The sequence below is a fragment of the Setaria italica genome, chromosome V (genome assembly GCF_000263155.2).
Source record: "Setaria italica strain Yugu1 chromosome V, Setaria_italica_v2.0, whole genome shotgun sequence".
NCBI classification, from domain to species: Eukaryota; Viridiplantae; Streptophyta; class Magnoliopsida; order Poales; family Poaceae; genus Setaria; species Setaria italica.
The window spans coordinates 3,791,439-3,852,386 of NC_028454.1; the positions used below are offsets into that span (position 1 = coordinate 3,791,439).

Below are 60,948 nucleotides of genomic sequence, written 5' to 3' on the forward strand. Positions count from 1 at the left end.
TGTTCTTAATCAGTCTATGTTCAATTAACTAATCATTTTCCACCTATAGATGAAAGTTTTTGAACAGGGAGTTAGCCCTCTTCGTGACTTTCTTTCAGGCCTTTTCAATATTTAATATATTCAATAAGTTAAGTGTTTTATTTGGAGTTGATAGGCTATGCTTCTCACTGTTCTAATTTGGAAGTAGTTTGAAAGAACTGAATGATTCTGCAAAGCATTGGTACAGATGCGAATTCTCCTTTAGGTTTATTTCATATTAGCATTGTAAATACATAGGCGCAGATGAGGGTAAGCATCTTAAACATTTGTCCCTATCATTTTTTTTAAAATTATCATTAGTGCAAATTTGTTTTTCTTAGGCCATCCAACATGATATACTGGAAGAAAAACATTTTACACCCTTGTCAATTCCAGTTACTTTTGTCACCTGAAAATTTTGCTAAACACAGTATTTTTGCTCTATCGTTTTTGCTTTTGGTTGGTGTTTTCTTCTTTGGTGTCAAGCACTTCAGCTACTTTAAGCTTAGGTAAGTCAATTGGTGGGAATTTGAAGACCATTTTTCAATTAGAAACCAGACACTATCTCTGACAAGGTAACATTGCAAAACTGAATGCATGCCAGATCTTGTAAACTAGGTCCATCTTTTGCCAAGTTCAGTTTGTCCCCGACTCCAAACCTCATCGTTTTGGATTACGCTACAAAATTGAAGGACAACAGCAATCACAATGGCTTGAGCCATGGTCTTGATTAACATTCTTCAGCTACCCACATTTGACAATATTTCTCTTTTCATCCATGGCCTGTACATATCCTCTATATAAGCAAAGGTTTCTCTTATAGATGTGCCAATACGCACCGGTAATCCCAGTTATGCGAACATGGCAGACAGCCTTTTTTTTTTATATCCATGATTTGGTACGGCATATCCTCATTCAGTTGTAAAATATTTCGCAAATGTTTCTTGCCATAGCTGCTGTTAGTGCATCATTTTGCTTGCTGTACTGCATCATTTGGTCAAGTAGTTGAATTGTGTCTGGATGGCATATATGCGTGAGGCATTTCTGTATCATTTGATATGCAGAATACTGTAGATGATAAGGAATTGTTGTTCTAGTGTGGTGATATTGCCATATTGGTATATTGCTGATTATGATTCTAGACCAGCATCTTGCTTGATGTATTATTGCTAAGGGGGCTGTCTTTGATGTATTTTCACAAAGGTGTTTGTATAATGTTTGCGGGATAGTATCTTGCTAGTTGTTATGCTTCTGTCGGCCATCTGACCCTCACATTTCTCTCGTGTCCTGAGCTTGAAGTAGTCTACTGTACTACAGTCACTGGATTTTGTATGTTGGAGGGATTTTCATGACTGTTACTGTTAGCGATTTAGTTGAAGCTGCTGGATAATGGAACTATTTGTATATCAGTATTGAATAAAATACTTCTCCGTAGGATCATCGATAGATCACTCAACTCTCCTTACATATCTTTCTGATTCAGACCAAAACCGAAACAATCAGGCCGAGCTGTCTGAATAGAGGCAGTGAGTGTAGATCCAGTAGTATGTGTTTGGGTCACCACGCGCCTAGACCTAGTTTCCAACACCCCATTCAGAGACATCTTTGGCTTGTCCCCACCGGTTTGTTCCCTTGGTAACTAGGTTGGCGCAAGTTTGTGACAGAGCAAGACGTGTTCCCTTCTTCAAGTTTTCAAATCAGAACCGTGGCGTAACAAGCTTTCTACGTGAGAGTTTCGTAATCGTTCGCCTGTTATCTCCTACCTCAACTCAGTTCAATTTTGATATTTGCATCGTAGTCTACGATCTTTGATTTAGAGCAACCACTCAGTTATTTTTGTTTAAAGAAAAGGGTGAGGTTCGGCAATGGGAGCATGCGAGACACGTCAAACGCAGAGACGTAAATACGCTTTTGCAGTCAACTCTTTTGCTGCTTTTTATTTTATTATTTTTTTAAGTTTTCTTTCATTGTTTCTGTGGGACCATGTTATTCTCTTTTTATAGATTTTGTTAGATCAAAACTTGATGCTTAAAAAGATACCCCTGCACTCTTAAATGTACGATTTGCTTGAAAGATAATTCTCTGCTGATGGCTCCATTAGATTCTGAACGAAGTTTACGCAGTCGCTGTATTGGGTTGGGACATCAGAGTTTCTCTGAACATTTGAACGGCAAGCAGCTCTTTTGTGTTCCTGGGCAATGGCAAGCAGCAGGGCAATTAGCAGAGCTGTAGAACAACACCATAGGCGATGCCATCAAGCTCAGGCATAGCATGGTATTCTAGCTGAAAGTTCTCTGCTCTGCGTTTTTAGTTTTGATCTCAGTGCTCGTCGTAATATAAAGTCTGCAGGAAGCATATAGTCGATGAGGTCTGCAACATTTCTTGGTACTAGAATAACCAACACAGTAGCAGGAGGTGGCGGCCTCGCATTTGCAGACTGCAGGGTGGCTTGGTAATCCCGGAGTGCAGAAAAGTGGAAACCTTTTGTTTCTTCACCAAACAGAAAAGCTCAGCTGCATGTCTGCTTCAACCTACTTTGCAGTTAAAATTCTTGTTTGGAGTACATTCACAGGCAGGTTGCATGCCTGGCTCTTCATCTTGTCCAGGTGCCAGGAGGGACAAAAGCAAAAGCCAGACGGTCACGGTCAGGTCACAGACATAAGGCTCAAATTCCAAATCTGGGTCACAAATGGTCCACCATCTCAAACTTTGTCTTCCTCTTTTCTTTGGGCCTTTGCCGTCCATCTACTTCACGTAGCAATTTCTCTGGCTTGTACTAGCAAACCAACAAGCATACAACGCCATGCTCAGCAACGCTACACAAACGACTCCACTTGGTCAGGCTCGAATCCAATCCCGCCAAAAGCTCCAGAATTTTCAGTCAGCCGGTGGGATTCTCCAGCACAACATACACGAGCCAACAGCACGCAAGATCCCGACAACATTTTAACTCCTACCTCCTGGCCGACCTAAACCCACCCCTGTTAAACAAATCACGATGCATAATAAAAACCACCAAGCAAGGTCTGGAATGGGCACGGCATTCCAGGAAGCCTAATGCTAGTAGGTTAATGGTCAAAACTGTCAGTTCCGATGCGCCTCCAGGCTCCAGTTCAAAACCTCAAAATGCACAATTGGAATCAACACTATGCTATGCTACATTGTTTCAAGTGATGTTACATACAGAAGCGATTAGCGCCTTTCTTCATCTACTTATGTTCTTCCAATCGGTACATGGAACTGCTCCTAAGCTTTTCTTCTATTCGACATTTCAACAGTACAAAACCTAAAACTACATGCAACCTCCATCCTTATGAACAACATAAATTTGCCCCTTAAATACAAAAAATATGAACATCAAGACAAATCATGACCGGCAATTAATGCTACACACGATTCTATACTCTTCCAATGGGAGAAAAAGGCGGGTCAAGCACAACAGATGGAGGTGCCTTTCGTCTCCGGCTCTTCTTCTGTTGCTTCTTCTCTTCTGCGGTGACTGCCTCAATTAGGTGCCTCACATCCTCCTCAAGGAGCAGCTTGAGTGAGTTGGAATAAAGCTTGTGCTTCCCCTTCTCAATACTGATGGCGATCGAAGCTTCAGAACAGTGCAACAGAGAAATGCAAACCGAGAATGCCTGTAATGCTGATAGACGCGCATGGAAATCCACCAAAAACTGTCCTTTCCCATTCGCCTTCATGGAAAGGGCAGGGAGCTCTTCTTTGCTACCCTGTTTCAATAATGGATGCACATCACAACTGTTCTTGTTTGGAGTAAGATCAATAAATTGATGGTCTAGTGTGCGTACACTTGCCAGCAAAACTCAGGGCCCAACACCAAGCTTGTGTGCTTAGTAAGGTTGCAAAGGCTTAAAATATTGACTTTCTAGGCGGTTAGCCAATAAGTACGCTTCAAAGTTATGCCTAAGCTGGTCGTATAATTTACACGTGATTTTATAGCTAGAGAGAATGGCTGCAGAAACCCAGTGTGTAATTGTCCTGGGCCAGCAAGTTGCTTCTAGAAGACATTTAGATCATTTTTGGATTCTCATTTGGGACACCCCAGTATCCTCAGAACACTCTTAACATAGGTACAAAAAGAAAAGCACATCAAGGTTGGGATTGTGTAGTGTACCTCAACGAAGAGCTCCATAGGATGTTTCGCATTTGTGGTTATAGATTCAGCCCAGTTATCATCATATGCATTGCCAAGAACATCAATGGGGCAAGCCATGTCCCATCCACCACAGTCACAGCCTCCACCATACCTCCATCTATCCAGCAAGGGAGATGGGCTGGCTCCTGATTCACTTGGTAAACCATGCAGTCCAGTAGGTGTAACCACTTTGACAGAACAAGGAGATGAACCATTCTTCATATCCTTGGACTTATCCTTACTAAATGGAACCTCTATTACAGTTGCTGCAATCTCCAAATGAGGATAAAGATCTTCTTCAGACCATGGGCAGGATGTTGATACATCCGAGTTATTTCTTCCAATCTTGTGCTGGTCCATCAGATTAATCATCTGTGGAGATTCACCAGACATCGATTTATCAATGGCACTGCATAGTGGCTGTTGAGGGGCCTCTGTACATTGAGTCTTCTCAACAATTCGCCTTGCATGAGCAATATCGTACGAAACAAACTCGGTAATGACAGAATTATTCACCATACCATCTTTTCCAACTTCAGAGCATAAATAAGATGAAACCTGCAGCTGCCCTACAATTGGGGGTAAATTCCAGCCTCCATCTTTGGAGATCCTTCCAGCAGCGCTGGATCGTTTTCCACCACTATGTAAGGTGTAAATAGAGTTCAACTCATCACCAGTTTTCCAATTCCGGGCGGAAATGGATTCTTCCAGGCCCTCAACACAAAATTCAGAAACCTGTACACCATTCTTGGAATCCAATCTAAGAACCGCTTGAAGATGAGCAGGTGACAGAGCAGATGTGATACGCTGTGTTTCTCCAATCGGCTGGCAACTAGATGCTTGTTCAGTTCTTGAAAAATCACCCAACAATGATTTGCGGGACATTGAATTTTTCCTGCTACCAGGCCCGGTTATAGAGTTGGGGTCTCCCTTTTCAGCAAGAGATGGGCTCCTACGAGATTTGGACTTCATGATTGGGTCCAACATCTTCTTGAAGGGGCTTGATCGAGCTTTAGTGTTGTTCTCTATGATATGATGCTGAACACTGCCAGATCGGCAAGTATCATCAGAAGAGCTTATTTTCTCCGACATTGATTTGGAACTGCTTGCTGAATCTCTCCCCCTCTCACCATGGTTATTCTCACTGGGACATCCACTGGTCTTGAGTTGGTAATCTGTTTCGGTACATTTACCTGACTCAACATCTAGCAAGTAAGGAGCTGCACCTCTGCAGGGGCCACCGTCTGTGATCTCTTTCTCAAAAGAAATCTCCAAGAAGCCATCGCCTCCATCATTTTTCAACATGGTACTGTCCAAGCGTGGTCGATCTAGCTTAAAATTATCGTCAGGAAGCTCACGGAATGAAAGGTCCAGAAAGTCCTTCGATGCCCGATTAATCCTATGAGTAGTTTCCACAGAAGACTTAGCCCCTGACCTCTGATTTCGGTGGGAGTGAAGATAAGCTCCACTTGTGCTAGGCCGAGAGGATGCATCGACAATATCAAACAACAGAAACGCATCCCCACCAAATGCAGAGTCTATTTTCCTCCTGCCCTCCTGGATTTTTCTGATTCTGCTAATTTCACTAGAGCTCTGGTACATAGAACCACGCTTCCCCACAATGCTTTGTTCTGTGCTTGTCTTGCGGCTTCTTGTTGGCAAGCTCCTGCAGTGGAAATTTGGGACGTAGTCCAGACTTAACTCCCCTGAGTTGCTATCTGAGCATTTCAACTGATGGTATCTTCTGTTTCGACTCTCATTTTCTTCATTAACACAGCAAGAGGTCTGCGAAATTCCGGGACCTGTTCCCAATCTAGAATGATCCTCACGTTTCAAGCCAGCATCTTGCCCCATAGATGAAACCTACAATGTCAGCACATGGTGTCAAATTTGGTTCCACGAAATGTGATGTAGAGCATTGCCAAAATAGGGGTTGTAATAGTATAGTGTGCCACCTCTTTCTTTTACTAGCAAGCTACAAGATAGCAATTTAGATAGCGCATTCCCATGAAACATACACAAACTTTTTAGAGGAAACATGCACATTGTTAAACACCCCACGGCACCAAAAAAAAAAAACTAGAATTGAAGACATCAGAACAGCGTTTTCCATTATAAACCAGAGGTTAAGCATGATGGATAAGCCCCACATTGAGCACATTATTATATATAAAAGGACAGAAATAAAAGGGGAAAGTGATGAGCAGCATTCACATCAGATCTCTTGCTCTGTTTGACGGCAAAGGCGTACCAAATAGAACCAAATGAAAGGATAGAGCAAAAGGATGCTCTCCAAATTCAAAATGCTCGCCGTAAAAAAAGTTCCAAATACTCTCCAAAACTGAGCCCGGAGAGACAAGTTTTCTCCCATTGGAAGGAACAAATCAGGCTGTCTAGATCACCAGATCTCACCGAAAAGACTAAAATCACCAAATAAAAGCTTCAAAAAAGGGCAGACGGCAACAAACTCAAAAACATTTTTTTCTGCCGCTCAAATACTCTCAACGCTGTAGGGAGACAGTAGTAAACATCTTCTTCCATTAAACCCTGTCCATTTTTCAGGTGGAGACGAACCCAAAAGAAATCACATCTTTTTCCACGCAACGCAAGGGGAGGGAGGCTCAGATTCCCGCACCCAAATCATATTACCGCGCAAACTAAATCTCGTGCCTGTGAAAAAACCCCAGAGCAACCACAACGTTGCCGCAGGAGGGGACAGCCCCATAACCCCCCTAATCCTCCAAATCCCCAACTCAACGCTCGAGACATTGCAAAGAACAGGAAGCATCCCTGCGCAATCTAGCAGCTAGCACCACCACTGCGGAAGAAGCGCGCGCGCATTACCTCTGGGGAGGAAGAGGGCTGACGCCGGAGACCAGATCACGACGCCGAGGGAAACGGGGAGGGATTCCGATCCCCCGTCTTGTCTTGCTCACCTCGCCCTCATGGAGTAGACGGGAGAGTGGGAGTGTGGAGATGCTCGTGCTCCTGCTCTTTGCGGCTGCAGAGACGGACGGACGGAGAGGAGAAAAGAAATTGGAGGGACAGTTTGGGAAGAGCGAGGTCGTCACTCTCTCACCGGGTCTCCAGGGATCTTCTCCCACCGGCACCCGTTCATTAGATTAGAAGATTAGATTAGAGCACCTAATAATGATTAATTAGTGCCTGTCTTTAACCCGGAGGGAGGGAGGCGCATGGAGACGTAGCCAGTAGCCAAGCGCCCAAGCCAATTTTGCAGTTGCCCCCCTGGTCAATGATTCGTCCATCCCTAGCCCCGGTTGCTAATTAGGTGGGCCCCACTGACAGGAGCTTTTTGCCGCTCTCCGCGGCTCGCCAGCACGGCAGCAATCGGGTTAAAGATTAGGACCAGAGATTTAGCGTAAACGATGGCGGTAAAGACACGGCAGCAATAGCAGCAGGAGGAACGAGGACTCATTGGCATCACGCCGGGAGCACGAGATGACGGCTGACCGAGGGAATGCAATTGGTAAGGAAGGTTATCGTTGTTTATTTTGTTAGAAAACAATATGTTTCCACGTCACGCAAGGGAAAATTGAAGAAGAACCTCGTGCTAGCTTAGTTCTTGTGTCGAAAGAAAGAGAGAAAGAAAGAAAGAAGAAAGAGCAGGCGCAGCGGATCATATATAGTTGACTCCGGATTCCTCTTTCCCAGTGATCCATTGGGCTAGGAAAAAATAACAGTGATCCATTGGGCTAGGAAAAAAAAATAACAGTGATCAATGTATACCCAGCAAAATCAAGCAAATTAAGCATTTATTTCCTCGTATGCACACACACACAGTACGTGGGATCGATGCAACTGCCGACCGACGGGCGTGATCGCGGGTACCGCACGTATGGCGTACCTGATCACCTATATACGTATCTCAGCCGACGGATCGTCAGATCACATCGATCGTAAATGCAACCGCGTGACTTTGATGGAGCATGCTATATTTTACAATATTTATTTGCAGTAGTACTATACATGCTGGCCGGTTGCTTCTTGCTCGACTAGCACGGCAGCTCGCGTTGTTGCATTCATAGGGGGGTACGTGGCAAGGCCGCGATTTTGGGAAAGATACTATGTATGGAGAGAAACAAACAATGTTACTCCTACTCTTCGTGATCACTCCGGCCGTTCCTGTCTACACGTACATACGGAAGTGTACGTACCCGGTAGATTTGGATGAATCGATCAATTAATTATTACGCAAACAAATTCATTCGAGATCACCGAGCCATTGTACACACTCGCGTTTTGTTTGTACTACTACACTACTGCTGGCACTGTACGCTGGCCCACACTCCGCGCAAGCGACTGCAAGAGAAGCTGAGAAGGGAAGAGGTGCATGCCGCAGCACGTGGTCCGGGTCCATGCCATCCGAATATCCGATCCCACAGCATGCAGCTCGATGACGGTCGATGCATGGGCAGGCCGGGTGCCGGCTCTTATATTCTTTCGTTTCACACTGCATCTATTAATTTTTTTTATTCTTGCATCTGCTGGTTTGCATTGCATGCATCGAAGTGGAGTGACCGAGTGAGGCAGTCCTAGACAGGAAGAGGGCACGGCAGCTTTCCATCCTTTGACGTGTCGCCTTCCTGCCTGCCCTGCCGCTATTCTTTACGATGCTGCTCCCAAGTCCCCCCAACCCCAGCTTTTGTTCGCCTGCTTTGCTTTCTCTTTCGTTTTTGGCGCGCGTCACGCCGGGCGCGCCCACATCATCATGCGACCACACCTGCCTTTTTGTTTGGTGCTCGGATCACTGTGGTTACTTTGCTTTGCTCTGCTTGGTCACTCACCATCCATCAGCAGTGCAGTGCAAACAGATCGCCAACAGATAATCTGACTATCTGAGCCATGCTTTGTCCTTGCTGACCCTCCACGCAAGACGGCACGACGCTGCCTAATGATGGTGGCTCCGGCAAGGCCAGGGCAGGCAATTACGTAGGGCTCAATCAAGCTGCCGGCCTGCCTCCCTCGCGCCTTGTCCCCCTCCGGCTGCCGCCATGTATCTCTCCTCTCTTCTCTTCTCTTCTCTTCTCTCCTCCTTTTTCCCCTGCACTGGCGCTAGCACTGCATGTGTCATCCACTGATCCACAATCATTAGGTCTGCCGCTCCATGCAGCTGAAATCCCTGAAGGCCTGAATGGATGCATACACCATGCATACATTCTCTCTGCTCCTACCTAGCTAGCTACCACTGCATGTCTATGCACACAACCTTTTCGCCAATAATTTGAGCCATCGATCGGCGCTTAGCTTCCTCGCTCGCACTCCATTGGATTTGCAAGGGAGGTACGAGAGCTCCAGTGCGATTCATCACAAAATAATGCTGGTGGTGGGGTTCCTTTAATTTGCTGCCCCCTGTCCTTCCAGAAGCTATGATTATTAGCAGGTAGATGGCAAGGCAGCCAATAATCTTAGAGGCGAGAGAGATGATGCACGTTGCATGTATTGGCCGGCAAGATCGATGAGAGAGGATGCCAGGCACTGTGCAGTGCCCCCACCGCCCTCGGAGAGGAAGGGGGGGCCTGCGGCGAGGCGCGACGAGCGGGAGACGCCGAGCTCTCCCCGGCTGATCCATCTCTCCAGCTACCCCGCGGGTCCAGTCCGGAATGGGAGATATATTATTTTGTCCCCACACCAACTCCTAGCTTTTCCATACAGTATACACTAGGGATCGATCGGTCGGAGGTCACAAATTCGTGGCCCCAATGCAATCAGCAGGCTGCTGGCCTTCGTCGATCCTGACAACAAGACTACCGGTAGCACACAAGAGATTTCATTCGATTCACAGTTCCAGTTGCAACGCTGTTCTAGCCATTACACAGTTCCACAACACATGCTGCCCTCCGTTTTGCTGCCAAACTTCTTGGCTGAGAAAACCCAAAGCCACTTTTGGGCCAAACCACATCCTCCACTTTTGGGCCTGTGACCAATTGGTCAGCAGGCCTTGTAGCACCGGGGCCTCCAGCGGGGGAGAGGTCAGGGTTCGATCCCCAGTGGGTTTTCCAAGGATTTATTCCTGGATTTGTGGTGGGATGAATCTGCTGCTGACGATGACCGCGGCTCGAGCAGGTGATGACGACGCTCTACAGGCGCTCTCTGTTGGGATGGGACGCGCACGGCTGATTGCATCCTAAACTCCTCTCGTGCTGTATAATCCCGTCTATTTTCTATTTTTTTGTTCTAACAATATAAGGGTGCCGACTGGTTGTAACAAATAGAGCGGCGAGCCGTGACGCACTGACGCTTCAAATTACTCTGCAGTGACCTCATCACTGTGCATGCTCCATCAAAGGCATTGCACACTGACACGCACGTGAAACGAAACCTCCTATGCTACCCTGGAAACAGGATAATTTGAAAAATGCAAGGCTCTGGTTAGTTCAAATCTAAGCACCAGTACCAAAACAAAAGGTCAAATTCTTAAGTTATGCATCAGTAAGCAATTAAGCTTGATTGGGCCAAAAATCATATGTTCTTGATAACAGGATAAGAATAGTTGCTACTTACTACCTTTTATGAATGTTCAACAAGCTATGAACTGCAATGAGCAATCCCCATGCAAATTGACATTCAGAGCAATCCCCATCATCTGCAGCCATACCATCTTGCTATTTCTAAATTTTTCATTGGACAGCCATCCCTATCATCTCGTCGCTAGCGAGTCTCTCCACTTTTTCCTCTCCACGTAAGACACGAGCTGAGTCAGGTTGGCGACGTCGCTGGCTATTTGAGAAGGCCTAACAATTCTCGAGCTATGCTAATATGTGCAATGTGTGTAATTAGCAAACCAGGTAACAAAGTTCACGCGAATGATTAGATTACTAAGAAATTTTATTACTAGAGTTGCATGTGCAGATGCAGCAAAATCCCTTGTGTTGCCAAATATAAGCAAAATTCTAGCCAATCATTATTTGCTTAAGATAAGCATAAGGTGCAAAAAGGATACATAATAATACACAAGCCTCCATGTCACTAGCTATGTACCAAAGGACTATCTCTGAGAGTTATACACTTTTAAAGACCAATATTGCAGCCAATTAAACGTGCAAAAATATCATCACCTAAATAACACATGCAAACCTCAAATCACATTATTTTAAAGTACACGTTTTCTTAGCGTACAACTTGTACCATACCGCAAATGAGACCAGGGTATACATGTAATTGACTGTGCCTACCTTTCACATTTTAGACAAGTACCTAGAAAAAAAAAGCCCAAGATATTATCCTGCTGCCAACAGAGGAACTTAATAGATGTTAGATGTACATGAAAATGTCTATTATGAAACCTATTATTTAGTTGAGTTTGAAATCTTAAAGAGTATGAATATATGGCTTCCTAGTCATATGTGTTGTAAGAGAAACTACACATGAGTGGCACTTTACTTTTACCGACTATTTATGCTTATGTGAAGCAATTCTATGTATAGAACAAAATAAACAACCTACAAAGTAAACCGATTGAGATTGTATCATCCATTGTGTACCAAAATAGTCCACGGGCTCCAGCATGGTTTAACATACCTAGCACCCCTTGATGCAAGGTACTGAGTATGGTCCATACAGTGACAAAGAGCACACACCCAGATATGCTATATACATGCATCCGGTAAAAACTTTTAAAATGGCAGTCGACATACGTTTCTTCAATAATAACTCAATAATAAAGTGCCCCAAAAACTAGCAAACAACCTGCAAAAGCAGAGATCCAATATGCAAGAACAACTACAATTTACATCCAGTCGAACTGGCAGAGCAGACGTGCATGCAGTAGCGCACCTTTTACTTTCAGCGAAACAAAGTAAATGAGTTCCTAGTGAACAAACGAATGCAGCAGAGTAAGGTCAAACCAACTAGGGAGGTGCGGCAGTCTCCGAGGTCGGAGTAGTTTTAACCCACCGGCTTAGACACAAGTGTGGCCAGGAACTGGCGCTCTGCTGATTCCTGAATTGTGCTTATCACACACGTTCTTGAGCTTTCCCCGATCTCGTCGAGTTGCTCGCATCTTATAGCTTTACGTTGTCCATCGCACGTCCAGCTTCATCAATCACCGTACTCCATATGCATCGGCCTCCTGCATAATTTTAGTGTTCCTTTAACTTGGGAGGAATAACTAAGGGTGCTTAACAAGTAACAAGAAGAGATGTAGGATTACCTTTCCTCCAGATGATCCTACGCCTACTCCTGCGTGGCCCTGGGGCGGCACGTGCACGTAGTACAACTCAAGCATGTCCTTAATGGTTGGGTTTTGAAGCTGTCCAAATAAAGAAGAGAATTGAACCAGTTTAAACTTTGAGCACAAAGTGATGCATGAATACTTTACAATTGGAGCCCGCGTAGTCGTGCAGTATACTTACGTTTGTCCTTTTCAGTTCTGCGATGCCCTTCAGGAGTGTCTCCCATATCCACCGCACTGAAAGAACATATGCCATATCTTGAACTCCGGCTATGCTCATGCCTACCAACCGGCCATCTACTCCAAAAACCGGTGAACCGGACGCGTCCGGACCGGTGCCAAAGTCACCACTAAACATTTGGACAATACTGCCCAAACCAGTGGCAGTAAGACCAACCTCCTTGCTGCAAGTATACATTTATGTAGTGCATGTTAGCTACTATCAATATGCATGCACTGTACACCAATTAACAGTAGTTGTTTTAGTTTATGATGGAAGCAACTTACGTGACCCAGCCGAAATTGTTCCATACATCATGATAGCCTCGCATCCCATGAGGATGCCCAAGCATGACGAGAAAATCTCCAACTCTAATGTCCTCATACGAGAAAGTGACAACAGGATAGGCACACAGCTCAGGATTGGAAGAGGTATCTATCATAAGCAATGCAACCTCCTCCTCTTTATTAATCAACACCGCTTCGGCGCTAGCATCTCTCCTGTCGTGGAATGTGATGCCTACCTCTGTACCTCTAACCCATTCATGGAACGAGTGGCCACAGGTCATGACCACAAGCTTGTTCGCGGTGTTGGCCACGATAAAACCGGTGCCACGTCCTTTCTTGTTCTGAGTTCTTGTAACTCGCAGTCTAACCACGGACGTGGCCTGTTCTGCTTCTATCCTCCTTGCGTCAATGCTTTCTGGTGGCATCAGGTCGCTATTCCTGCAGGTACGAGTATATATACTAGTATCAGGCGCGCCTAAATTAGCAATGCCCAGGACATTCAACAGAAGAGGGCCTCCAGGACGTGCAGCTTGTTCAGGAACCCCGTAAGCACGTGCACCCTGAATGAACCCAACCCATGGAGGTCAGCAAGCAGCTATTCAGCTAATAGCTAGAGTGGTAATCAACTCAACTCCAGTAGCAGATCGATGTCACAAAATTGTGGTGGGATGAATCTGCTGCTGACGATGACCGTGGCTCGAGCAGGTGATGACGACGCTACAGGCGCTCTCTGTTGGGATGGGAAGCGCACGGCTGATTGCATCCTAAACTCTCTCGCGCTGTGTAATCCCGCCTATTTTCTATTTTTGTTCTAACAATATAAGGGTGCCGACTGGTTGTAACAAATAGAGCGGCGAGCAGTGATGCACTGACGCTTCAAATTACTCTGCAGTGACCTCATCACTGTGCATGCTCCATCAAAGGCATTGCACACTAACACGCACGTGAAACGAAACCTCCTATGCTACCGTCGAAACAGGATAATTTGAAAAATGCAAGGCTCTGGTTAGTTCAAATCTAAGCACCAGTACCAAAACAAAAGGTCAAATTCTTAAGTTATGCATCAGTAAGCAATTAAGCTTGATTGGGCCAAAAATCATATGTTCTTGATAACAGGATAAGAATAGTTGCTACTTACTACCTTTTATGAATGTTCAACAAGCTATGAACTGCAATGAGCAATCCCCATGCAAATTGACATTCAGAGCAATCCCCATCATCTGCAGCCATACCATCTTGCTATTTCTAAATTTTTCATTGGACAGCCATCCCCATCATCTCGTCGCTAGCGAGTCTCTCCACTTTTTCCCCTCCACGTAAGACACGAGCTGAGTCAGGTTGGCGACGTCGCCGGCTATTTGAGAAGGCCTAACAATTCTCGAGCTATGCTAATATGTGCAATGTGTGTAATTAGCAAACCAGGTAACAAAGTTCACGCGAATGATTAGATTACTAAGAAATTTTATTACTAGAGTTGCATGTGCAGATGCAACAAAATCCCTTGTGTTGCCAAATATAAGCAAAATTCTAGCCAATCATTATTTGCTTAAGATAAGCATAAGGTGCAAAAAGGATACATAATAATACACAAGCCTCCATGTCACTAGCTATGTACCAAAGGACTATCTCTGAGAGTTATACACTTTTAAAGACCAATATTGCAGCCAATTAAACGTGCAAAAATATCATCACCTAAATAACACATGCAAACCTCAAATCACATTATTTTAAAGTACACGTTTTCTTAGCGTACAACTTGTACCATACCGCAAATGAGACCAGGGTATACATGTAATTGACTGTGCCTACCTTTCACATTTTAGACAAGTACCTAGAAAAAAAAAGCCCAAGATATTATCCTGCTGCCAACAGAGGAACTTAATAGATGTTAGATGTACATGAAAATGTCTATTATGAAACCTATTATTTAGTTGAGTTTGAAATCTTAAAGAGTATGAATATATGGCTTCCTAGTCATATGTGTTGTAAGAGAAACTACACATGAGTGGCACTTTACTTTTACCGACTATTTATGCTTATGTGCAAGCAATTCTATGTATAGAACAAAATAAACAAGCTACAAAGTAAACCGATTGAGATTGTATCATCCATTGTGTACCAAAATAGTCCACGGGCTCCAGCATGGTTTAACATACCTAGCACCCCTTGATGCAAGGTACTGAGTATGGTCCATACAGTGACAAAGAGCACACACCCAGATATGCTATATACATGCATCCGGTAAAAACTTTTAAAATGGCAGTCGACATACGTTTCTTCAATAATAACTCAATAATAAAGTGCCCCAAAAACTAGCAAACAACCTGCAAAAGCAGAGATCCAATATGCAAGAACAACTACAATTTACATCCAGTCGAACTGGCAGAGCAGACGTGCATGCAGTAGCGCACCTTTTACTTTCAGCGAAACAAAGTAAATGAGTTCCTAGTGAACAAACGAATGCAGCAGAGTAAGGTCAAACCAACTAGGGAGGTGCGGCAGTCTCCGAGGTCGGAGTAGTTTTAACCCACCGGCTTAGACACAAGTGTGGCCAGGAACTGGCGCTCTGCTGATTCCTGAATTGTGCTTATCACACACGTTCTTGAGCTTTCCCCGATCTCGTCGAGTTGCTCGCATCTTATAGCTTTACGTTGTCCATCGCACGTCCAGCTTCATCAATCACCGTACTCCATATGCATCGGCCTCCTGCATAATTTTAGTGTTCCTTTAACTTGGGAGGAATAACTAAGGGTGCTTAACAAGTAACAAGAAGAGATGTAGGATTACCTTTCCTCCAGATGATCCTACGCCTACTCCTGCGTGGCCCTGGGGCGGCACGTGCACGTAGTACAACTCAAGCATGTCCTTAATGGTTGGGTTTTGAAGCTGTCCAAATAAAGAAGAGAATTGAACCAGTTTAAACTTTGAGCACAAAGTGATGCATGAATACTTTACAATTGGAGCCCGCGTAGTCGTGCAGTATACTTACGTTTGTCCTTTTCAGTTCTGCGATGCCCTTCAGGAGTGTCTCCCATATCCACCGCACTGAAAGAACATATGCCATATCTTGAACTCCGGCTATGCTCATGCCTACCAACCGGCCATCTACTCCAAAAACCGGTGAACCGGACGCGTCCGGACCGGTGCCAAAGTCACCACTAAACATTTGGACAATACTGCCCAAACCAGTGGCAGTAAGACCAACCTCCTTGCTGCAAGTATACATTTATGTAGTGCATGTTAGCTACTATCAATATGCATGCACTGTACACCAATTAACAGTAGTTGTTTTAGTTTATGATGGAAGCAACTTACGTGACCCAGCCGAAATTGTTCCATACATCATGATAGCCTCGCATCCCATGAGGATGCCCAAGCATGACGAGAAAATCTCCAACTCTAATGTCCTCATACGAGAAAGTGACAACAGGATAGGCACACAGCTCAGGATTGGAAGAGGTATCTATCATAAGCAATGCAACCTCCTCCTCTTTATTAATCAACACCGCTTCGGCGCTAGCATCTCTCCTGTCGTGGAATGTGACGCCTACCTCTGTACCTCTAACCCATTCATGGAACGAGTGGCCACAGGTCATGACCACAAGCTTGTTCGCGGTGTTGGCCACGATAAAACCGGTGCCACGTCCTTTCTTGTTCTGAGTTCTTGTAACTCGCAGCCTAACCACGGACGTGGCCTGTTCTGCTTCTATCCTCCTTGCGTCAATGCTTTCTGGTGGCATTAGGTCGCTATTCCTGCAGGTACGAGTATATATACTAGTATCAGGCGCGCCTAAATTAGCAATGCCCAGGATATTCAACAGAAGAGGGCCTCCAGGACGTGCGGCTTGTTCAGGAACCCCGTACGCACGTGCACCCTGAATGAACCCAACCCATGGAGGTCAGCAAGCAGCTATTCAGCTAATAGCTAGAGTGGTAATCAACTCAACTCCAGTAGCAGATCGATGTCACAAAATTGTGGTGGGATGAATCTGCTGCTGACGATGACCGTGGCTCGAGCAGGTGATGACGACGCTACAGGCGCACGGCTGATTGCATCCTAAACTCTCTCGCGCGCTGTGTAATCCCATCTATTTTCTATTTTTTTCTAACAATATAAGGGTGCCGACTGGTTGTAACAAATAGAGCGGCGAGCAGTGACGCACTGACGCTTCAAATTACTCTGCAGTGACCTCATCACCGTGCATGCTCCATCAAAGGCATTGCACACTGACACGCACGTGAAACGAAACCTCCTATGCTACCCTGGAAACAGGATAATTTGAAAAATGCAAGGCTCTGGTTAGTTCAAATCTAAGCACCAGTACCAAAATAAAAGCTCAAATTCTTAAGTTATGCATCAGTAAGCAATTAAGCTTGATTGGGCCAAAAAATCATATGTTCTTGATAACAAGATAAGAATAGTTACTACTTACTACCTTTTATGAATGTTCAACAAGCTATGAACTGCAATGAGCAATCCCCGTCATCTGCAGCCATACCATCTTGCTATTTCTAATTTTTTCATTTTACAGAACATGATTGCAGCAGAAACTGCATGACTGGATCGTTTGGGATAGCATGGATTGGTTCCACAAGGCATCTAACCTTTGTACGTGCAGATTAAATTTACATTTGCAAAGTAATATGGCTGATTCTCTATATAAAATAAGGAAGGTCAGCCTAAGCAAGCTCGACGAAAAGTTGAACGACAAGAACTGCTGTCTACCTCAAAGGGATAGGTGGGTTTGTTTGGTTGTTGACCTGGCGTGATTTACCTGAGCCTGCGCGAAGCTTGGCAGGCACGTTCGTCAGGCCCAGCCATCCGAAATCGCTCTCCCACCCTCCTCGAATCAAGCTCGACCTAGAGGACGGCATCGTCGCTGTCCTCCAAGCTCGATATGGAGTACTGCCACAACGCCAAGCTCGAAACTGATGACCTTCGCGCCGCCAAAATCACTCCGTGAGCCAAGATCGAGGACCTCAGCACCGACCTCGAGCACCAGGAGGATGTCGCACCAAGATCGACTCCGCACGGAGGTTCTTCGGGCTTCTCTCGGTAGACTCCACTGGGATTAACGAGCCAAAGGGGGACGCGTCGGTGTCCATTTGCAGGGAGGAGACGACTCGACGCCACTACTCCCACCGCATGCATGTAGTTCGCCGCCTGCAGCGTGCTGTATCTTCAACTGCACGTCCTCAACGAGGAGTTTCGTGTGAGTTTTATGGTATTAAATTCAATACCACATCAGCAAAATTGATGAGGTAATTAATGAAGAGAGTTTCATCCCCATAACACTCATCTAGCACAGCTACCTAGTTCTCAGTTTAGGTAATTGTGCACTAAGACTGGCAATGTTCTGCGAATCTGGTTGGAAATGTAGCAACGTGGATTTAGAAATGTAGCAACGTAGATTTAGAATGTACGTTTGGAATAATTATTTTTGCTGCTTTTTGCTTGCAAGGAATTTATTTTCCTACTCAGTATAATGGACCTGCATGTAGAAGAGACGAGATGTCTGCAATCAAGCAGAACCATTTCCGCAACAGGGCTATTCGCAGCCGGGCACATTATTCGGCAGCAAACAATGTTCATTTTCCAAGGAACGTAGCCACTAGCCTCCCACGTATAGCACATTTGTTAACATATCTGTTGTAACACCCCATGCATGTAGGATTGTAGGTGTAGCTGCTGTACAACGCGCCGTATACACGGTCAATCATGCATCAACCAGAAGCATTACCCCACACCGTACCCCAGCGGCCCAGCCCACATTTGCATCAACGGCCGGCGTTCCTCCTTTGACAGAGGCAACAGACCACACACCAGCCCAGCTGCAACGCCAGCTCTGGGGCGCAAACAGTGCAGCAGGCTACCACTTTGCATTGCAAACACTTACATTATTAGGAAACTAACATGCTCAAGTAGCTAGCAATATATAGCACGCCACACGTACGCCCATGTTGTACGTATTAGCCCAAGATGCCTCCATCGGCCCGGACACGGACAGAGATGGTGTATGAATATTTCTTTTTCCCCATAGTATACATATTTCGTCGGCGCCACAAACGTAGCAGGAGAACTACTTCTTAGTCTTATCTTGTGGCCTCATTTCCTTGCCTGCAATCAGCAATCCCAATTCCATGAGTGCCATTAGTCTTCCAAATTGCCTACTTGCGCCACTATTAATTACGAGTAGTATATGAAAAATTAAGTCAAAGTGTACACATGCATGTAAGTGAGCAATGAGTGTATCGATCTCTACGGTTTAGCAATCATGAAAGATGTTTCGTTAACGAGTCATATAACAATGATAATAATATTAATCCATGTCAAACTATAATAATACCAATGAAAAAGAATTATGTAAATTGTTATTAAAGTTAGTATAACTTTGCCCGAAACATTATATATATGCCTAGATTGGTTTAATTATACGCATTCTAAATTAGAAAAATATACGCCTACACCTACAATTCTCTGATATAGAACTTTGTTATTTCTCTGACACTATGGTGCATGCTGAAATGCCTATTTATTACATTGTCGTAACTAAGAATCTACTCTAGGGGGCCTAGAATTTAGATTCTTGTAAAATCTAAAGATAAGGTTTGGAACAAGAGATCGAACAAGTGCTAGGGTTTCAACTATGCATATGAAGAGGGAATGAAACTTTTCTAATAAATTGCAGCAGATAATTAAGAGCAAAATTTGAAAGTAAAAATATAGGGTAATGAAGCCACAACAATACATGCATGATGACTCAAATTAATGTTTCAACTAAGCACATGTCAAATATATACTCGATGACACATGCCAAACTCATACAAATATGTTATGTAAAGTAGGAAAGCTATTAATGGAGATGAAAAAACATAGAAGGTAATTTGGTAAGTGAAATGTATCATAAGTAGATAAAAAATCACATAGTATCTATACAAGTGTTATGTTAAAACTAAATAGAGAGAAAAAGGTAAGCATTTTTGACATGTGCCTTGTAGAACTACAAATATTTTACTATGTACTATGCCTCTAAAGTATTTCTTGGTTCAGTTTACCCCATAACCATTTGGTTCAATTTACCCCTTAACACAATTTGTCTTTTTTGTTTCTCCATGCACAAGTGGAGTCTTAAGTTCAAATTTTGCAAGATGATAACAGACATCATAAGATAGGTTAGAAAAATATATCATGAATTTTGTATCATTATTTTGATAGGGTAGGATCTTTAATAAAAAAATTATCCTTGAGATACAAAACTATATAAAAAATAATGATGAAAAATTCATAAAATATTTTTTAACATATATTATGATGTCCACTACCATCCTGCAAAGTCTCAAATTAAAATTCAACTTGTATATGGAGAAATAAAAAGGACAAATTGCATTATGGGGTAAGTTGAACCAAATAGTATAGTTTATTAGGGGATGAATTGAACCAAAATATAGTTTAGGGGGTTATATGGACTTCCACTATACTTGAAGGGAATAATTTGAATTTTTCCTTGATATAATGATGCACACTTCTCCTTTGTATTTGAGAAAAGGTAAATTTGCTACACGACATGCAAAGTGACCTCCATTTGCTTGGGGGATAAGAAAAAAATGCGCTATTTGCTGGTGAACACTCTAGTTATAAGGCAATTTACTAAAATACACCACCTCAATTAAAATAATAATTTTTAGGTTGAGGAGAGAGAAAGATGATGAGAGGTCGGATTTGCTTCTGGTCTCACTAGTCAGTTTCTTTCTTATTCCTTCTTCCCCCTTCATTTCTTTCTTCTTCCTCCTTCCCTTTCTCCTTTGCCGTCCCTTTTCTTCTTCAGTAGCAAATTTTGCCTTGACAAAAGGATTCCTTGGTGGCTTTTTTGCTTTTCAAATAGATTTGGACATGTTTGGGAGAAATTCGAGCAAACACAAACACAAACACTTTCCATCAGACACTTGCGTAATACACTTAGACATGGACGTAACCTAAAGATGATTGTGAAACGGAATGGAATGAGACCACGTACATTTGCCTAATTACTTATGCTTCCACATCGTAGAATTAGGCTTCATTTCGGAAGTGACCTTTTATCTAGGTATATTTTTTAATTTTACATGAATGGGTCAAAATGATAGATCCTGAAATTTTGTCACCTATGGAAATTTTTTTCTGAAGCTCTCGTTCTCTTTTCCAAGGGAAAGATGCATCTTTATTATCCCTTAGTAGCTGAAAATATATGGCCCTTGGACACATGAAAGGTTAAACATGCCGCACAGGTCAAAAGGGTTGCTTAAGCTACAAGTATCTGAAGAGGCCAGCAGTTTTTTCACTATGGTTGCGAGGGACGAGTTAGTTAAGGCATACACACAAAATCATAAATAAAATATAGCAAAGATAAATAGTTTTGATTTACCGCGTGTCTAGTACTACAAACCTTTTAGTGCGCAAAGTTTGCAATGGGGTTCGTACTTCCTAGACTAAGGCTCCCTTTGGTTGGGATTTTGGGGGCTGCTTTTGCTTCCCAAAAGCCCAAAGCCAACCAGAGGGCACAAGGAGGCAGCCTGGTTTTGTCCAAAAGTAGTTTTCTTCATAGTAGGAATGTCACAGACGGTTCGGACCTACTTTCATTGGCTGTGGGAGGAGAAACTTTAGTTTATTTATCCGCCTGCCACTCCTAAGTGAGGATACCGGTTCGATTCACACGCCCCGACGAAAAAGAAGCTCACGACCACCTCTGCCGCCGCGCGGGCTCCTCCGCCCCAAGCTCCTCTGCCGCCGCGCGGGCTCCTCCGGCGCGAGCCTCCTCCGCCGCCGCCGTGTCTCCTCCCCCGTTGCTCCTTGGCCAGTGAGAGGAAGAAGAAGGGGCTGACGAGCGAGGTCAGCTCGTCAATGAGAGAGGGAGAGAGTCGAGTGTTAAGGGCTGTGGATGACACGTGGGTCCGCTTAACAATTTTCTCAAAAGCTACAGCTGCCCAACCAAATAGCTTTCGGCTTTCTCACAGCCCACACCTCACACGAACTTTTTTACAGCCCACAGCCCACAACAGCTTTTCCAAAAGTTACAGCTCAACCAAACACATCCTAAGCTGATGGAGACCGCACACGTGCGCAGAGAGAGAGGGAGAGGCCGGATGAACGTTGAATGCTTCGTGTTTCATTCCATCAATGGAATTCAATTCTTCAAACGAGCAAGTAGCCCAACCATGCGTACCAACCCCCAACCCCTATATATAATCCTCAAATCCCATGCAGTTCCAACGGAGATGTAGCACCCGCGCTCCCGGCGCTGGACGTGAAATTTCCTATGGAATTCCGAGCAGCCTCTGGCCTCTGCTACTGACAAATAAAGCTATACGAGATGTGCATAGTACTGCATATATATATATATATATATATATATATATATATATATATTTGACAGTATATATATAATTAACATACGGTTCTTTTGGCGGCAGCCGCAGCAGCAGCCGCCGGCGGCGCCGCAGAGGAGCAGGGCGACGCAGGCGGCGATGATGGCGAGCCTGCCCACCTGCTGCCGCGCCGCGCCCCGCAGCTTCTCCAGCTTCCTCTTCGTACTCCCCATGCCTCGGGTAAGCGAGCGCACGCACGCGCGGCCAGTCTCCTGCGGCCGCATGGCTGATCCCCGCGGCTAATTAAAACGCGACGCGCGGGGAGATCTTTTTCCTCCTCAACCACCCATCTCGTCGTTGTCCGCGGGGTCGATCGAGATGGGATGGGTGTGCTGCTGCTGACAGCTCCGGCAAAAGGCCGGGCCGGCCGGGCGATCGACCAGCTGCAGAACAGCTGACGGCGCTACAGGCGGCCACCTTAACGCGCACGCGACTGATTGCTTTCGTACAGTACCCCGCGGCTGTCGAGGCCGGCGATGGACGCATCCATGGGCGTCTCTTGACTCCTACTTCTCCCTTTGATGCCCTTCGCTTATTGGAGGTGTCGTCTTTGAGTTTCTCCTATGTAAACAGCTTTGGTTTGTGCCAAATGGTGTTCATCGTGGTACCGTGTTTTCTGGCCCAATTCGATCTCCCCAGCACAGCAGCCATGCATCAGGTGCCTTTCGGATCCACACTTCCATTTCCATAGTTCCATTTGGTTGGGCATGAGCCCCGTAGATATTGCGGTGTTTTAGTTCGGTGATTCTAACTTCAATTCAACTAGTTGATGGAATTTTTTCTTCACCTACGTTGGATTGGACGCCCATGCTCCGGTTCAGCTTTCACCTAGAGTTGAGGCGAAGTCGGTTCATTTGGAATCGACAATATATACTACATTAGGAAACAAGTGCCAATGGTACTCAAGCTTCAAATTGGAGATTTTGATTTTCCTTCATTTTCTTTTGTTTGTTGTCCTTTTAGTGTACATATAAGTGCTTTCTGATGCTTGGCTATGTCCCTTGTAACATGTACCTACTTCAATTCTGGCAATAAGCGTAGTCTGATTTGTTCTCGAAAGAGAATAGATGAAGCTAGAAATATATCCATTATCTAAAAAAAATCCTAGAGCGATTTAATGTTTATTTTTCTTTTTTAAGGATGCCGATTGTTCCCATAATTTCATCTCGCAAAACTACCAAATAAGTCTTTGTAACAGAGAGAGGAGTGATGATGAGCCTGTTTGCAGAGCTTTTGGAGTAGCACCCATACCGAATTCAGGAGGAGCTCTTCCGCATATATTTTTTTTCTAGAGAAGTGATTCTATATTAATTTCATGAAATGGTTTTCTAAAATGAACTGAGAGCTGAAAAAAATATAGCTTGTCATGAATTATGTCCAGCTCTGAATCACTTTATATATTTGAATTTAACCTAGAGAGAACCATAGAAAGTCACTTTCAGATGCAGCATCAATTCTCACGTTAAATCGGAAGCAGAAGAAGCTCAAACAGCTCGTAAAATATTACTCTCTCCGACTGTCCGGCAGGCTCACGTTCTGCTTGCTCCAGACTAATTTCCAAACCCTTGTGTTTACAGTAGCGTTTCAAGCACGGACGCACACACCTGAATGAAATGAAACCTCGTACTTCACAGCCACAAACAGAGTCTCAACATTATTAACTGGTAATAGCGTCCATCACGCAGAGTGTCTCTACAGTCCTGTTAGAAAAGAAAATTGATCTGTCCCTATCCAGCAACACCTTGGGCATCAAACTCCTCTCTAGTGACTTTGAAGCTGGACATCAACGACAGGTAGAGGCTCTCCTGTCAGAGAGCATCTCTGACGGCGTTGCCCATTTCTCTGCAAAGGTAACAATATTTTCATTACTATGTGTATATTGAGTTTCAATTTGAAATTTCATAGAAACATAGATGCATATGTGGTGACGTTATAAGTTTCGGACGGGTTTTCGAACACTTCTGGAGGTGTCTTGGTGCAACGGGACCATGCAAGCACATCAGATATCTCTCACCTTTTCTTATGTGTGTCGAGCTATCAGAATTTTGCGCCTATTTATACTATTTCTTATTTTTACAAGGACAGCTCGCTACATGCAACCACAGATGCGCTCGATATTGATATCCAAATGAGTGTGACTCCTATCGCACTCCTATAAATAAAATCAACAAAAAGACACTCGCATGTCGGCATGTGCTCCCTCTTTTGCCCATGGAGGTGCAGCTTAATTATTGGCGTAAGTAACCGTCGGCTACGCGCGTGACAAGAGAGAGATAGAGAGGAATTCTAGCTTAAAACTAAAGAGAGGAGTCTATACTCTATAGACATGGCAAGAAGAAAAATACAAGATTAGACAAGCATGAAACTCAAAAGGAGATGTTTGGATGTGATTAAACGGAGATCAATGCTAGCTTGGATCACTAGAGAACACAAGATCTTTGCAAAAGAGAAACCCAATTTTCCCCTCTCTCCCTCTCTCACTCTCTTGATGGCATGAATGGACAAAACGAATGCAACGTGCAGTGATTAAGACCACCTTATCTTTGGGTTCCTGTACGAAACTGCAAGTGTCAAGTTCTCCTGAGTTCTTTTATCCTCCAATGGTCCTTTATTTTCTTTTTCTTGATTCGAAGCCGACTTGGTTAAATTTAATTATTTGCATGGTATATAAAACAAAAAAAAACAAATAATTCTTGAATGAAGGAATACGACCAGAGAAGGGGGGAAGAAGATACTCTGCGCCAGCTGAAACGGCCGCGTGGGCTGGTTTTCTCCATTTACGCGTGTCTTCACTGGGAGAAGCTCCGTGCATTTTATGGGCCAATTAATAGTTTTCTGGGCCGTGTTTTAGCTTTGCCCTTGGCCATTTTTGTATTATCTGATTGCTATCTACTATATTTTGAAGTATATATGAAAACAATTTTAGCTTACTCTCTAAAAGGCTCTGAAGTGAAAGAGCTCTGCTTTTTTTTTTGTATGGCTTGATTTTATTACAATTAGAGAATGATTGATCCCCCCCTCACTTCTGAATGTGCTATAGCACAGATTTTTAAAGTTTCGCACAGAATCACCAAAAGATGTTTATTGCTTCTATACCCTCCAACTTTGCCCACGGTAATCGAGAAGAGAAAATAAATGTACTATCACCAAAAACCGCCAAATGTATTAATTTCTTTGCTGAGTAATGGAGAATACAGAATAAAGTCGGCAATTTGGCATTTCCAAAAGAGACACAAAAAGGTATGTACATAGAATTTTTCCAAACTTGATAAGAAAGAATTGAAGCCGCCGGAGCTCGACTACACTGGCCATGGTCTTTCATTAAGTACCTACTAAAACATAAATGGAAAATGGAAAACAAAGGGGCACCTCCACGGGCCGGCGCTGCAGCCGGCCGGCCGCCTCGCACCACGGCTCAGTCCGGTGAAGCTGGCCGGCCGGCCGGCAGCCGGCGGCGTCTGTATGCGCTTGCGTTTCTCATCAGGCGGTAGGCTGGCCGACACGCTTCGACAAACGCGCCAGCGGCCACGGTCGTCTACACCGACGTTTGTCGCCGGCAGCGAGCCCAGATGCTGCGGCTGTCCGCAGCTCGCGGCGGCGGGGCCCGCGGCGCGAGTTAGAGGCGCCGGCGCGCCGGGCGACGTCGCACGCCCGGCGACGACAAGAAGGCATCGCCGGACGCCACGGTTCCGGGGATCCTCAGCCGCACGATGGACCGAGGGGGCAGCTCCGCAGCTGGTGACTGTAGCTGTAACCCCTGTAGGACAACATCTCGTCCCTGTCGGGATTACGATGCCTACATGTGTACGATGAAGAGGATTTTTTTTAATTTTAACCCCTTTTAATCTAAAATTTTTAAATAACTCCTTTCGATCTATATTTCTAAGAAGTAGCCCTTTTGATCGCGTCGAGTTCTGAGTCGCGCCATATGCAATGACGTAACTAAAATGTCATATTGGCGTAACATAAAATTGATTTCCAGGTGGTGCGGACGTGAGACGGTGCAGTCACGCCAAGCAACCATGCATCCCGGCGTGACAAGCAACAGCGGATTGCTAGCTTAAGTGCACAAAATTTCAGTTGATTAAGCCTTATTCAGTTCTCTGTTTTAACTAGCTTATGAGCTTTTAAATTCTTCAAACTTGGCAAGTATAATATATATAGTATACATATTCCATTTTAAGTGTTTGCACTCGGCGTAGAAAATGAAAAACCTAATTTCAAAATAGGCTAAGTGGTATTGGACTCATAATAATAGCTTGGTTTGTACTAGAATATATGAGACCATATGAAATTACGATTTCATAACTTGGAGTTTTAAGTGCTCTACAAGTGCATTTATTTTTACTAGAATATATAATAATTGTCATTTAGAATTTTAGTGTCTAAAAATACAGATCACTTTGCCTATTTCGTTCCTCCATTTTAATTAGCTAATGACCTTCTAAATTCGCTACTCTTGACAAGTATGATCTATAGAGTGCATACGTTCCATTTTAAGTGTTTGCACTCCAAAATATTGTGTAATAAATAATAAATCTAATTTCTACAAGGCTAATTGTTATTAGTTGTCCTTACATAAGAACTCCAGTTCTTACTAAAATTGAGGGATCTTAGGAAGGAGTTTATCGATACTAAAGATTCGAATCGTGAACTTACTTCGTGAAAATAAAAGAAGACAAGAAATAAGATTGGCACATACCCATATTTGTGAGAGATACATTTCATTAATTTCGCGATGATACAAAATTACAAAATACATGGCTAATTTCATGATGATACAAAATTACAAAATACATGGCTCGTGGAAATTTTATCTTCTTCCATTTTCAGCATCAATACTTAAGGATATAACTTGTAGAGAATGCACATTTTGTCAATTCCCGAGGCGGTGCGTACGGTTATTTACATCCACAAAGTAAGCTTGGATAAAACCTCCAGTTAAGCTGCGTTGGTTGTTGTCATCCAGATATAATGTGGGTGGAACATATGAGTTATTGGTGGCTTTAATTTGCGGAGACCCCGTGACGATAGCGTCATCGCCATGTCATAGTAAATTATTGCTTTGATATTATTTGGAGTTAATATTTTTATAGCTGGTGATTCAGAGAAGATGTTGATCCAGAGAAACTAACACATGTAATTATGAAGATTTCCAGAAGGGCGTCTTAGGCCCTATTTTTGGATCCACCCATCTAAAGTTTGGGGACTTTTTTAGCCAACTAAAGTTTAGCTAATGGGTGTTTGGATCCACTATCTAAATGCTAGTTGAAGAGAGATTTATCTATACTACCCCTCCCTCTCACCTCCCACCACTCCTCTCCTTGTTCCCTGGCCCCCTTCCTCAGCCGTTGCTGGCTCGCCTCCGCTGGCTCGCCCATCATCTCCACCGGCCCATGCCTCTTCCCCTCTAGGCGCCGGCTCCTGCCAAAATTCCTCATGGCCAAGATGGACCTCCTGCGCCGCCCCTCATCCTGCAGTAGACGAGGACACTGTCACTATGTAGAAAGATAGCTATTTATATCCGAGCATTGTTGCTACAAACGTAGCCGAACACTGTTGTTACGAATTGTAACCGTCTACACCTAATGAAACTGATGCTACAAATTGTAAAGGTCTACACCTAAGGACACTGTCGCTATGAATTGTAGTTGTCTACACCTAAGGACATTATTGCTATGAATTGTAGCCATCACCTAAGAAAGATAGCGAGAGCTTGGACGATGTATGCGTATGTGCGGCATGCATTTGGACATGGGGGTGGTTAATGAGCCGACTCAGCTCAACTTGATGTGGCTTGTTGTCTAAATGAGCTAGCTCCATTCGGCTCGTTAATGAGCAGAAAAGCTAGTTTAGCTTGGCTTGATCCACCTCGGCCACATCAATTTTGTTTCCCAGTACGAAGCCGCAACAAACAAGCATGCTTGGCCGTTAAAATACACGTACGATTCACACCAACAAATCACAATTCAGAAAGATCATTCATACCAACTTAATCCACTACAACTCTTAATTACGATTCACAAGCAATAAATATAATTTCCTTCCCAGTTAAGAACACAAAATAATTCCCAAAAAGATTAAAAAAATACCAAACAAATACCATGAGATCTTTACAGATGACACAAACAACGGGCACTAGAGCCATGGAGCGTGGATGAATAACTGAATCAAAGTTACCATCACTTGATTTTGGTCTCTATAGGTACAACCAATAACACTTAGCCTATTTAGAAATTGGATTTCCAAATTTTCACACCATGTTTTGGAGTGCAAACAATTAAAATGGAACGTATGCACTCTATAGATTATACTTGTTGAGGTTTAGTGAATTTAGAAGGTCATTAGCTAATAAGAATGGGAGAACGAAATAGGCAAAGTGATATGTATGTTTATGCACTTGGAGGTGCAGGAAGGCAGCTAGCAGCTCAAAGAGCTGGTCACGCCATCTTGTTTGGCATGATTGTGCCTTTAGTCACGCCAGATGGTGTGGCGTGACTAGCTCACCACATCAGCTCCACGTTGTACTTGATTTTTATTTATGCCATCATGGCACATTGGTCACACCATTACATGTGGCGTGACCCAAGTATTAGTCACACCAAAGAGATTGGTGTGATCAAAAGGGCTACTTCTTGAAGATATAGATTAGGAGGGGTTGTTTATAAAATTTTAAATTTAAAAGGGTTAAAATAAAATAAAAATTCGAGGAAGAGCAGACACGTCGCTTTCTCTGTCGGGGCTAGTGTTGTCGACATGCGCCACATGACATGATTGAAGCTAGGCCCCGAGTGACATCCTCGAGGAAAATGTGTGGGTGCTCGACTGCTCGTCACGTGTGATGTTTCAACATGATGTGGCCTTGTTAGATTGATCGTTTATTTGTATGCTTCTATATGCTTATGTCTGTTTTCGAACGGAACATACATCAAATGAAGAGTTTTCAGTGGGATCCCTGGGATCCCATTACATCTGCGATTGATGATGAAGTTTCTAATATCAACAAAAACATCCAAAACCAAAAAATATCGAAAATTGAATTTTCCTTATGATGGTTGGTAGCTCCGTAGAGGAGTAATAGACAATCTAGTTAAGCGTAACTGGAAGGGCAGTTTATGGTTGGTAGCTCCATAGAGGAGTAACAGACGATGGGAAGGGCAGTAAACAATGTTGCTTTTGTCATATAAGGATGAGATGATTTAACATCTAGCATGTATTTGGTTTGGGGATCAAATGAGTTAGGTTGGCTCAGTCCCTGTTTTCTGGGTTGGGTTCAACCCACTTCGTGTTTGGTTGAATGGGTTGGGTTTATTCCAATTTTCTGTTTGGTTAGAAAGATTGAGAGAGATGGATGGGTGTTATTTTTTACACCGTTAGCACAAGTTACCAACAAGTTCCACCTCTCAGTTGTGGGGCTCATCTTCATCTGCTTATCCTCTATTTTTTTTCCAACATCTTATCTTCTTCCTCTATTTTTTTCCAACATCTTATCTTCTTCCTCCTGCCAGTGCCCCTATGCCCTAATCCTACACCCCCGAAGTCCCCTGCAGCACCCCCGCCACCGGTGCCTCCTCACCCCGCCTCTCAGCTGCGGCGGCGCAGCCCCTCAAAGCCGGCCGGCGTGGCCCCTCTCCGCAGCCTCAGCCACCCCGCACGACCCTTCAACGCACCGCGCTACCCCCATCCACACACACGGCCCCACCGACGATGTGCAAATCCGTTGGCTCAGCCACACCACGCCGCTTCCGTCCAGCCCTGTCACCGCGACGCCCCGTCTTGCTCCTCCCCGTGTGTGCTCACGGTGCTTGACGGAGGTCAGAGAGTGGGAGCTCTCGCACACTGTAAGAGCGAGACGGAGAGCGACGGCGTCCATCTAGGTCGAGATGGTCCGCTCATTTTGGAGAAACCGATTCAACCCGCATCTACGTAGAATATTCTCTATATATTGGAGCCATTCCAACCCACGTGCCCTCCTAACCAAACGCAGATTCAACTAGGTCGAACCTGTTCCAACCCACTCAACCCTGAAACACTCAACTGGCTCGTATGGTTTGAGCAATTGTTCATGCGGTTACAACCTCGCATCGTAGCAAATATATTTGGCACATGGCAAGGGATTAGTAATGACCTAGAACCTTTATTGTTACTTGGAGCATCAACTACATATTGGTTTTTGTGCTTGCTTAGAAATGCCTCGATATTGGAAAACAAATTTACTTTTTCCTGCAGGTCATCTTCACAAATTACACGTTGGCTTCGTACATAGACTGGTATCTATTTCTCAGACCCTTGCTGTAACAGCATCTCAATGCTCGACGCAGGTGACCAACAACTTTTTTTTATCCGGACATATGATAAGTAACGGTCAAGTGTACAGATTGATAGTCATCAGTATGCAGTTTTCTCAATTTTATGTATAAGGTCGTGTGCTGATGTACTGCTAACTTCATCAAAGAAACATAATAAATTAGTGTTTTCATTTTATCTTTCCTGTGCTCGACCCGGAACCAGACTCCTCTGCGGATCACTGTCACGTGGGCCCCTATGTGCCACCGGGCCCAGGCCCACATGCTCACTGCCGCGTGGGCCCCTGTGTGCCACCGGGCCCACGGTGGCTCCTCTGCTCGACCTCTGGTTTTAGAGGTGAGCATTTTAGACCCAGCCCGATCCACGGGATGCTGGCTCGATCCGCGGGCTTTTCCCAATCCTGGGAGTTTCCACCCGTCCAGGTTTGTTGTGTGGCCGAGTTTGGCTAGTGAAAACCAGGTCCGATTTTTATCTCAACCATGTATAAACATGTCACTACAGGGATCACGGTTCACGGAAATGGAAAACCATGTGTTGTGTACGATCACAAGCTTGTGTTCTGTATGATGCTATATAAACAGAGGCGACTCGCTCGTATATTATTGTTCGAAGTACTAGTGTACTACCTCGCCTCGCACACAAGATTTTGGTACGTGGAGAAGTTCAAAACACCACACCCGGGCCGCCCTGCACTTCTGCTCCAAGAACAAGCTAGCGGCCGGCCTAGCGCCGCCGTGGCATGCCGGTGCCCTCTTCGCCCATGGCGCCGACGTCGTTGAGCGCCTGCCCCGACATATGGGTCCGCCGCCTTCACCCGCAGCATCACGTCCTCTTCGGAGGCTCGGACTCATCGTCGCCCCCGGTCCCCGCAGTCGGCGCCGCCGCCTCCCTGCCGCCGCCGCCGCCGGCGGCCTCGGCCCGCTTCCGCTCCACCACGTCCGTCGGCATCACCATCTTCTCCCCGAACGCGCCCATCGCGCCCCTCGCCTTCCCGTAGATGTTCTCCGTCGCCGCCCGGCCCCTGCAAAAGCACAACACAACAAGCATCCAGCACGACGGCGGTCACGAGCGGCTCCAGCGTGCTTAAGCGCAACCCAGCATAGAGTTTGAGTACTTCTCCGCCTCGGACGGCTCGTGCGTGCGCGCCTCCTCCTCCTTGGCCTTCTCCGCCGCGCGCCGCCGCACGTCCTGCCCCTGCTGCCACGCCGACTCGTCCGTCTCGCCCTTCTTCCCCACGGCGTCGCCGGCGAGCGCCCGCCGCATACCCTCCTTCTTGTCCGCCGCGTACTCCTTGGCGCTCTCCATCGCCGCCGCCGCCTTGCCCGCCGCCGCGTCGGCGGTAGCACTGCTGTCATCGTGCCCGGCGCCGCCGCCGGAGAAGGTGCTGCGGACGGCGCCCATGACGGACCGCGCGCTCTCCTGCACGCTGCTCAGGATGCCGCCGCCGCCGCCGCGGGGGCTGACGGGCGCCGCCTCGTGGACCTGTTCCCGCTCCCGCTCCCGCCTCGACGCGGCGAGCTCGTCGGCCGCCTTCTGCGCCGCGGACCGCGCGTGCTCCTCGCGGCTCCTCTGCATGGACGCCATGGCGCACCAAACAATGTCTTCTGATCCCAGCTAGCTATCGGCCGGTGTCGCGCGAGCTTTCTGGTCGCTGCTGGGTGGGAGGAGCGCCGTGGCGCGACTGCGCGAGGCGGTCAGGCGGACAATAACGATGCCAATCTCAGAGGATGACGCGGCGGCGGGCGTCGCGCTGGGCGCCGCGTGTGAGGCTCTCCGACACGTGCCCGCGCACGCAGGCACGGAGCTCGATATGGGATCCTAGGGAGACAGACAACGGATAAGGAATGAATCACAGCGTTTGCCTATGCAGCTATGCCTATGCGACATGCCGACGTATCTTGTAGAAGAAAAATTGTATCCTTCGACTCTAACTTCAGTGATCAATATTGGTGTAGGCAGTCCACCTGGTCAGAAGGACAAAATTTAGTCGCAAGCGGGACATATAGCACCAAAGGATAATATGGGCCGTGGGTCAGGTGCCATAGCAGTTCCATGGGCCTGGCCATCGAATGGCACCACGGGGATGTTCATATACGTGCTAAATGGTCAGATTGAATGTTCTTGCATAATACCACGTTATAATTGAAGTAAAATACACGATCGATCTCTTAATTTATCATGATATCATCTTAGATCCTAAACTTTCAAATTGCACTTTTAAATTGCATTTTAAATTACAGTTTTAAGATCCATGAATTTATCTTAAAATGCCATCCGAGTTTCTAAGTTCTCAAAATTCATTTTCAAGTTCAGTTCTCAAAATTCATTTTCAAGTTCAGTTCTCAAAATTCATTTTCAGATCCCATCCTCAAGTATCGTACGAGTCCTTAGAGCAACTCCAAGAGTATTCTAAAAACTTCTTCCCAAAACGAGGTATTAGGGGCTATGCTAAAACATTTTCCCTCTAAAAACATATCAGGCCACAGCAGAATGCTAAAAAGTTAGTCTCCCAATATTTCAAATCAGAACACGTCATCACGTCGGGCAGTCCGTTTTTTCCCTCCACCACCGTGACCAGGTCTCCACGTTGTTAATTTTTCCTCCGTCAAAATCAGCAGCCCCCTTGCGAAGCTGCTTTCGTACCTAGGGAAGGCCACTGCATCTCTTCAGCCAATGGATCAGCACAAGCTGAAAGAGCAACAGCCTTCAGGCGGACAAGCAGTATCGCAAGCACAATTGTCAGATACAACAGTTGGGTTTACCCAAGTCACCTACCCAACGGCCAGGGTATTATTGTCTATTTAGATCGAGATCAACAGCTACTATACTGCTAAATTGCTGTTCATGTCAAGTTCGTCTTGTCATCAACAAGAATGGCCTTTCTCATCTTCTTCTGCTTTACTGCATCCTTTCTTCCCCTTTCCATCTCTTCTCCATTGCCAATCCACTCCTCAACCACAGGTGGGCAACAGGTCGTGCAAGATTTAGGCCCCGTTTGGTTCCCTTTGCTTATTTTTAGCACATGTCGCATCGAATGTTTAGATACTAATTAGGAGTATTAAACATAGACTATTTACAAAACTCATTACACATATGGAGGCTAAACGGCGAGACGAATCTATTAAGACTAATTAATCCATCATTAGCCAATCAACACATTGTCAAATCATGAACTAATTAGGCTTAATAGATTCGTCTCGTCGTTTAGCCTCCACTTATATAATGGGTTTTGTAAATAGTCTACGTTTAATACTCCTAATTAGTATCTAAACATTCGATGTGACGGGTGCTAAAAATAAGCAAAAGTAACTAAACGGGACCTTAGTCAGGTAGCTAAACTGTATTAATTTCTGAGACTAAATTATACCATCGTCTTACCGTCAGTGAGTTTAATCTTCATTGTTCTTTTACAGAAGCGTGAATACATCACAATACCGACGGATGCTTGATGGCGACTGCGGCACCGGCAACCCAGTGACATCACAACACCGACGGATGCTTGACGGCGACTGCAGCACCTGCAACCCGGTGGACGACTGCTGGCGCTGCAACCCGAGCCGGGATGACAACCGGCAGCGCCTCGCCGACTGCGCTGTCGGGTTCGGCCGCAAGGCCGGCGGCAGCAAGAACGGCCGGAACTACACGTGCCGCTCGCCCTGCCGCCGCCACCCCTCGCCCTGCCACCGTCCCCCCTCGCCCCCCGCTTGCCCCGCCGGCGCTGCCACCCCCGCCGGCACCGCACACCCCGCCGCCGCCGCAGCCCCTCCCAAAGCTAGCAGAGAGATCTTTGCAACTTGCAAACAAAAAAGGTATCAGTTTGATGGGATCCAATACCTGCTTGTGCCGATTCACCATGGCGTGGAGAAGAGGAGCGACCTCGATGCGCCCATTGGCGGCGGTGATGTGGAGCGCGGAGAGGCGGTCGTAGAGCGCGGCGAGGGCGTCGAGGTCCCCGAGCTGCGCTGCACGAAAGTAGTCGTGCTCGTCGCGCGGTGCAGGCACAGTTGACGCCGTGCCCCATGGGGTGGCGGCCATGGGGGGCGGCACGGGGCGACCGGCGGGCGCTGACGGGCAGCCCCTATGCGGCGGCCGGCGCCTGGTGCGCGCGCTCGGGAAAAAGTAGGCACGGGAAAGAGGTCGAGGACGGATTGGGGAAGCGCTCGCGACGCGAAAATATGCGGGGGAGGGGTGTTTTTTCGTGTCGCCAATCTTTTGGTGGAATTTTAGGTGGATTGTGGGAGTTCTTTTTTTTCTTTTTTTTCCTAAAGAAGAAGGTATTGGGGTAAAGATTAGCACCCTTTTGGAGTTGCTCTTAGATTATTAAATTCTTAAAGTGCATTTCAATCGACAAGCAACACGTGCGTGATGATGGCAACGGGACGGGGCGGGGCGAGGCCGGGGTGACGCTCCCCGTCCCCGCCCCGGTCCCCGAGTGCCGTCCCCCGCCCCGGCCCCGAAACGCATTTCGGGGAAAAACTCGGTCCCGGCCCCGGCCCCGGCGGATCCCCGCCCCCGATCGGGGGGCCGTGGGGGTGTTGAGGTGAGAGCAGCGGCGCGGCGAGGAGCTGAGGACGACGGCAGCGGCGGGCGCCCCGACGATGGCGGGATGCAGCAGCGTGAGGAGGGCAACAGCTCGGGAGCTGCCGAGGACGACGACGAAAGGCAGCGGCGAGAGGACGGCGAGTCGGCGACGGGCGCTCCAGCGAAGAGGTTGAGGGGTCCGACCGGCTGAGGGAGCGAAGGCGTGAAGCTCCTGGCGAGGAAGACGACGCGAGAAGAACGGCGGCGCGAGAAGGCTGCTAGTGGCTGACTGGCTGCGACCTGGGTCTTGGGGAGCCGATGAGAGAAACCTAGGGTTATTTTACGTGCGCTGATGGGCTGAATATTGGTGGGCCTTCGTTTTGTCGCCTGTTATTTCTGGTGCCCGTGAAGGCCCACGGGGCCGAAACTCCCCCCGTCCCTGCCGCTACAGTATTGGGGCCCCGACTGGAGGACCTCGCGGGGGCAAAATATGCCCCGTCCCCGACCCCGAGGGGGCAATCCCCGCGGAGCCCCGTCCCCACCGGGAATTTTGCCATCCCGACACTAGCGTACGGTGGTTGTGAACGCGAAGCATTGTCATCAGCGGAAGATGACCAGTTTTAAGATTTAAAAATTGTATTTCGAGAGTTTTAGGACGCAAGTGAAACCCGAGTACAGCTTAAATATACACTTTATTAAATATGCACTTTGTGAGTTTAGAGACCAGATAATACCAATAATATCTAAAATAATACCTTGAAACAAATTTAGAACAAATTTAGTAACCGATAATACCTTGAGACAAATTCACTTTATTAAATATGCACTCATCATAATACCAATAATACCTAAAATAATACCTTAAACAAATTTAGTAACCGGGACCGATATTACCTCAAGACAAATTTAGGAACGGACCGGATAATACTACACTCAAGGACAGCCTAAATATACACCGAAAACACTACAAGTCAAGTTCTTCTACTTTGGAGTACAAGTCAAGTTCTTCTTCTTTGGAGATATGCGTGAGCTTAAACAAAATTTATGACGCGTGATGTAGCATCGGAAAACTTAGTTGCGACGTTGGTAACAAATTTGACAAGTAATTTGTCAACAGCTTGTGCAAGATGCCCAAAGATTACCATCGCATACTAAGCTACTAACTAGTTGGTGCAAGTGCTTTGGCGACCTACTATGAAACTGTTTCGCAGGCGCAGCGGTGGCCGATTACGGAGCCCGATTTTGAATGTTAGAATCCCCACGGGCACGGAGAAAATAGAATCCTCATCAAAATTTATTTGGTTATTGTACATACACGTGAGTATAGAGATAAAAGATCGAAGTAATTCTTGTTGCAAGTTAATAAGCTGTATAAACTTCATGGAACAGAAGAGATCGAGACGCGACATCGTCTCCTTATTTTCGTAGCGTAGTTGGATACACGAGAAGCACGCACCGCCGGCCAGGTCATCTCCGGCGGCCCCCCTCGCCTGTTCCGAGTATTTCTCAGGCTATCACCCAGAGCGCCGCCGCCGTGGCATGCCGGTGCCCTCCTCCCCCATCATGCCGACGTCGTTGAACGCCTGACCCGTCATCTGGTCCGCCGCCTTCACCCGCATCATCACGTCCTCCTCCGACTCCTCGCCGCGCAGCTTCGTCTTGTCCGCCGCGTACTCCTTGGCGCCCTCGGCCCTGTCCGCCGCCGCGTCCATGGCGCCCCTCGCCCTGTCCGCCGCCGCGTCCTTCGTCTCGGCGGCCTTACCCATGGCCGCGTCCGCCACGCCCCTCGCCTTGGCCTTGCCTTCCTCTGCGTAGTCCCCCGCGGTGGCCATCGTGTCTCCGGCGGCGCTGTCGCGGGTGGTGCCGGTATTGGTACCGCTGCCCCGGCCGCCGTCGCCGCTGGAGAAGGTGTCCTGGACGGCGCCCATGACGGAGCGCGCGCTGTCCTGCACGCTGCTCAGGATGCCGCCGCCGCCGCCGGCGCGGGGGCTGGCGGGCGCCTCGTCGCGGACCTGGTCCCGCCTCGCGGCGTGGAGCTCGGCGGCGGCCTTCTGCGCCGCGGACTGGGCGCGCTCCTGGTGGCTCTTCTGCATCGACGCCATGGTGCCGAGCTGGCTTTCAGAACTGATCGTCGTTCGAGTGGGTTTTTGTTTGCTTTGCTGGTAAGCTGGTGCGAAGTGGAGGAGCACGGCGGCGCGAGGTGGGAGATAAAAAGGGTGGCGAGAGGTCTCCCGAGAGAGGGTGACGCGGCGGGGGGCGGCTGCCGCCGGCGTCGCCCCTGCACGACGCGTGTGAAGCCGGAGGACACGCACGCATGCTGCATGTGCCGCTCCAGGATAAGTAAGGGAACTTGGGCAGTGCTGCTGTCCCATGCGCAACGGAGTCAGTACAAAAATTCGAGGCAATTATTGCGCTATCCTTTTTTTTTTGCTTGAGTGCTCCAAAGAACTTTGGTTGTAGGCGCATCCAGCAGCATCCTCCTCACCTCAACTTGTTCTTGTGTGTCACTAATTCATGAACAACGCCTTTGTGTAGCCGGCTCAAATGTTAGGTGCTCTTAAGGTCTCCTTTGACACAGCTCATCCCAAAACGGCTTCAACGGTGAAGCCAAAGCCGGTGAAGCTAAAAAAAATTGGCTTCACCCGACTTCTAGGTCATTTTAGTCCCGGCTTACAAAACGGCTTCATGCTACAGTGTCTTGATTTGCGTGAAATAGATGAAGTCAAAGCCGAAATAAGCCGAGCCGAAATAAGCCGTGCCAAGGAGGACCTAAAATTTAAACACATGTACGTTGTATAAACACTTAAAGATAGGGTAACATATACAACCAAGTTTACATAAATAGAATAGTAGGGAAAAAAATTACACGTCATCGGCCTCACATCGCCGAGGCTCAGAGTCCAACCTCCCTTGATACCGAGCTGTGTGAGACGTGACAAATCACTTGTAAGGAGATTCCTCGAGGTGCTGCACCCGGCACCTCCGCCCCATCGGGATGGGTCGGCAATAGAACAGCTCCGCCTTGCCGGGGGCACAGCCTGCGCCCGCAACCTTCCTGCTCAGGCCCTTCGTCGGCATCCCCAGGCCAATCCCCGGAGCCCTCGAGCACGCCCGAAGAGACTCGAACACGACCACCAGCCTCTTCGCGTTTGTCCGCCGGTCGTCGGCGTCGGACTTGACGGCAGGCACAGCCGCGGCGCGCCGCTCATCGTCGGAGACGGAGACCACCAGGCTTTTAGGTGGGGAGAACAGCTCCTGCGCGTGCTTCTCCTTCGCGGTGGTGCGAATGGAGACCTCGGACGTCGTATCTGGTTTCCTCCTGCGGCCCGGACGTGACGGCGGCGGCAGCGGCAGCGGCGCTGTCTCCATCCTGATGAGCTGCTCGAGGCTTGGCCTCCTCCTCGCCTCCCGGCGCTCCACCACGGCCCCGGCCGCCGTCTTCTTGCTCGGCTGCTCGACGCTTGGGCTGATGGCGTCAGTATCCGCGCACGTCGTCATCCGGAGGACGGCGGCGAAGGGCGAGCATATGAGCCTCATGACGGCGTGCCTCGGCGTCCTCGTCGCCTTCCCGTGAAGCTTCGGAGGAGGAGGCGGAGTAGACACGCCGGCCAAGAGCACCGGAGACCCATCGTCGTCCAAGAGCGACGCGGACTCGTCATCGTTGCGGACGACGACACCGGATGCCATCGGTGGCACTGGCACGCCTTCCTTTCTTTGGTATATGAGGTGATCACCCCGGGCGTTCTGCAACTGCAGGCACGAGGAAGATGAGCTGGGCAACAAGTGGTTTTTATACGAGAGCCGAGCTGCTGGCTAGTGAGCTGGCTAGGTTGGTGTGGAGTTTCTGCTGAGTAGATAGGCTTCGTGGTTGGTTGAGCTACCGTACTGAGGATCTGAGATTGTGGCATTTTGTTGGTTGGGGAGGTTTCGAAATTGCAACCTCGTGATGGAACGTTACGAGTGTGATGTTGGCATAATGCGCAGAGCAGAACAAACAGATTGCATTATGTGTACACTGAATAAATTGGTTAGGTCGTTTATAGATGAATTTTCAGAGAACATTGCTGAACTTCTTTTGGAGACTTAATCAGCATGAACATAGGGACCCACAGCACGCCTAGACAAGGAAGGAAATACTGGCATACTTGTAATTTTTCGATAATAGTATGTTTGGCCAACCTCCAATTCTGGATTTTGAGATCTCAAGGACTCAAGCTAAAAGCTAGAAGTAGATGTATATAAAAGTTGCTTTGGAGAAAGCTCCTGCACGTTGTGCTTCCGGGAGCTGGATTTTGACGCTATGTCATTGAGGCCGAAAGCCGAAGTGTGCGGGAAGATACATGGGGCTGGACCTGTTTTGGATGCCTAGTTTTTCTTGAAAAGATATGATACCAAGAAGTTATAGTTCTAAATACTACTTTTGAGTTTAGACAAAAAATTGAGTTTAGACAAAACACATGGAGTTACTAAACTCCAAAATAATTACTACACCAATGCTACCATTGTTTTCTTCTTGTTTGAAATATTGTGAGAATTGTTGCAACCAAACACCCTAGCTTTTTCAAAATCAGAGTATTTTACAAAATCATAGTGTTTTTCGAAAACTAAGAAAAAAACATCTTATCCAGACGCAGCCTTAATTGTTGGCATGTGGTTTGTTCAAATAAAGATGTTGGCATGTGGTTTGTTCAAATAAAGACAAGAAGTCAATTTGTATATATTATAATGCTATTAAAGAAAACGTGAGGCAAAGCATCCGTGCTCCTGCGGCGACCACCGTCACCGCCAACAGCCTCGACACCAGCCGCCGCTGCCGCCGGCCGACAGTGGCGCTGCCCCCCTCCCCGGGATAGATCCCCAGTACCCGCAAGGAAGGAAGAAGACGGACTCCTACTAGGATTCCTTTGTAATCCTACTAGTACTCCTCCTTGTAACCGACTAGTAATCCCACCCCATGAAGTATGCAAAGGAGGGTAGGGGTACCTAGATCAGCAAATCAGACCAACAGTGACGAAGACCTCACAAAACCGCAACAGAGGATTAAATCCTCAATACCAAACAACACCCAAGCGCAGGGCGTAATATACAACACCCCAAATAGGACGTAGGGTATTAAACTATTCTGGCAATCCTTGTATCCTCACTTTTACCTTCGAGTTCCAGGACATAGACATGCACCCTCATTTTTCCTTTCCTGCCTCCCTCTCTCCTCTTTTTTTTTTTCTAGATCTGGATCTTGGACCCTCCGGCGCCATTGACGGTTGACGCGATGACGGCGGCTGCGGGGAGCTCGAGGCTGCTTGGCATTGAGTTGAATGGTGCGATGGTGTTGTGCGGCGCGTGCTGATGTCCCAATCCAATTGGCCAGTGTTGTTTGATGTTTTTCTTTTCTTATTTTCCTAGTGTGGGTTTCATCTTTCTTTTAATATAATTGGCAGCTCTCCTGCCTGATTCGTTTCAAAATTTTGTATATATTTTTCTTAAAGAAAGGTCAATATTTATTACTGGAAGTAGGAGAAGATGCAATACAAAACGATGTAGTTGATAGATAACATATATGAACAACAATTATTTGAACAATTTGTATTGCTATTCTACAAAATCATGGTAGTTTTCATTTTCACCTCTAAGGCTCTAACATAAGTTGAATGGAAAAAGTTTGCATCCAGATAAGAGAACCTAACAATTTTCATTTTACACTCTTAGTGGTGAGATGATAATTGGTGGGAAATTCCCAAAAGTATTTACATAAGGGGAAAATTGTATTTTTCGTTCCTCAAGTATTGCAAAAGTGTAGCATTCATCCCTCATGTTCCATTGATACAAATCAACCCTTTAACTAACTAAACCGGTACATTTGTTATCCCCACCTTAGTTTAACAATGATTTAGTGCTATCTAATGATGATTTATGCCATGTAATCATCTGACTAATCCCTACTTAGCAATGTAATATTTAGTCGAAGATATAAAGCTCACAAAAAATTGGTAAATCATGTAGCTTGACTATCCCATGAAAACTTTATTGGAAAAATTAACGGAACCGATTCACATCGAACTATTATATATATCGATTGACTCAACATTAGATGTGGCTAAGCATTGACTGGTAAAGTAATTGCATGGTTTAAACTTATGTTACATGACACTAAACCATTGTTAAACTAAGGTGGGATGATAAATGCACCGGTTTAGTTAGTTAAGGGGTTGATTTGCACCAAATGAAATATTGAGGGATGAATGTCACACTTTTGCAATACTTGTTTTTTCCTTTACATAAGTATGTTGGGAACAAAAGTCAAAATCTCTAGACAAATTAACCAAATTAATGTTTTATACGAGTATGTAAATATGCTTTCTCGCGATTTCAATAGCAGATATAAGAATTTTCCCACTGTACAAGCTTGTGAAATTGAAATATCCTGACAGCAATCACGCTGTTTTTCCGAGATTTTGTACGCGAACGGCACGATGTGACATGCTCGAAGCACAAGACGAATGGAGGTCCACACGAATCACGAGGCAAATCCAACCGCCCGCAGCGTCAGCCGCGTGCCGAGGCGGCCGTCCGCGCAGCGCAGCAGCAGAAAACCCTGCTAAAACCCCCGACGATTTGACCCCGCCGCCGGCGCAGCGAAATCACACACAACCTACTCAGACCCCCACGCCGCCGCCACCCCCAGATCAACCACACGCGCCGCCGCCGCCATGGGCTCCTCCGTCAGCCACGCCGCGCCCCCTCCTCCCCCGCCTCCTGACTCCTACGGGCCCCCACCTCCCTTCGCGGCCGCCGAAGCCGCCGCGCCGCCGAAGCCCCATGAGGAGGAGGTGGCCGAGCCGAAGGTGGACTACCTCAACCTCCCGTGCCCCGTCCCCTACGAGGAGATCCAGCGCGAGGCCTTCAGTAAGTCCCTGACGCCGTCCCCTTTCCACCGCCCTCGTTTGATCTGTGCTTTCGATAGCCGCCGCAGCTGGATGGCGTATAACGATGTGATCTTCGTCGCGTGTGTTGCAGTGGCGCTGAAGCCGGACCTCTTCGAGGGCATGCGATTCGATTTCACCAAGATGATCAGCCCGTACTTCGCATTGAGCCACAGGTGCTCGACTCGGTGCCTCTCCCTATTTTTTCTGTCCTGTGAACCACTAGCTGTTTGGCGATGTTGTCATAATTGCTTGGCTGTCCGTTTGTTTGAACCAGTGTGGCCATGGGATCCATTGATGTCCCGGCACAGGGGAACGAGGTGATCAAGATCCCCACCTCCAACTATGAGTTTGGTGCCAACTTCATCAATCCTAGGGTTGTTCTCCTTTCCCTTTAAGCACGCTGTTGAGCATGTCTAGTTTAGCTTCATGTTCTCTACAGGGTCTCATTCATGTTTTTAATGGGGTTTCTTGGTAGATGATGCTCATGGGGAGGGTCTCGCATGAAGGGAGGGAGAACATTCGTGTCAAATATGACATAACGGACAACCTCGCTGTAAAGATAAATGCTCAGGTAATTTGTTTCAAACCGCCAGTAAAACTGATGATCATATGGGATCAATTTACTTGATACCATCTTGAAGTTCTTTTGTTGACCGATTTATTGCTCTTGCAGTTGACAAGTGAGCCCCATTACTCCCAGGGCATGTTTAATTTTGATTATAAGGTCAGTCTCTCTTTGTACAGATAGATCTCTGTTGGCGCGCAAGATATGGCCATTTGGTTTGATGGGCTATCATAGCAGTTGTATATTGCATTTTGTTTGTTTAACAATTAAATATGTATGGTATCTGATTCGTTTGTCTTATGAGGTAAATAAGTTAGTACTATTGCTGCTGCACTGCTTGTGGACATTGTGTATGGCAATGATAGAGATCATTAAACATGTTTTGCTCTGACATTTTTTCTTTTACATCTTAGAAGGTCTGCTCATTCTCTCTTTGAATTAGATAAGTATATGGCTTGAGTTGTGTTGACATTAGTGAATGCTAATGAGTCATCTTAGGCAACCACTTGATGACATCGATGTATCGGCTGTATCCTAATTGCGTGTAGTGTTCCATGAATCATGATTGGGAAGTTTTCACAATCCCTTTTATCACATAACTTGCCTCTAGTATCTTTTTAACCTGAGTATGATCCTCAGCAGGTAGGTTTTCAATTTTTATTTGTTTTCAGTATAAGTTTGACAAAAAAAAGAGTAGAGATAGCCCCCTCCCCTCTCAAGTTTGTAGTTATGTTTTTAGGCTGGTGCATTTCGCGATGAGCGATACTTTTTTTATTACTTACTATTTTTCTTTTTAGAATTTTCAAATATTATGGTTTCACCTTCCAATCTGGCGTATCTTTTAATTCTTTGCTTTCTCTGCCTGAAAATGTGTTTTAATTAGTAACTTGATTGCTTTTCTACCCTTGATTACAGGGCAAAGATTTTAGAACTCAGATTCAAATTGGGAACAATGCCTTCTATGGAGCAAACTACATCCAAGTACATACTTCTATGTTTTCTCATAAAACCCTTCTAGCAATATATTGTGCTTAGTTATATTTGTGCCGCCTATTTGATGATAAACAGGTATTGCACTATTATCCACCTCCCTCGTTAAATATTTTAAACATATTTATGTTTTAACATTGTCTATGTCGCAGCATTTTTATAAAGTTATAAATAACATGAAAGTTTCCAAGTAATACATTTGCTGTAGTTACTGTTGAATGAAACATTACTATTTAGTAATGCTTTTCTAACTCCTACTTGTGAGTTGGCATACTACTACAAATTTGGTCAATTTGCTGTTCCTTTGCACGGGACGAGTGGAATGCGAAACAGAGATTTCACTCCCCTTTCATACTTTGAAAAAGTTGTTATTCGTGTTACAAGAAACCACTTGTGTTTCAAAGCAATATAACTCCTGAATAACCTTCTCAGTGCATTAAGCACTAATCTAGCACCCCAGACGACATGGCTGAATCAGTCAACAGTGTTATGCTTTTCCTTTGATTCTGTTGTTTGAACTGGAGGGTAGAAGGGATGGCAGATCTATACCTGCTTAAGGTCATGATGTACCGCCTATTTCGCTCATAGTCTCATGAGTCTGGGTTTAATCGAGATAGAAGGAAATTTCATGGAATCTGTCGAATACAAAGAAGTTAATTTCTTATAGAGTAGCTAACATGCTTGTTTTATCTTTTCATGATTAAGACACGATATTGAATCATTGTTTATTTCTTATGCATTTCAGAGTGTCACAAAGAACCTTTCCTTGGGAACTGAAGCCTTTTGGCTTGGTCAGCAGAGGAAATCTGGAGTTGGTGTTGTTGCTCGCTATGACACAAAGAAATGGGTAAGTTTCTTTGTGTACAACTTTAAACTACGCATATCCATGATGTCATCCACTATCAGATTGCATCGTAGAATTGACCAGTCTACATTTAGGAGCAATAGCTACTATTTTTCAGGGCTATTTCACTATTCGAAGAAGGATGCTCAAGTTTGAATCTGCTCAATTTATTCCATACTTAGAAGTTACTGACAACATTGATATTCAAGTTGCTAGAATTTTGGAAAGTATAGATTCTACCTTTAGTAATGAATTTGCTATTACTTTTGTTTTAGGCCTGAATCCCTGAGAGTACGAGAAAATAAACTAGTTCTTTAAAGGAATTCATCTTAAAAAAAAGTAAAGCCCAACTATAAACCTTTTCCGAGCACATGCATAAATGTTTTCTTAGTAGTTTCATAGTAGCATCACTTTAGGGTTTTGGATTGGCTTGAATATTCCAATTCATGTGATTTCCCCACCTCTCCTGTAAACTCCTGGTAGCAATCAAGTAATACATGTTTGATTTTGTAATCTACTAATCATATATCAATCGGATTTTCTCATACTTTTTTTTTTGAAAAAAAAATGCTCTTCTAGGAAATTCTAGTACTGCACTTAGTTGAAGCTAAAAATGTGCATGGACGCTGCACCATAGTTTTTTTTCAGAAGGTCTTAAGCTTGTATATTCTTGTAATTGATCAATGGTATCAGGTTATTTGGTTGTGTTTAGCATCATTTTATGACTTGGAAAAATTGATCTACCTCATTCATTAAATGTAACAAGAGTGTCAGAACTCATCTTGGTAGAACACACACTATTGGCACAAGACAGTTGGATGGTTTGATATACATTAAGTTGGGGAATAAATATTTTGATCTGCACTGATGAAGCTTTATCACATATATGTGCAGGTCGCAACTGGGCAAATTGCAACCACTGGAATGGTTGCTCTTAGTTATGTTCAGAAAGTATCTGAAAAGGTTAGAGTTCGTTCATATCATTTTTTACTGCTTGACCTTTTTTTTCTTTGTGAGCAGCTTCATTCCATAGCTTCTTTGTACAGGTTTCCCTTGCATCTGATTTCATGTACAATCAAATGTCAAAGGATGTAACAGCAACTTTTGGTTACGATTATATACTGAGACAGGTAACCTTGTTTTCTTGACACCTCTGTTCCATGCTTCAAAGTGATATTGGCACATAAAAGTTACAGAAATGCTTGAGCATATCCTTTTTTTTGTGAGAGTTAAAAGCTTCACCACTTAGCACAGGTTTTGCATTCTTTTTGTCTTTCTTTTCTTTTCTTTCCTTTCCTTTTTCTTTGCTTAGAAAGTTAGTTGACATCACATGAAATCAACTTGCAGTGTCGATTGAGGGGGAAGCTGGATACCAATGGTGTGATTTCTGCTCTTCTGGAGGAACGATTGACTCCAGGCGTTACTTTTCAATTGTCTGCTGAGGTAAGCCTGAGGACCTCACTCTACTATTTAGTATATGTTACTGTTTGACTGCTGTGACTCAATTAATATATTAGCATATGTACATACATTGGTACAACTCGAGTACAGCTCATCCAAAAGTTGAAATCACTTGGATGGAGAGTTCAAATGCATCAGATGGTCTAGATGCATGTTTGTACTTGAGTTGTACTCAAAAGCATTTCCCTTAGCATGAGTGGGGAATAAACCTGAATTAATTAACTGGAAGTGGTAGAAACTTGAGATGAAATATAGATGCACCCAGCACCCATGGTTCAAAACAGAGTAGAACTATACCCAAAGGAAAAGGTTTTCTTGTACCTCAACCCTGGGCACCTGATGGCCTTTAGTTGTATCCAGTAGAAATGATGTGGTTCCCTGAATGAAGGGTTCTCCTGTACTGGCAGGCAACTGCTCCAATAGATGGTCAGCTTATTATGTTTTTTAAGTTGGATCTCTAAACTTCGATAATTTCTGGATACAAGTTCCTAGCAATACTGCTTGTTCTCCTAATTTTAACATATATCAGCATTCAGTTCCATATTGAAAGGACAACTTAAAAAATAGTGGCTGATTTTATCCTACAATCTCTTGCAGATTGACCATTGGAAGAAAGACTACAAGTTTGGGTTCGGTATGGCTGTCGGAGAGTAAGACTCGAGCAGTTCATCGAGGACACATGTACAATTATAGTTGTTGGCATTCGTCGACAGGGATTAAGACGATTCTAGTTTTGTTGCATTTATTTGTCTCCAGCTCTTCGTTTAGCGGCTATGGCCGGATGGCCATGGACAGAGGCACCTTTCGAAGTTTTGATTTCACTGGGCTCTTGAGTAGATTGATGTAACTATGCGCCTGTGTTAAACTAGAACAGGGGAAGCCTGAATAGATGTCACTCCTACCTGAGTAGACTGCTTTTATGGCGTTAGGATTCTCGCTGTTGAATGCTTAGATCCTAGGACAGTGATTTCGAACTTCATTTCCTTGATGCAAGGTCTTAGTCCATGGATTGACACCATGGAGGTATGGACCCTTTATTATATATATTTGCACCTTTATATTTCGCACGAGATATACGAAATAAAGACATGGCCGGCTTCGGGAACAAGTTACGGTCAAATGCAGAAAATGTAGTCCGCCAAGCTGACAAAATCATAAGCCAAGCTGGCATTCCTCATCGGCGAGGCCACCCTCGGTCCATGTAGACAACCAGGGAGGGGGGAAAAAATGTGCATGTCATCAGCGCAGTGCAACTGAAATCCTGTCGAAAACAGCTATTGTTGCAGCTGTAAATCCTTCGACACGACAATGTTGATTCATGCATAGTCTGAGTTATATCGCTGTAAATCCCCGTTTCTGCCTATTACTGCGTGTGAGTCCGGCGCGTGTTCGCCCTCGGTGCGTAGCGTCAAGCCTACGCAGGCAGCACAAACCGGGCCCCACTTGCCGAGTTAAGCGTGAGCGTCGTCCTTGCCAGCGGAAGAAATCGACCTCCTCCTCTTCGCAATCGTCGCCTTCTCATCTGCGTCTTTAGCACCGTGGATCCTGCGTGCTATCCATCGTCAGGTGATGTCTCCTCTTTCTCTTCTACGTATCAGCCCATGGCCTTTCTATCGCTCGTATCACTCTGTTCCCTGTCAGCATTCTCTTAACCACCGCATTACCTGCATTTGTTTTATCGTGTCGTAATGTTGGACCGAAGATGTGATGCAGGTGCTCTGAATCTCTGATAGCTCAACCGCATGATTGATTGATCTCTAACTACATGATCAAAATAGACATTGTACCCTCTCGGTTGTTCTGATTCTCTAAGATGTATACTGCTGCTCTGATTTTGTTGGTTCGTGGTCACCTAAGGTGGTGAGTAATCTAGTACAGTAGGACAGATAGGTTTTGCAAGGATAGCTTTTAAGTAAAATTGATAAGTATGGATCTACTCCTGCTTGCTTTCTTTGCCATGCGCTATTTAGAACTTGGGATCAGAGGGGTATGCAAGCGCTTCCTACTATTGCTCACAGCTGACAAAGCTAGAACAACTATTTTGTTACACTGGAAGCTATACTAATCAAGAGGACTTTTGATTCATATCTGACACTAGGATTCTTACTGTATGGTTCTACTGCCTGCTACTGAATGTAAACTGCTGCAGATAATTACATCATGTTATAACCCAATTTGATTCAGGTCAAGATGAAAGGGTGTATAACAGCTACAAAGAAAAGTGTGACTCTAGGAAACAAGCAAAAGGTAATGTATGGTGATGGAAAATGTATACCGAAGAAATGGTGTGAGGATAAGAAAGCACTGATGTAGCAGATAAATACGGAGCACAGATAAGTACAATTGCCACATACTAGAAGAGATAAGAATGAAGGTTGATTTTGCCGACCTCCCCTCCATTCTGATATTTGTTAAACTATGTCTTCTTGTGTTACATTGATAGTCGGAGTTCCGTATATCTTGGACATGCACCTGTGCCCAGACCTTTATTTCAGTGAATCTATATCATTTGCAAACATACTTGGGATTAGTTCCTCAATAGTACCTATCTCCATGACTCCATCCAGGCACTACATATTGTGCTACTGGAATTTATGAAGTTCAGTTCTCTTCTTGCTCATCTGTAGCCTTTGATGGTAATATTCTTTTTTTTTTTTGCAAATCTGTATGATATGGGAATCATTATACTAAGAGATTTGATGGGGCACATTATGTTTTAGATTTTGTTTTCTACAATTGGATCTAGGAAAACATTTGGTTTCCCTCCTGATTTTACTTCTGTGGTGATAGCACTAGAGCAGTAGGGATACTTTGGTTACCAACTGAAACTATATAGATGATTAGATTTGGCAACTTATTTGCAGTCTGAAGATGTAATACATGTCACCTTCAGTATTTTCAGCTTTCATACCTCTGGTAGAATTAAAATTGGATTCAGACGTGTGCTTCCAACAGTAGAGCAATAGGGATATTTTTCTTAACAAATGGAACACTAGCTTTGCCAATTAGTTTGTAGCCCAAAGATGCAAAGTGCTGATACATTTACTTTTAGTATCACCTTTCATACCTACAGTAGAATTGGGTTACAGACGTGTATTTCCATATTGCTCTGACTTATATAATTTTTAGAGGACACATGATGGACATATGCCTGCCCTGCGCCTCAACACATGCAGATTGTTCCATGCCATTCATGGTTTTGAAATAGCTGCCTCTTCATATATCAAAACTTGTGAACATATATACTATGTAATTGAAAATACTTGCTTTGTGTGTGTGCATGCGTGTGTTCCTGCATATAGATACAGAAATATGATTGCCCAGGCTTCTCTTCGTAAAAGTAGCTTTTGATCGTTTGGCTGGAAAAAGGTATCTGCCTAATGGCATGTGGCTGCTAAGTTATGTCTTACGTGTTTTCTACTGAAGCCATTTTTATGCAATTGGTAATGGCAAAGCAGGCATGATTGCCCACATACTTGAACAACAATGTCATTGCATTGCCTATTGGATTTAAACAAAATGAAAACAGTAGTAGCAGACAAACATGGTACTGTGCAGACATTTCTGATAAAACAGCTTGCATTTTTACTGTATTACATACATTATGAAAGAACGAAATGCAAATGTATGACAGGTTTTGGTTTACCAAAACTAACCTTCAGTATCTTCTCTTTTGTATTTACTGAATTGTTCTTTCATGCAGAGGCCTTTGGGGTCTTCACAGGATGTTCTCGTATCAACGTCAACCAGAATACCAGGGCACACACCAGAGCACTGTGTAATGTCTACTTTTTTTTCCAGAGGAAATGTAACTGACTAGAAGGTATAAAAAAATTATTCCTTTGTAATTATTTATTTTCAATTTCTCATTTTGTAAGATTGTTTGCCAAACCAATACAATGCAAAGACAGCCGTAGTTGTCTTCTGGAACCAGTACGCCGACAACTTCCAAGCTGAACGCTATTTTTTTTAGATAAAGGAATAAGTATTATTCCGGCCTCTATGAAACGGCTATTATTACAAAGAAACACACTTGCTTTAAGCGAATTTAAACAGAATCAACAGATTAGAGGCAAAGTGTAGTACTAAACTGCCACCCATTCTTCGCAAAAATCTCTATGACTGTCAACTCCAAAGCTCGACAAGCCCCTGGAATAGTGTCCCGATCCTCCTCCTTTTGAAGTAGAGCCTAAAAATCCAGCATGTGGCCTTAACAAGCTGAACGCTATAATGCAGATTGATGCTCATGTGCGGTTTGTTTTCTTTATTCAGACGCACTCACTAACATAATAATAGCAGCTAGCCAAACTATAAACAAACGACTCAATCACCAGGCCTATGCATGCGTCCCCCCGCCCGCCGCCTGAGATCAACGCGTACAGCCACAGCGGGCGCGCCACTTTTCCTAGTATTTCAATAAGGCTTGGCAATGCACACATCTGCCTCATTTCATTTGTTTGCATTATCACACTATCATATAGACAAATAGGGGTATAGCGTGACTGAGAAAAAACGTAGAATCCAACAGTTGATCCGGTCTTTGGAGGAACGTCAGTGAAATAAATTCTATCTACTGCTACAATGCTTTCGTGATTATTACATGCAATTCTTTGACTGATTGCATTTTTAAAAGAATTTCCGAACTGCAAGAAATGTGACAAAATTATTTGACGGTCTGAAACCGTGTTAAACGCCCAAGGAAGTTCGAGGTGCTGCCAGTTAACCTCTTAAAACTAAAGCTCCTCTCAATATGCGACAAAAAAATTTGGCAGACGAAAACAATCAGAAGGAAAGAACCACATCTGATTCTCAGATGTAATCGCAGACTGCGTTGGTGAATTCTGATGTAGATGCCTTTCCACCAAGATCAGCAGTTCTGTACTTCCCATCTGCGATGGTCTGGAGGATGGCCTTGTGGATCCGGTCCGCTTTGTCATTGAATTGCAAGTGGCGCAACATCATGACAGCACTCAGCATAAGAGCAGTCGGGTTCGCAAGGTTCTGGAAAGAATGAACAAACCATCCAGTACGGTTAAATACTACATTGAGACGTTAACAGGAGGAACATGCCAGACAACTTTCAGGTCTAGAGGAAGCATTAAGGTGTATATCTAAACAAGTATAGTAACTAGTATAGTAAAGTAATGAACTGCATCGAAACATTACACAGAATCATGAATCAAGAAGTGACGCTACTGATTCCCTAACACAAAAGAAGCCAGAGGCAAACACAATAAATTATGGTAAAAAGGGGATATTGTTTAAAGACCAACTCACCTTGCCAGCAATATCAGGAGCAGAACCATGAACAGCTTCTGCCAGACAAATGCCACCTTCACCAATATTGCAACTGGGAAACAAACAAACAGATGTAAGCCTTCGCCATATCAATGCTCAAATTGACTGAACTTGATAGAAGCTAGTCTACCTGGGTGTTAGGCCCAAGCCTCCAATCAAACCAGCACATAGATCACTAATAATGTCACCATAAAGATTCGGCATCACTAATACATCAAAAAGACCAGGATTCTTCACAAGCTGCAAGCAGATGCAGTTCATAATCAGTTGAGTCATTGCGCTGCTAGAACAATAAGAAAGATAATTGATTCCAAACAGCACAAGCCTGATGATTCAGGCAGGCTGCCAATATCACGAGCGCCCCAACAATCAACAAAACAATGGATACAATCGACTCATAGAACATACCGTCATACAGCAATTGTCGATGATGACCTCCTCATATTGAATTTCAGGGTACTTCTCTGCCACTTCACGGCAACACTACAAGCAAAACCAAAGTGAACAAAACATAACCTCTCAAGAAAAAAGAAGAAATGTAGCCCATGCCTCCATGGTTAAAAAGAAGGAACAACAGTAGGTCACAAACCTTCAGGAAAAGGCCATCCGTCTTCCTCATAATATTGGCTTTGTGGATCGCAGAGACCCTTTCCCGGCCATTGGCCTTGGCATAATGGAAAGCATACTCTGCCACTCTCAAACTAGCTTGGCGGGTAATGATTTTCAAACTTTCAACAACACCTCTCACAACCTGGAGAAAAATCAGCGCACAATGAAAAAGAGTCCAGCTCAGAATAATAGAAGCAACGTGTATTTAAGAAAGCCTACCTGATGCTCAAGACCACTATACTCTCCTTCAGTATTTTCACGAATTGTCACAAGGTTAACATCATCATATCTGGTCTTGTAGCCTGGGAGGCTGTTGCAAGGTCTGACATTGGCGTAAAGCCCAAGTTCTTTCCTTAATGTAAGATTCAAAGATCGATGGCCCTTTCCAATAGGTGTAGCCATAGGTCCTTTCAAACCAACTTTGTTTTTACGCACCGACTCCAGGCTTTCCCATGTCAAGAAACTCTCTGTTCTGGGATCAACTTCTGTACCAACATAATGTTCTTCCCATTCTATTGGTACACCTGCAACATTGAATACCTGGAATAGCAAAAAAAAACGAAAATATTAAATCAAGACATTATATAAACAAAGATACTTTCTCAGATATGTCATGTATCAATCAAATTCATTTACTAATTAACAACATTAGCACAATCAGCACCATTGTATATTTCAGTTGAAAGCCACGGTTTCACAATTGAAGTACTCAGCTTCGAGTTTTCAAGCATTGAAAGTTCATGATCAGACTATATATAATCAAAGATCAGAATAGTTCTGTCTGAATGTACACGCCGTAAGATTCATCCCACAAAAAATTAAAAGAGATGCGAACTAGGAAGAACAATTTGCTGTTGGAAGGTGGCAATCTAATGAATATCACTTCATACAAGCAAGATAGTAACATTGTTCGACCATTAAAAAAAAGATGCAGCTGTAAAGGTGTCACCATATAAGACTAAGGAGTTTAATCTCAAAATCCTAGCTACCAATTATCAGGAAACATCCGACAATAGTTCCTCAAACTTGTAGCAAGAAAAGCTCTCTTAATCCCATTCCAATATTAATAAGATAGAAGTTAAACTTCCAAATGCATCGTAATCTTGTGTCCTCATTAGGACATCAAAGACTGCAAACATTCCCGAGAATCCAGCGGTGCCCTTAGCAGTGAAAAAAAAGGAGTGGCAGCATTCAAAATCAATTTAAGCATTTATTCAGACTACGTCCATAAAAAATACTAAACGTAGGAAGAAACCCCCACAGTAGTCATATAAGGGCAACAGGAGCTGTATATCTTTGCAGACAAACAGATTGAGATATAAGAAAACTCTAAGCTAGGTTAATGCAATAAGAGTAGCTAAAGAGATAAGTTGTGTCCCTGGGCACAATAAAGCAGCATGCCACATCTGGCACAGTGCATTCACAACAAAATATGGTTTAGGATAGGAAAATGAATGAAAGAAAAGAGACAGAAAGTCGCTAGGACTAAATGGAGCTCAATACAACAAAGTGGAGTCGTCCTGAACTATGCCCTTGTGTTTCAACTTCTAAGCCTGTTTAACCCATTAGTTTAAAACCCACACAAATTGATGTGATGTAAAAGGCAAGAGATGAGCTATACGCGACAGAGGTTATCATAACGGAAATGGCAAAGAAAACTTAGGCATGTGAAAAGCATCGGAAGTGAAAATATAAATATTAAATTTATACTGTAGTGTATCCTCTAACTCTGTATTTTGACGTTTGGTAGGAAATTATATTTTCAATTATGGCTTTATTTTTCAGTTGAGATAGCAATGGTACCACCTGATGTCAGATGAAGATATTATTGCTGATTTTTTTGAAAAAAGAAGTTTTTTTAACTTTGTATGGCTTTTTCGGCATATCACGACTATTCCAATTCGAGAGGATTCAAACAGTTAAATTATACACAAGTAACATAAATAACATTCCCCTGAAGAACACAGCCTGCGCCAAGTTCTCCAGTTAGAAATATTCAAAACTCCTGCTGTCAATAATAGTGTCTCCATGTCATTACCCAAACTATTATATGCTAATGCTTGATCAATCTCTATAAACTATAAAGGAACCCTTATATAAACTAATCTGACATAGCAGTAGCAAACACGATAGAGCTTGCAACTTAATTACTTCTACAATATTGTGCAATCCAGGATTATTTATCTATCGCAATGTTAGGTCATTTCAAACTGTAACAGACTCAATCTCTTCAATAACATGTTAGTGTACATGTAAGGTGTAGCCACGATATTCCTTCAACACATATTATCTTTCAACCACGGCAAACCTAGAAATTAATTGATCTTGTTTTTCTTAAGTTACTTGGTTTAACCATGGGCTTAATTGTAACATATATTACCGCTTCAAGTTCAATTAATGATAGAAAAAACATTTTCACAGTTCTCTAGCCTAAACTCGGTAGTTAAGACGCCAGAAAAAAGAGTCAACCACAAATAATTCCACAAGAAGGCAATTAAATAACCAGTACACTATCCTTCCTGGCGTGGACAATATATCCCTATAGCTTCAAAACTAGAATTAGTTTTCCATCAAACAAACAAACTTGCCCATTACATGAACGCAGTCCTAATTGTATACTAGGTGTAAAAAATACAGCGCACAACTTCTCCAAAGCGAACCGAAATTCCGTACCTGCTTGACCGACTCGGCGATCTCAGGCCCGATGCCGTCGCCAGGGAAGAGCGTGGCGCGGACGGTCTCCCCAGCCTCCGTGGAGAACGGCGCCACGGCCGGGGCGAAGGAACGGCCGGTCACCCGCGGCAGGACGCTCCCCTGCAGCAGCCTCCGGAGCGCCATGCGTGCCCCCACAACCCTGCAACAGCCAACAGCACGCGCGTCAACCCTAATTGTCGCGGAACCGCACGCGCTTCATCTGGTGCCTATAAACACAGCCGATCAGGGAGACCGCCAGTCCCCACTTGCGGAATTCGATCGCGCGAAACCCTCCAGATTCGCGCGAAACTCGATCGCGCCAAGAGACGCCCGTCCCCCGATCGAACGGGAGGCGATCCTAGGAAGGGAGGGAGCAGGAGGAGGTGCGATCGGATGAGGGGAATGTACCGGAGAACGAAGATTCGCGAGGGTTCGCGGCGGCGACGGCGGCGGCTGTCGACGGCGGCGGCGAGAGATGGGTGGAGAGGGGAGAGAATGCTAAAAGGGGGATGCGGAGGAGAGGGTGGTGGTGGGAGGAGAGGAGACTTCTTCTGGGCTTCCTCCGATTTATCGGGCCGTCGATATGGATCGGACGGCTGGGGTTGGGCAGGCCCACGCCCGTCGATGGTGATTCTTCTTTTTTTTTTTCTTTCCTTCTTGCGCAAGCAGGAAAGAAGATTTTGTGTTTCTTTTTTTTTCCCAGGAGGGGAGGAGAAGATTGTTTTAGAATTGGCGTTGGACCCCAATTTTTATAAAATCTTATTAATCGACCGCAAAACAAAAAATTGTATTCCAAAGTCCACTGTCGTTTTGGCTTTGGAGAGCTTCGTTTGTAATATTAGTTGGTTATTTCAAATATTTGAATCTTGTTATTTCGTTTCAAGTGAAATCTTTCTAGGCATAATAAATAAGCATATACTCCCTCCGTTGCAATTATAAGTCATTCCAACTTTTTTGAAGAGTCAAATTATTTTATGTTTGACCAAAATTATAGAGAGGATCGCAAAAGTTTATGGCACCGAATAGATATATAATGAAAAATTATTTAATGAAAAAACTAATGATAAATGTTAATATTTTATTGTATAAATTTGGTCAAACTTGAGATGCTTTGAAGTTGAATGACTTGTAATTTGGAATGGAGGGAGCAGGTGAAACCAATCATGCGAATGTATTCGTTAGTAGGTTCACGTGACTTGCAGCCAATCAGGCACTATGCGCTTAGAATATGCATATTTTGCAAGTCAAATCGAACATCTCTTCCGGTCTATCCTTTTGTTTTCAGTTCTAGCAATTCATATGGGTTTCCTCTACAACTTTGTACTATTTTTTTCTATGAATACTTTTGATTAGATAACGATACAAAGGGAAGGTTTCCTTTTGATCCTTTAGTTTTAGAAGGAGTTTTAGAAGATAGAAGAAAGAGTACCACAAGGATAAGATAACTAGCAGTGGGCCTATAAGGAATGAACAATCGTAGTACTAAGCACTGTGGGGAAGTTTCATAGGACAATTTCTATTTTCCATAGTGCCATATCATCTAAACTATTTTCATTAATGGATGGAATCATACTTCCAATGCATAATTTCATGTCATGGTTTATAGGTAAGCCATAGACTTTAATGAAAATGCATTTGATTGGACACAACTTGTTCAAATGAAACTTTGTATTTCTTAATGATAGTTTCACCACGTTCCATAATATTGAAAACAGTCTACACACAGTTGTCATTCATATGAAATATTTTTCTTCTCCATCTTCATCGATACTCTGACGTATCATCATACTTGCTCATGTGTCACTCCATTAATGAGAATGAAACCCCACAAAAATGGCCTAAGCTCATCATTTTTTTTGAACCATGCTTCGTTATATTAGTGAAGAATTAATGGATTATACTATGGCTGCGACAACTTTCAATAAAAGCTAGATAGGTGCACTTCTTCCAGGTTTCTGCAGTTATGTAATTTATACGAGTCTTTGCTTTGCACAATGACTAAATTTATTATCCACAAACCTATAACAACATAAAGAGAATAGTATATACGATGGGCATCACTTCAGAATTAGAGTCATTTCGATGCATGTATACCTCTTGCATCTTACCGCCCGTATCTACCGCCTTTGTTGAAGTCGGATGAATATCCCAAAGCATTTGCTCTATCTTCCCTCTTCGTGAGCTTCGTTATCATTGATGGATGTACAAAGATCTTCAGGATGGTGAAGTGTAGTATAGATAGTGAGCAATAAAAGCTTTATGAGAGCAAAATATTCGTACATAATCATCCTATGCATATGCCTTGTCACGATGCCGATTTTGTTTTATGATGTCGCGTATGCTAGACAGAAAAAGAGATAGAACGGAAGATGGACTTAAGATCATTTTATAGGTCAAAGAAATTAGAGGTTGTGCACATATACTTATGATCATCGTACATGACAGTACAAAGTATGATTAGAGGTCCCTCAAATTTTGTGTTTTCTTTTCTTTTTTATGAAATTACAAATACCTTTCAAAAGTCACTTTAAGTTTTAAACATGCGCTCTAAGTATGTATATACCACAGGTCTAACCTCATTGTAAAGTCTTTTAAGTTTCTTATTGGATATAATATCAATAGATCCACTATGATATGAACTCAAGTGTCTCATCTAAGGTTAAATGATAGAGGGTGTTTTACGTGGATCTAGAGGGAGAATTGTAATGGCACACCTGATGGGATGCAACTACGGGTGGTGAAAGGGACTAAAAATTTAGCCTAGCAAGTTTAAATTGAGCATAGTAAGATCCAGGCTAAAAATACTTGTTTTTGAAAAAAAGAATAATATCTAAATTGCATTGTGAAGAAAACATAGTGGCCAGGAATCCACGATCCATTGTAACTCGGTCACTCTTGATGCAGTACTTTGTAAATAAAAACATTCTAGCGTATCTTTTACATCCCAACGATTTACATGGAGCACATTTTTTTATCACTTACATGGAACACTTGACTACACATCACTATGTGGATGTAACATGTCGATATGACGTATAGAAAATCCATAAAGAGAGGATTTGCCACCGGAGGAGAGTGCAGATCTTTTTTTTTGGTCGTTTGGGTCCAAAGAAGCCGTCAGAATTTATTTTAAGCTCCGCATGAACCCATGTATTTATACTTCAGGTGGACGTGTTTGCAATTTTTTCCCTGTCGGGGGAGAAAAAGAGCAACACAAAAAAGTGGAGCCTAAACCTAATTCTGCAGCTGGGCCCAAAGAATTCGTAAGCCCATCCTAGAAAGCCCACGGCGGGCAAACCCTTGGTTCCCCGAGTCTATATAAGGACCAAACCCTAGCTTCCCCACCCTTCTACCTCGCAGTCATCCCCGAGAAGGAGCCGCCGCCGCCGCGCAAACCCTAGCAGGCTTCGCCGCCGTCACTCCTCCTCGGGGCGCAACCATGGTGGCCACAAAGAAGTCGGTAAGGACTCATTCCTTTTCGCTCTCCTATCTCACGCCCGACGTCTATCACATCCTCCCGTTGGTCTGCCGCGGTTTCTCGCACGGAAGCATGAGATCCTGGTGCATTCCGCTTGGATCGCGTTTCTGGGCTTTCCGTTTGCTGCTCTTGGCACTAAATCTTCGTTGTCTGATGTTGTGGTGGTGATGTCTGTGCAGAAGAAGTCCACGGACAACATCAACAACAAGCTGCAGCTTGTTATGAAGAGCGGCAAGTACACGCTCGGCTACAAGACCGTCCTCAGGACTCTCAGGAACTCCAAGTGTAAGAAAACTCTCCCTCGCCTTCCTACCTGATGCGTACCCTTGCTACCATCATTAGTTTGTATGCGGAACTATGTTGCTATGTCGTAGTTTAATTCTCTGTGAAGGCGAATCCATGCTGATGGTTAGGTCTATGTAGTAATTTGTTGCCGCGCATCGTAGAAACTGATTACCGGTGGATCTCATGGCCACTGTGTATGAGCAGATGCCATATAAATTAGCCACACTGCCGCTCTTTGTTGATAGTGACTTCCTGCTGTGGGTCATGATAAATTAGCTGCTGGTGGCTTATACCAATATGTAGTGGTAGTCATACATTTTCTCATTCCTACTTAATTTAACTTTTACATGTCAATATGGGAATACGGCTTTGAGAGAAGGAGAATAGGGTATTGAATCCATGACACAGCCACCACAACCTCATGGCTTCATGGACTACCGCAAAATTATTCTCTGGACAACGTATTTTTGGACATGTTATCTAAATTGATGTTTTCTCCTATGATTTAACGTTACATGAATGGAGGATATGATGATCCTTTCCCCAGATGATCGACAGTGAACATACTGTGCTCTATAACTTCTCTTCGGAGAACCAAGCCAGAATTCTGATCCTTGGTTTATACAGCATTGTATTTTCTTGTTTGACCTGTAGCGAATGTCATATACTTCCTTTCCCTTTTTTTCCCTTGTCAGAGTTTTATGCTTTTGGTGTTGTGTAAGAGCTCTCTTGATTGTGTTGCATACCTCGGAGGATATGATGACCCTTTCCCCAGATGATCGACAATGAGCATACTGAGCGCTATAATTTCTCTTTTGAGAACCAAGCCAGAACTCTGATCCTCTGCTTTTTTATGTTCTTGTTTTTGGACTCTTTGAAGTAAATTATCGTGCCTAATTGTGCTTATTATACTTACTATTTAATCTATTTGCTCATAGCTCACTTCAGATGTTCATTACTCTTTGTTTGGATTAACACAGCATTCTTCACTTTTATTTTAAAAAATATCTGATTGCTTATCTAGTTTAGCGTTGAAAACTGATTACCAATGGATGAATTGATATGGCCATTGTGTATGAGTCAACGCCATATTGAGTCTCCCCGTGTTGTGCATACTGTACCCGTGATTGATATCACGGGTAATGCACAAGTGGGGATATCCTGTCTGTCCATTCTTTACCTTAGTTTATAGTATTGATCTGTATGTGAATAGTGTTAATGTTGAGTATAATTGTTTAGAAATTATCTTGTTTAACAAGTCTTCTTGATGGTCTTACCTGCTCAATTTTTTTTTGGTCTAAGCTTTTCCCATGGCACATCTTTCTTATTTTTTGAAGTATGTGAGGATGTATAAATTTGTACTGTACTCTGTCTCTCTGCTTGTAGAAACAGAATCATAACCGTTCCATTGGCTCAATTTCCTTTTTCCTTAATTTGTTTAACATGCCTACCTGTCTATTGATTACAGCGAAGCTGGTGATCATTGCTAACAACTGCCCTCCCTTAAGGAAGTCTGAAATTGAGTACTATGCTATGCTGGCTAAGGTCACTGTTCACCACTTCCATGGAAGTAAGTTTGCAAACCTGAGTTTTGTTTTATTGATGTTGCATGATTGTTGGTTTATTTCTATGATCTAGTCTAGTGTTGATTAGTCAACAGTTACGTATTCTACATTGTCACTTTGATTGTGATTGACATTGTAGCCTATCTAATTGTAGAAAAGCAACTACTATTTACTTTTTTCTGTAATGACTAGTCTTTGCTAGGCTCCATAATTACAAGTTCGGTACTCAGTAGCTAGTTTTGGACTTTTGATTGAAATAGGATTGTGGTTCTTGTGAGCTCTCACTGTTTTTATGACACTGTTCTGAGTGTAGTTGTGTTTCCTTGTACCAGACAATGTTGACCTGGGTACGGCCTGTGGTAAATACTTCCGTGTGTGCTGTCTCAGCATTATTGATCCAGGTAACTTACTCTTGTTGCATTTCTGAAAATGATTCCAATAACATGTTTGGATACACCAGAGTTTGTAATTATGTTGTACGTCATTTTGTTTATTCTCAGGTGATTCTGATATCATCAAGACTACACCTGGTGACCAGTAAGGAAGCGGCATCTGTACCCCTTCTCTGCATCCGTCTGTTCTAGTGTAGTAGTGGATCTTGCTGGACTTGTTCTTTCATCTTAAATTGTGTTAAACGGCATTTACCTGCCAGTAAACTGAGTTCTTGGGAACATTGTCTTGGATTGAAAATTTTGTTCCTGGAACCGACACTTTCAACGGAAGTTTGACCTATGGTCGGCACAGATCTGAGTTCAGTTTTTGTTGCTCCGATATGATCAATTTCGTGATGATTATGCGTCACCTTCCTTAAATTGTGTGCGATTGTTTTGCTTGGCCGCCTATGACAGGATCCCAAGCTAGTTCAACCCTTATGCGGTCGTGCTGGTGTTTATTTAGCTACTTAGCTTGTAGACGTTTGTCTTTCTTGTCTCGTAGACTAACCTTTGATAGTTTGGTTTTACCATATCGTTGTGGTGTGCTTAGTCCTCGTTCACAATACCCAAGCTTGCGATGTTGGATTGTAATTTGACTCGGAAAAACCATAGAAATGTCAATTGCCTTGTTCCTTGCCACGCGTCGACAGAAGTGGACCTTGGCATCTATGTGCTCAATGCATGCCTCACTGTTGCCTTC

General features: G+C 44.4%; 7 protein-coding genes across 7 annotated transcripts; 2 read left to right on the forward strand and 5 right to left on the reverse strand.

Annotated features, from left to right (window-relative positions):
- Window positions 1-3,133: 3,133 nt before the first annotated feature.
- LOC101778673 lies at window positions 3,134-7,244 on the reverse strand. The gene is made up of 3 exons (XM_004967636.3): window positions 7,019-7,244; window positions 4,154-6,037; window positions 3,134-3,749 (listed from the first exon to the last, which is right to left on the reverse strand). Exons 2-3 carry the CDS (start codon window positions 6,026-6,028, stop codon window positions 3,417-3,419), a joined length of 2,208 nt encoding a protein of 735 aa, XP_004967693.1. The 5' UTR covers window positions 6,029-6,037; window positions 7,019-7,244; the 3' UTR covers window positions 3,134-3,416.
- Window positions 7,245-31,097: 23,853 nt separating this feature from the next.
- On the reverse strand, window positions 31,098-32,438 carry LOC101779356 (late embryogenesis abundant protein ECP63). Its single transcript, XM_014805263.2, is given in 4 exon segments — window positions 31,098-31,379; window positions 31,381-31,422; window positions 31,425-31,602; window positions 31,696-32,438. Coding segments are annotated over 4 exon segments (765 nt in total). The 5' UTR covers window positions 32,166-32,438; the 3' UTR covers window positions 31,098-31,304.
- Window positions 32,439-36,380: 3,942 nt separating this feature from the next.
- On the reverse strand, window positions 36,381-37,297 carry LOC101779746 (embryonic protein DC-8). The gene has a single exon (XM_004967637.3). The coding sequence runs from the start codon at window positions 37,202-37,204 to the stop codon at window positions 36,617-36,619; it is 588 nt and encodes a 195-aa protein (XP_004967694.1). The 5' UTR covers window positions 37,205-37,297; the 3' UTR covers window positions 36,381-36,616.
- Window positions 37,298-37,872: 575 nt separating this feature from the next.
- On the reverse strand, window positions 37,873-38,852 carry LOC101780149. Its single transcript, XM_004967638.2, has one exon. It carries the CDS (start codon window positions 38,787-38,789, stop codon window positions 38,043-38,045), a length of 747 nt encoding a protein of 248 aa, XP_004967695.1. The 5' UTR covers window positions 38,790-38,852; the 3' UTR covers window positions 37,873-38,042.
- Window positions 38,853-41,714: 2,862 nt separating this feature from the next.
- On the forward strand, window positions 41,715-46,948 carry LOC101780547 (mitochondrial import receptor subunit TOM40-1). Its single transcript, XM_004967639.4, has 11 exons — window positions 41,715-42,005; window positions 42,117-42,198; window positions 42,300-42,399; window positions 42,501-42,596; window positions 42,699-42,749; window positions 43,506-43,571; window positions 44,326-44,427; window positions 45,319-45,387; window positions 45,471-45,554; window positions 45,772-45,867; window positions 46,483-46,948. The coding sequence occupies exons 1-11, from the start codon at window positions 41,810-41,812 to the stop codon at window positions 46,537-46,539; spliced, it is 999 nt and encodes a 332-aa protein (XP_004967696.1). The 5' UTR covers window positions 41,715-41,809; the 3' UTR covers window positions 46,540-46,948.
- Window positions 46,949-50,379: 3,431 nt separating this feature from the next.
- On the reverse strand, window positions 50,380-55,040 carry LOC101780948 (isocitrate dehydrogenase [NAD] catalytic subunit 5, mitochondrial). The gene is made up of 8 exons (XM_004967640.4): window positions 54,895-55,040; window positions 54,466-54,646; window positions 52,012-52,332; window positions 51,773-51,934; window positions 51,592-51,666; window positions 51,314-51,423; window positions 51,163-51,235; window positions 50,380-50,886 (listed from the first exon to the last, which is right to left on the reverse strand). The coding sequence occupies exons 2-8, from the start codon at window positions 54,628-54,630 to the stop codon at window positions 50,695-50,697; spliced, it is 1,098 nt and encodes a 365-aa protein (XP_004967697.1). The 5' UTR covers window positions 54,631-54,646; window positions 54,895-55,040; the 3' UTR covers window positions 50,380-50,694.
- Window positions 55,041-57,824: 2,784 nt separating this feature from the next.
- On the forward strand, window positions 57,825-60,594 carry LOC101781356 (60S ribosomal protein L30). The gene is made up of 5 exons (XM_004967641.2): window positions 57,825-57,946; window positions 58,144-58,249; window positions 59,718-59,819; window positions 60,147-60,215; window positions 60,315-60,594. Exons 1-5 carry the CDS (start codon window positions 57,926-57,928, stop codon window positions 60,353-60,355), a joined length of 339 nt encoding a protein of 112 aa, XP_004967698.1. The 5' UTR covers window positions 57,825-57,925; the 3' UTR covers window positions 60,356-60,594.
- Window positions 60,595-60,948: the final 354 nt, after the last annotated feature.

Coding starts and splice junctions, on each gene's coding strand:
- LOC101778673 (XM_004967636.3), bottom strand. CDS start 6,028: ATGGGGCAAGATGCTGGCTTGAAACGTGAGGATCATTCTAGATTGGGA. Junction 3,750..4,153: donor CTATGGAGCTCTTCGTTGAG/GTACACTACACA, acceptor TTATTGAAACAG/GGTAGCAAAGAAGAGCTCCC.
- LOC101779746 (XM_004967637.3), bottom strand. CDS start 37,204: ATGGCGTCGATGCAGAAGAGCCACCAGGAGCGCGCCCAGTCCGCGGCG.
- LOC101780149 (XM_004967638.2), bottom strand. CDS start 38,789: ATGGCATCCGGTGTCGTCGTCCGCAACGATGACGAGTCCGCGTCGCTC.
- LOC101780547 (XM_004967639.4), top strand. CDS start 41,810: ATGGGCTCCTCCGTCAGCCACGCCGCGCCCCCTCCTCCCCCGCCTCCT. Junction 42,006..42,116: donor GATCCAGCGCGAGGCCTTCA/GTAAGTCCCTGA, acceptor CGTGTGTTGCAG/TGGCGCTGAAGCCGGACCTC. Junction 44,428..45,318: donor GCTATGACACAAAGAAATGG/GTAAGTTTCTTT, acceptor ATATATGTGCAG/GTCGCAACTGGGCAAATTGC.
- LOC101780948 (XM_004967640.4), bottom strand. CDS start 54,630: ATGGCGCTCCGGAGGCTGCTGCAGGGGAGCGTCCTGCCGCGGGTGACC. Junction 52,333..54,465: donor TCGCCGAGTCGGTCAAGCAG/GTACGGAATTTC, acceptor TTGCTATTCCAG/GTATTCAATGTTGCAGGTGT. Junction 50,887..51,162: donor CTCCTGATATTGCTGGCAAG/GTGAGTTGGTCT, acceptor CATTCTTTCCAG/AACCTTGCGAACCCGACTGC.
- LOC101781356 (XM_004967641.2), top strand. CDS start 57,926: ATGGTGGCCACAAAGAAGTCG. Junction 57,947..58,143: donor TGGTGGCCACAAAGAAGTCG/GTAAGGACTCAT, acceptor ATGTCTGTGCAG/AAGAAGTCCACGGACAACAT. Junction 58,250..59,717: donor GACTCTCAGGAACTCCAAGT/GTAAGAAAACTC, acceptor TATTGATTACAG/CGAAGCTGGTGATCATTGCT.